We start from the raw sequence: 72,089 nt of genomic DNA on the forward strand, positions 1-72,089 counted from the left end.
ATCTAAGGCTAAAATACTACCTCTACCTTGTTTGCTTGTTTGCTTGTTTGTTTGTTTTATGGTGCTGTTAAACACAGAGAGTTTGAGCAGATACTACTCTTTGTATGCTTTGCATCATTAAAGAAAACAAATACATATTTTTTTAGACAGAGTATTTCTTTAAAACAATTTTTTTTACATTTATTTATTTTTGAGAGACAGAGCACAAGTTGGGGAGGGGCAGAGAGAGAAAGAGACACGGAATCTGAAGCAGGCTCCAGGCTCTGAGCGGTCAACACAGAGCCCAATCCTCGAACTCACAAACTGTGAGATCATGACCTGAACTGAAGTCAGACACTTAACTGACTGAGCCACCTAGACACCCCTAGACAGAGTATTTCTTGAACAGTTATAATTTCATTCCACAGTGCTTTCTTTATATGCCAATAGAAGTAGAGATTGTGTTTGGCTTTTGTAGAATTTTTTTTTAAGTTGAGAGAGAGAGAGAGAGAGAGAGAACAAGTCGGGGAGAGAGACAGAAAGAGAGAGAGAAGAGAGAATCCCAAGCAGGCTCCATGCTCAACACAGAACCTGATATGGGGCTTGATCCTATGACCCTGGGATCATGACCTGAGCCAAAATCAAGAGTCGGGCACTCAACCTACTGAGCAAGTGACATTTAAGCACAACTGCATAAAGTACACTAATGCAGCAGAAGCAGTAGCCCATAATGACAGCCCTTACAAATGTTTTTTATCATTTTTAAGGAGTTTTTAAGGTATTAATTTTTTCTTTTTATACTGACAGAATTCCTATTTCCTTATTATTTTCTATAAATTTTCTTTTGAAAGAATGAAATGAGTGATTAAAGTTTTAGACATTTTATATATTTCCACCATTGTTCTTTGGAATACCATAAAATAGAGGTATATGTATAAAAGTCCATTTTAGCCATAACCTAACGCATACACACACACATACACACATGCACACACACACACACACACACACACACACACCCGAAACTGTCATGGAAGAAAGCTAATGAAAGAAGTTAAAGAAATGTATATACTACGACCCTACCAATATAATTAATTACAAGTAGGAAATTGAGAAGGAGATAACTTGCATCTAATTTTTAATGCTTCATTGAGATATGAGTTACATACTGTAAAATTAACAATTTTAATCATGCAATTCAATGATTTTTAATAAATGTACAAATTTGTGCTGCTCTCTTCATAATCTGAATTTGGAATCTTTCCATATCCCCAAAAGAAATGTGATGTCCATTGACAGTCACCCCCGATTCCCACCTCAGTTTAGGCCACCATTAGTCACTCTCTGTTCTATAGATTTGTCTTTTCTGGACATTTCATGTATAAGTCACCATACAATATATGATTTTTTGTGACATGCCTATTTCACTTATCTTAATGTTGGTAAGATTCTTCCATTTTGATATGTACCAGTAATTTCACTAATTTAACTGTCAAATATAAATCCAAATAAATGTGGATAAGTCACATGATATTTACCCATTTACTAAATGATGTACATTTGAATCATTTGTACTTTGGGTTATTATGAACAGTACTGCTATGAACTATTATAGTGCTCTATCTTCTGAGACATACATTTCTATTTCTCTTGGGTAGATACCACAGGGGGTGTTAAAGCTTTATGGTGACATTTTAACACATTAAAAGAAAGCCAAAACTGTTTCTAAAATGGCTGCACCATTTTACACCCCTACCAACAATGTATGAAAGTTCAGTTTCTTCTCATTTTCACCAACATTGGTTGCCTCTTTTTAATATAACCATTCTAAGGAATGTGAAGCAATTCTGAAAATGTAGCCAATGGAATTAAGAGTTACTAAACTATATAATTTCAAACTATATTGTCTGTCACTAGTTCTATTCAATAACTTGCATTACCTCTTAAGATGCAAAGCAAAACAATTTTTATCCAGGTTTACTGCTCCCACCCTTAAATGATATATACTGTTTTCCAGAGATAAATGTCAAACAGTATGCTTTGCTTGCTTTACTTTGACTATTTGGTAACTACACATGAGGCCACTAATCTCTCTTATGCTGCTATAAAAATACACGGGCTGCATTCTGACCAAATGACAGTACATTAGAGTCAGGATAGCACTCGAGGGGACATATGCTGTTCATAAGGAAATACAGGTAATTATGTTGCGAGAGAAGTATTTTAAACAGCTGGAGTGGAGCCTCTGCTGTTTTTCCAAACTGGAAGCCCAAAGTTTCACATATCAAAACCTTAACCTTTAAAGTCTTCCAGTAGCTATATAAAAGTTGGTTTTACTAGAGGAATTGAGCAATTTCCATACTCATTAAATGCTGGCAATGACACTTTTTCATAGGTTATCTGTGCATCCTGTATATAAAGTTGCTTATTAGTACCGCCTAAGCACTTTACGGGTAGTTGATGGGCAAATCTGTATCATTTACCTTTTATTTGTCTTTGGATTCTCACACCTTTAAGACAACTATATGTATCAAAAGAGAGACTGAAGCTAGTTTGTCGACATAATTAGACCACTCTAACATTATCCATGCTCTCTTGTTATGTTCTTAAAGGAAACAAAAGGAGTTTGAATTCTTTCTCAACTCTTTGATATCCTAGTACTCTTGTATAGGTACAGCTACAGAGTAATGTTTTATTACAATTCTACTCTGTCAACCAGTTGAGTACCGACTATGTGTCAGATACTGTCCTAAATACTCAGACAAAAGTACTGTCTTTATATTGCTTACATAGCAATGCTGCTTTTGTGAAGGTATTTGAGTACTTTATGCATGAGATAGTGTGGCTGGTATAAGGGTGGTAAAATTGGAGATGTTAGTGATGTTCAGATTAGAGATATGTTTCATACTGACCAAATGCTCGATAATTACTGAAGTTGACATTTGGGAAAAGTCAAGCCAAATTTGTAGATAGATACATGCGTGCATGCATGTGCACCCACACACCTGCAATAATAATATATATTAAATACACAAAGATAGTTGTTATCTACTTAGGGAGACTAAGGAGCAGTAATGAGTCCTGCAAAGTAAGATAATATTTTTTAATTGATACTAAAATCAGTGATAAGTTAGGAATAGATCTATGGCTTACTATAAATGAAATATTTTTGGAAATTATCGAAGTTCTAGAAAATTTCCAACAATCAGTATACAAATATGTCTGATTTTGTAACTCTTGAGCTATATTTGTAAGGCAATAACCACTACAATGAAAAATCTGATGGTTTACTTTTCTTAGCAATCAGTTTATGAGGTAGTTACTTCAGAACTATAATATTCTGTTTCACTTATGAAAATTAGGAAAATGGCCTTTAACTGGTTTTGAACAATAAATAGCAACCGCTTTCAAAAAGAGAAAAATTATCCTCTTACAACTACTAAGCTATAGACTTCTTAAAGTTAAAAGATGTGCCATATTTGTCTTTTCATATCCAAATCTAAAATTTCTTGGTATATTTTAAAAATCTGATGAGTATTTTATTGATTTATAAAAATTTGAAACTTTTATTTGTTTAATTATTCATACGTTCACCATCTCCTAGCACCTATCATATACATCAGTTTAATATCAAGGAGGAAACCTAAATGATGCAATATATGAAGACCTTTTATCAATACTCTCCAGTGTGTCCCATGGAGGTTATCAGTCTATCTATCTACATATCTATCTATCATCTATCTATCTAATCTATATCTATCTATTTATCTTTTGAATTTATATTGCCATTTTAGGTCACATAATTTCATAATCTCAAGTATTTCCTCATTCAGCAGGCCACTTCTTCATAGTTTTCATTAGGTAAAATATATTCTTGTTGAATGTTAGATTCACAGATACAAATACGAACCTCCAATTTTAAAGAAAATTGATGAAGATCATACTGTAAGACACTTTGTTTCTGACAAGAAAAGCAACTTAAACACCTCAAAGAAGATGCAGAAGTCAAACGTTAATGATAGCCAATGTGCATATCATGGTCCAGTAGTTGTTGGTACTTAATTTCAACAAAATCATGTTCCTGCTGCAACCTTTCCAGTGTGGCTGTGTAAACTTGACAGTAACTTTAAATCTTGTTGACAGCTACTTCCTTTCCCTTTCAGCAGGCAGTCAGTTGCAGTTCAAATGGTATCACACAGAAAGATAATTCTCAATTTCACTCTGTTCTCTAAACTCAAATGTAGTCATTGGGACAACACCGAAACTGGGTCAGAAGTGCTAAAGCTTCCCAAAAAGATATACAATCCATCGAACAATTAGAAATGCAGTAGAAAACAGTGAATCAGTTTCATTTTAACATAAAAATCACCCTGACTTCTAAATTGTTCCAACGTTAATGTTTGGTAGTGGGGGCGAAGGAATTGTTTCTGTGATAGAAGAGTAGACTGAGATTACACACTCAAAACCAAAATGAAGACAAATGACTCACCCTAGGTAAAGGTTTACTCTAAGAATGGATGTGCCATGTGATTTTTAATATTCAGAGAATTTCCTCTTGCTATTATTTTGCAAGGACTTCCAGCAGCCAAAGTGAAAATGTCTAGAATAGCCTCTTTACTGAGGTACGTAAACCTGAATTGTGTGTGTACCTAATTTCAATAATATAAAAAAATTCAATATTTTGGTCAGCTGTAAAAAATAGACATAGCTTAATATTCTCATTAAAATAATGGCTTTGGGTCCTGGATCTCCAATTCATTCGATGAAAAATCTTGGTTAATTTTCTTAAACATTCTGAACTTGGGATATCTTGTCTGTAAAATGAGGATAGGTACTCCCGATACTTCAAATTGTGTCAGTCACACATAAAGGGCCCAGTATAGTCCAAACACAAGTCTAATGATACAGCACTGCTAACAGCTCCCATTCCAAGTATCTATACCTTTTCTCAAGTGGTTTCATCATCTGCATGATATATTTTTCCTTCTCAGTCTTAAATTTCCCAGAAATATTTTTTTGTGTGTCTTTAAATTATCCTCTGGGAAAGATCCACATCCCCTATGCTCCCATAGCACCCCACAGGGATCTATTATTACACCACTTACCATTTTACACTGAAATTGTCCATTAATGTGTCACTCTTAAACTGGATTTAGAACATCTTAAAATCATATACGTGTTCCATTCACATTTTTATTTCCAGCTTTTGACACTGAAATCTAGCACACTCTAGGTGCTCATTAAATGTTGATAAATCAAGATTCTAGGCTTGGAACTAGAGCCAGAGTAAAAAGATTTAAGCAATAATGCAATCATCTTACTTGCTTTTATTTCTTTTTATCATTTCCCTCTGGAACTACATTTTTCAAGAATGAGATTTGGAAAGGAACACTTAAGAACTAAATTAATTACTTAGTTCACTGATGAAGCTTTAGGGAAGACATAGCAAAGTCCAGAGAAAAATATTCAAAGAACTGTTTTTAGGAGACAAAGGGATTTGGAAACTTGAGATCACAATTCTCTTTACTAATAACAAGTAGAGAGATCTTTAGGATAAATTGTTGAGGAAAAATATGTATTATAATTATTTTCTAGATTTTCCTATGTGAAAAAAAGCTGAGCACCAACATTTACTTTAGAAATTATATACACTATCCTTATTACTTATAAATATTTTTCATTTTCTTTTTCAAACAATCTTAAATAATTATTGCCCCTAGTCTACAGATAAAGAGATTCTTTAAATAAAGTTTATAAAGATGCTAAATGACAGAGTCAGGATATGAATCTGATTCCAATGTTTATACTTTTTTTTTCCATTATGAGCTCTCAAAGCCGTATTTTAACCTAAGAGGTAGATATGTTTTATGGTGAGTGACCATGTTATGAGCCAAATTCAGCAAATTGATAAAATGTAATTCCTTATGCTATATGTAGTTTTAGTGATCCCTACCACACGATCTTTTTTTTTAATTTTTTTTCTTACATTTATTTACTTTTGAGAGACAGAGTGAGACAAAGTGAGGGGGGTGGGGTAGAAAGAGAGGGAGGCACAGGATTGGAAGCAGGCTCCATCCAGGCTCTGAGCTGTCAGCACAGAGCCCGACGCGGGGCTCGAACCCACAGACTGTGAGATCATGACCTGAGCTGAAGTCGGACACTGAACCGACTGAGCCACCCAGGCGCCCCTACCATACCATCTTATATTCAAATTATTTTTATTTGGACACAGTGTAGAATATTTGACTAATGTTAATAATTTTTAATAAATTATTTAGTTGAGACCAATATTAACAGTTTACTTTCTTGAGTTTAGACTACTCTTTTACATACTTTAAAATACATGTAAAAGAGTATGGAGGTTCCTCAAAAAGTGAAAAATAGAACTACTCTATGATCCAGCAATTATACTACTAGGTATTTACCCAAACCATACAAAAATACTAATTCAAAGGGATACATCCACTCTAATGTTTATAGTAGCATTATCTACAATAGCCAAACTATGGAAACAGCCCAAGTGTCCATCAAGTGATGAATGAGTAAAGAAGATGTGAGGTATATATATATATATATATATATATATATATACACACAATATATATATACAGACAATATATATATACACACAATATATATATACACACACACATATATATATATACACACACATATATGTACACACACACACACACACAACGGAATATTACTCAGCAATAAAAAGTATTAAATCTTGCCATTGACAATGACATGGATGGAACTAGAGAATGTTATGCTAAGCAAAATAAGTTAGAGGAAGAAAAATACCATATCATTTAACTCATATGTGGAATTTAAGAAACAAAACAAATGAGCAAAGTGGAAAAAAAAGAAAGAGGCAAACCAAGAAATAGACTCTAGACTATAGAGAACAAACTGATGGCTACCAGAGGGGAGGTGGGTGGGGAGATGGGTTAAATAGGGGATAGGGATTAAGGAGCACACTTGTGATGAGCACTGGGTGCTGTATGGAAGTTTTGAATCACTACATTGTACACCTGAAACTAATATTACGCTGTATGTTGACTAATTGGAATTTAAATAAAAACTTAAAAATAAATAAATAAAATGCATGCAAAAGACACAAAAATGTCAAATCCATACCATAGATGATCTGGTTTCCTTTGATATCTCAGACCTGCTGAGTTTTAACATTCAGACTTATTGAATAAGGTTTAGGATCTAGCAGAATAAAACGTCCATAAGCTTCTTTAGGGAGGACATTTTTATTTGAAAAACTGGCACATTGTTAATTGTATTGCATGTCCTGGCAAAAGAATCCTAGTTTATATGGGGAACTTTGGCATTATTCACTGGAATTTCTTAAACTAAATCAAGAAGTCGGCATTGGCAATTAGATTACTGGAACAGTTTGCTTTTTCTAAATATGACAGTGTGTAAACCAGAGGCCACATAAAACAAATAGATGAAGCAGGTGTGAGACAGACTCAGAATTGGAAGACAGCCAACTGATCAGCTCCACCAAGGTTTTATTATCTAACCAGAAACACATTTTGTTGATATTTAGATTTTCTCCCCCTAGATTAACTTCTGCCAACTGGATACAGTTCAGTGAACATAATGGCTATAACTATTCTGGACTCAGGTAACTGATTGGCATTATAATCTATGATGTACCCAAGATTTTTCCCTGCCCGCATACAAAAATATTGATTTAACCATGCAACTTCAGCCATTTCTCAGGCTCTTTATGTAGACTAATCTAGAAATGTATGCCTGTACTTGCTTTACATTGGAGCATGCTTTAACAAGTAATTGATATAATAATCAAAGAAACAAAATCTAATCAACAAATTGATTCTCCCAAATTGATGAGTCAAATTGAGGAGTTTATGAAATTAAATCCATGAAAAAGTCATAGATTGTGAAACAGATGACAGGTGTGGAAAGGACAGAAAATATATCTACCCAAGAAATAATACAACTAGGTTGGCCGTGATCATTTATATCTCTGAATTAGATGTGGTCAAAATTGTAGGCCGTCTTGGCTCTGTATCTCATTATATATTCAACAGATGTACTCAAATATTTATATTCATGCTTCTTTTCCAGGTCATAACAACACTTATGCTACCTCTCATTTTCAAAGATCACCTGATTTACTCACAATACTGGAACATTTTACTATTTTTTTTCTTCCAAGTAATATAGATAGATTTATACAAATTTGTTTTTGAACAACAAAGAGAAATATAAATAGTAGAAAGGAAAGTAAATGTGTGGTAAGAAATAATAAATTTGGAAATATATTTTTGTCATATATGGCAGATGATGAGTTGACACTTCTATAGTCATTTTTTAAAGTAACTATTGAATAAAAATGGCATTAAATAATAAAATTATTCTAATTCTGTACTAATCTTTCATTTCTGCTTCTTGCCTATTACATTTGTAAGGACCTCCAATAGAATGCTCACTGGAAATGGTGAGAGAAGATATTCTTGCCTCATTTCTAATTTTGGGAATAAATCTTTTAGCCTTTTATCACTAAGTTATTATATTAGCTATTGGTTGTTCAAAGATATATTGTAGGTGGTTGAGGATGTGCTCTTATATTTCTACTTTCTTGGGAGATTTTCCTCAAGTATGAATATTGAAATTTGTTTTCTTCTTTTGCATCTATTGAAATGAGCATATAACTTTTCGTTTTTAGTTTGTTAATGAGGTAAATTACATTTTTTAAATGTTAAACCAACTATGCAAATAAACCTACACCAATTGTAGTCATGTATTATCTTTTTAATATATTGTTGGATTCCATTGATTAAAATTTGGTTGAAAAGTTTTGCATCTATATAAATGAAATATATTAGTCTGTAAATCCCTTTTTTTTGGTAACAGCTGCATCTTGTTTTGCTGTTGGAGTAATATTGACCTTTGAAAATTAATTGTATTGTGTTTTCTCTTCTGAAAGAATTTATATAAAATTGGCATTATATCTTCTTCAAATATTTCATATAATTCTCCAGTGAAGCTATGTGTGCCTAAAGTTTATCTCTTGAGAAGATACTGAATACATAATTCAATTAATTAATTATCTTAAGTTTATTCAGATTTTCCATCTCAGTTTTGGTAACTTGTAAATTTCATAGAATCTGTCCATTTCCTCTAAGTTTTAAAATATATAGGCATACAATTTGTTCATGATGTTTTTATCTTTTTGATATCTTTCATAAATATGATTAAATCTTCATTTTAATTCCTAATAATAATAATTTGGATTTCCTCTTCTTTCTCATGACTGGTAAATCTAGACTTTTGTCAATTTTATTGAACCTTCATAAAAAGCCACTTTTTTGTTTCATTGATTTTGTTTTAGTCCATTATATGTTCCTTGTAAACATATAATGTATCTAATGAACACATATTTTTCCTCTCATATAGGGACATAATAAATAATTCTGAAGAAAGTGCCAAAAGCTTCTGCTTCTAGTGTCAAAAATTTTAAGAGTCTTTCAGAATTGCTAAGAAAGCAAAAATTGAATATGCCATCCTTAACTGCCTACCTAGAATGACTCAGAGTACTGCCTATCAAATCATGCCTAGTTGGTGCTCTGTGTCTACATGGACTCTGGAATAATCTTACACAATTAGATCTTCTGAAGGAATTTCCTTTAGTTTTTTGTAAAATTCTGTTCTTTAGTGCCCCTTTCATCTAATACAGTCCATTGCTCAAACAGACATAAATAGTTGCTTTCATGGAGGATGTATTAGTTAGGGTTCTCCAGAGACACAGAACAAATAGGACACACACACACACACACACACGGAATTGGCTTACACAATGATGGAGGCTGGCAAGTCAAAAATCTGTGGAACCAATGTCCTCATTCAAAGATAATCAGGCAGGAGAATTCTCTCTTACTTAGGGGACAGTTATTTTTTTGTTCTATTCAGGCCTTCAACTGACTGGATGAGGCTCACCACACTGGGGAGAGTGATCTGGTTTACTCAGTCTAGTATTTAAATGTTAGTCTCATTCAAAAGCATCCTCCTAGAAACACCAGAATGTAGACCAAATATCTGTGGCCCAGTAAATTTAACACATAAAATTAACCATCACAAGGTGAAAGATATAAGTGAAAATAAAATTCTGCTCTTAATTAGCTTATGTCTTTAATGCAACAAATTACAGACATTTACCTCTGTATTCTCCACATTTAATATTATATCAGCCAAATACATCTGGTTAATTATTGGTGGATAAGCCATAATACAATCTGAAGGGGTTGAACTCTGATAACACAGCAGAATGGTTAAAAAGCTGGGATTTGAAGGAAAATCTAACCAAAATTCAATTGTGTCCCTGTGACCTAATGTGTAACCTCTCTGACTCATCTGTAGACCCCTTCCATTATACCTATCTTGCAAGGATGCTAGAAGTGTTTTATAAGTGCTTGGTATAATGCTTCTCATATTGTGGGCTACTTGAAGATAACCGGAAGAATTTCTTTACTAGTTTTACGCATTCATCTAAGCCTCTCAACAAGCCATTCTCCAAAACACAGGCACAGTAGTTTTTCTAAGACACACATCAGATCAGACCACTCTGATCCCATCCAATGACTTCCATCAGAATAAACTCAAACACCTTGGCCTGGGTTGTAAAATGCAGTGTTATCTGATCTTGGACTAATTCTCCAGACTTAGACGGCTTTACTCCTGTGCCCACTATATTCTAGCCATCCTGGCCTTCTTCCTATTTCTTGAAAAACTCAAGTTTTTCCACCAAGAGCCTTTGAAGTAGTTGTCTCAGCTTGGCATATTCTTCCCCTGTTTCTGGGTGGCTGCCTCTTTTTTGTCACTCAGATCTCATCTCTAAATGCCATCTCCTCAAAAGGACTTCTTTCATCATGATTCAAAAAGTGCATGTATCACTGCCAGATATTCTTCCCTAATTTTTCAGTCCAGCTCACTACAGCGTTCTCCAGTCATTAAAACTGTGTTTGGCCCAGACAAGGCATTCAATAAATATTTTTGAATAAAGGAATGAGCTATTTCAGATCACCTGAAACTCCACCTCACTTTCATGCTTACCTCCTCCACCTCCATTAATGTTCATATTTACATGATCACAAAGTTCTGTTGATTCAAATTGCTAAATAAAAGTAAGTTTACTTTAATTTTGAAATCTCTAGTTCTTAAGAATAACTTGTAGAACTATTGAGTCCAATTATCTTAAGAGAATGCAACTAAATTGGCCTGTATTATAGTTTCAAATTACTGGTTTAACTACCTCTAGCCATTTGGTTGAATTATAATGTTTTCTTTTCTATAGTTTTTTTCTTTGTTCTGATAAATGGCTGCACACATGTATATCTCTTAATTTAGACACTTAGCTTCAGAGACTGTAATCAATCAATTGCCATAAACAGTTTCCTAAAAGTTTCTTTTTCTTGCTTCAGTGGGTATTTAAGTTTCCTAATGGAAATTACCGGGGTAAAAAGCTAGCAAGTATCTTAGTAATTTCAGAAGGTTATATGAATAACAATTTCATATTTTAAAATGTAGAATAAAGATAAAGACAGGATAGTTAACCAAAAAGTTACTTTTTGTGGTGTAAAACTTGGAACTTAAATTGGAAATGGAGAATAGCTTTTGAGCCAGCATTCTTATTTTTCTTGCCCCCAGGAGAAAAGAGCTCAGTCCTATTTTAAATTAATTCTGTGATACAATTTCCCATGAGGATTTTTCAAGTTTGACTTTTTCTAAAACTTCTTCTTTGCTCTGGTGGTTATATTTTCCTAATCATGATGAGAAATAAAAATATATTTCCACTAGGTCTTTAATCCATTAGCTCAGGTCTTTAACTGAGAGAGACTTTCCATGTGAACCAAAAATGCTATGTCTGGTCACTGAGTGATGGTAGAATGCTAAGAAAAGTTCTTATGATAATTACTTCTAATCAAAGCAACCAGTACTGGAGGTAAATTAGAAAATTATAATCATTGGTTTTATGTCAAAGTTCTTAATCTCTAGCAGGATAATCTTGTATCCTGTAATTTAAAATTTAGGAGGTAGTGGTTATCAGAATAACTTTTCAACATTTGAGTATTTACAGAGTGTAGAGATAATAAATTTGTTTCTAAGCCAGAATTACGTGATACAACCATTTATTTTCTGTCTGCAAATTGCAGCCATATAATCCTTTCCAAACCCAATATACATGGATCCATTTAACACCTTTTTTCCTCTCTATAAAACACATTGTTTTCCTCCAGTCTCCATAAAAGAATGTTTGGAAAAGCATAAAGAAAATTAAAATCACCTATAATTTCACCACAGGAATGAAGGTGATATGTCTTGGTGTATTTTATGTCATTGTCTTTCTATGTTTAACTCATAATTTTACTGCCTCTTAGCAGTTACTTTACCTTCCCACCAATGTGTGCAGGGGACACCTGTTTAACTCCCTGGAATGTCCCTAGAATGATTCCACCAACAATATTATTGAGCAAAGTAGATTTTTATTATTTTAAAAGGGGAGAGAAAGTCAAGTTTTTACATCACTGAGCCCATGCCATTTGACCATATACGTTTTATTTTTAACATTTAACATTTCTTTTTTCCTAGGTTTATCTGGGGGAATGGATCCAGAAGATTTCAAAGGTCAGAGATCTTAATGATACAACCTCATACTGATAAGAACAGCAATCCTTGTTCTTCCCTTTATAGATTAGAAATTCTTCACCAATATAGGTATATTCTGCAGAAGATGAGTTAGTTGAGATATCAATTTAGATTGTATTTTTAATGTTGGGAAGCACTTAAACACTTGTTTTGTATTTTGTATCAGTGAAGTTTCCAGAACTTTTAATCAATGATTGTGCATTGTGAATTTAGAAGAGGGACATATACTACACAGAATGTGGCAAAATAATTCCTTCATATATAATTTACTAAGCAGAAACTTTATTCAAAAATTCTGTAAGGCTAGTGTTTCATGAAAATAGCTTTGGGGAGCCCTGGCCTCAAAGATTTTTCTCTTTAAAATATATTCTATAAAATGTGTTATTTTATCTTGATGCAATAATTTTGCATATTAATACAGGGGAGTAATGATAATTGCAGCACTTACTGATAACAGACATAGTAAACAATCTAAATAACTAACAATAAATAATCTGTAAAAGTAATTATATGTCCATGAAATACAATACTATGCTGTCATTAAAATTTAAGATCTAAAAAAAGTATCTTATAACTTCATGTGCATGTTAAGATCCCATAATTCAAACACAAAACATACATTTATTAATATTACAAATATTTTTGAGCATATAATATGTGTTAAGTGTTGTTTAATTTACTGTTGAAGAAGACAATTGGGACACTGCTATAGTTAATTTTATGTGTCAAACTCACAGGGCCACGAGGTGCCCAGATATTTTGTTAAACGCTATTTTGGGGTGTGTCTGTAAGAGTGTTTCTGGATGAGAATTGGGTTTAAATCAGCAGACTGAGTAAAGCAGATTGCCCTCCCCAATGTAAGTGGCCATATCCAAACCTTTCATGGTTTGAAGAAAACAAGAAAGTGGTCTCTGGCTAACCACTTGAGCTGATACAGGGGCCTTCTCCTGCACTCAGATGGGGACTTTAACATTTGCTCTCCAAGTTCTCAGTCCCTCAGATATGGACTAAAACTATACCACCAGCTTTTCTGTGTTTTCAGGTTGCACATGGCAGATCATGGGGCTTCTCAGGCTGTGTAACCACATAAGCCTTATTATAAGGGTGTGTGCGTGTGTGTGTGTGTGTACTATAGGTTGTATTATCTGGAGAATTCTGACCAATTCAGGAACTTTGTAGTCAGAAACCTCTTCATATAAAAATTGAGTGAAGAATACATACCAAGATGTTTACAGTGGATAACTATGGATGGTGAGTTTATAATTTTCCCCTTTCTTTTATTTTTAAATCTTAGATTTTCTGTTATGAAATGATACTAACATTTCTAGTATAGGGCCTTCTTAGAATGGATGATTGTAATAAATTATTAAACTAGGTTTGCTAGATTTGGTTTTATAATTTAATTTTTTTAAGTTTATTTATTTATTTTGAAAGAGAGAGTTTGGGGGGGGGGTGGAGGAGGGGCAGAGCAAGAAGGGGAGAGAGAGAAGCCCAGGTAGACTCCACACTGTCAGCATAGTGCCCAATGTGGAGTATGAACCTATGAACCATGAGATCATGACCTGAGCCGAGATCAAGAGTTGGACGTTTAACTGCCTGAGCCACCCAGGTACTCCTGGTTTTACAAATTTAGATATTCATATATCTATATGTAAATAAAAATGAGTTATTTATTTACTTACAACTATTACACCATTTATCACTATCAGATTTGTATTTAGTGGTTATGATAATAAAACTAGTAGGCCCTGAGGGAGAAATTGACAATATTTATTTAACTCTCATTAAATCAAGTAATACATACTTTGTACCTACATTTGTGAGATTTATTGTGTACTTGCAGAAAATGCATGGCCAAGCTTACTGTTCTTGCTTTAATCCTTGTCTATAACCCTCAAAAGGAACAAGAATTCATACTCAATACCTCCCACGACATCCTCCCTGACCTTTTCATAAAAGACTATTTTACCTTTTATTCCCTCTCTTTAAACACCTAATACTTTCTTCCTCAGTCTCACTCTCAGCTGTTAACTAGCATCCCATGTCAATAAAACAAACAGAATTTCCATAAAAGTTACCAACATCACTTGTACTCTCCTGCAAGAATCTTCAATTCTCTGCCTTTTCTTCTGTTAAGATACATTATGCACATTACTATTCAGATACTTCCTCTACTTAGACACTAGAATCCCATAACCTATTCAAGGATATAAATCCTTAAATATTTATCTCTCTCTCTCTCTCCATTGAATTTTGTCAATTTTTAATAATTCTCAGAGCAGCTCTTCCTGACCATGGGTCCTGTCCCAGTGCTTTAATAAAATCACCCTTTTTGTACCAAAGCTGTCTTCAAAAATTCTTTCTTGGCCATCAGCTCCAAACCACCCTCTACCACCCCACACACTCTAAAACTCATTTGGCATCCAACAAGGAGCTTTGAGTCTTTTCATCTGAACCCTTGGTGCAAACTTGGTGAGTACTTTCTCTTTTCTTCTTTTACTCTTATTTCAGGGGCTTTTCAAGAAGTATGGTCTTATTAGAACACTTCACTATGGATTGCTCAGGCTACAATCCTCTAGCCCATGGCTACTCAATGGGGAGGAGAAAGCCTGCCTTTTGAATGAAAGTTAGTACCCTAGCTGGAATGGTAATAAGCCCCAGAAACTTGAAGCCCTCTCTTTATTCATGTCCTTATACAAAGTTGTCGGTCTTGGGTGTGGATTAGTCACCTAAGTCAATCTTAAGACTCCTGTATGAGTTTTCCTCCTCATTAGTCTAAAGTGTCCCCTTCCCTCCTGGTCTAGCTGCTTCCCTCCTGGTCTAGCTGGTCTAGACTCGGGACCTCCACTGGGAGCCAGCCAAAACCAGTACCCAATTGAATAAAAACCTAACTGGGGACTGTTTCCTATGGAATTGGCTGTAAAGACTTTATGTGTTGGAATGTCACTTAGATCATGATGGATTTCTAGCTTTACTGTTTTCTGTCAATGTCCTCTACTAACTACATAAATTATAAAATTGGGCAATTCACCCTTGTAAAATTTTTCCAGTGTTTTTCATGGGTTAAAAGTGGCAGTGACACCTCAGGAACTTCTGACATATCCTGAGTGTGGGACACCACCCAGGAATGGGGGGGGGGGCGGATTTTCATGGTAATGAACCTTCTCTACTTTTTCTCTCTCAGAAGAGCATGGGAGCTTCTCTTCAGTTCCCAAGGACTCTCCCTTGGGATGCCTTTTTAACTCACTGGAAACAATATTTGGATATTGGATTGCAAAATTTAAGAAAGGACTAATCTCCTGTAATGCTGCATGGCATAGATAGGATCTAGCAATTAGATCTCCTCTTGCTGGTAACAGGGCAAATGGACAGAGGTACCCTAGATCGAGGCCTTCATGGCTCTAGATCAGGATCTGGACCAAAAGGCCTCTTGCAAGATGTGTTTGCCCAAATGTATTTAGCTAGTAAACTGTCTCTTGACATATTAGATATCTAAACAGGGTTTCTCCTGACAGAACTCAGTCACTGGAGGTAACACAAGCCATCCCTAATGAAAGGGATGCTGACTCTCTCTTACTGTTCCTTCTTTTTTCATTTTAAAAAAAATTTTAATGTTTATTTATTTTTGAGAGAGAGAGAGAGAGCACACAAGTGGGTGAGGGGTGGAGAAACAGGGAGACACAGAATCTGAAGCAGGCTCCAGACTCTGAGCTGTCAGCACAGCATGATGGAGGCTCAAACTCATGAACCGTGAGATGGTGACCTGAGCCCAAGTCAGACTTTCAACCAACTGAGCCACCCAGGTGTTCCTCTCTTACTGTACCTTCTAATAAATGTAAGGGCTTCTCCCTCATTCATTTCCCAGGTTAACGGCTATGATAATTGGAGCCAACTGTGGTTAGTCTACCTGAAGATGGTGGAGACTTTAAGGAAAATTCCCAAGCAGCTGCCAAAACTCCCTTTGTTTTGGGGAAATTCCCTGTCTTCTCTTGCCTGACAAGGGCTGTCTAATTCCAGTAGTTGGTGGAAAACAAAACAAACCTGACATCTGTTCCTCTGTCTGAGATGACAAGGTTTGGAACCAAGAATACTTTCTCCACCTCCTGCTGGCACTTTGACTCTTCTGCCTTCCCCTCCCCCTTCTCCTGTTTCTGCACCACCTGGGTGTGTCCCCCATAACTGGTTCCTTTACCATCCTCAGGCATCATTGGATCCTCCTCCCACTCTTGACATCTAGGAGCAAAGAGCACTCACTTGGACCACGCACTTCAGATTCCCCCATTGGTGTCCCAGGTAAAAACTAACAATGGGGAAGAAATTGATCGTCTTTTAAATGGATGCAGGTGGAACATATTTCATGTTTAAACTAATTTAAGTTTGATGGCTTAGTTAATATAGACCTGTCTTTAGAGTTATCAGCATTAAATGTGAAACTTTTATTCTACCAGGGTTTACTGAATGTCGGGTAAACTCATGTTATCTCTGTTGCAATTTGTTAGCAAAAGGATGACTTAAAATAATGGTTAACCATTATTTTTGTCTATCTCAAAGTTTTCAGCAGTAATTGTTAGGATAGCTTTCAAAGTCTTTGGTAACCTGAGACTTTAAAGTTTTGCTTACATAATAAATGGGACTGAATTCATTGGACATCTAGGTCTTTCCCAAATAGGATGGAGTGCTAAAGCATTGATTACTAAACAATATTTTTCTGCTTTTGGCTTCTTACTGCAGAGAAATTAAAAATATTTTGGGTCTGTCAGAAAACATGCTTTGTGCTTGATTAATTCATAAATTTGCTGTCTGAAAAATTCTGATGTAACAGTAATTGGTTACTACTTAGTTTTCACTGGAGACTAAGAGTTTCTAAGAGTTAAAATTCTGCTAAATGTAATTAAGACTGATGGAGATAAGAGAAGCAACTCTGTAAAAAAGTAGGAGATATGTAAAAACTATATAAGGAATGGAAATGCATTTTTTGATGAAGTTAAAAAAAGTTTTGTCTTAAATGAGACTGGTAACTTATAAATGCTTTGGGACAAAATATGAATGCTAAGGAAAGTCGTAGAAGGTGTAGAAGTTTCATACAGGGAAATCTTTGGAAAGGAATTTTATGTATGGTCATTTCATTCCAGTGAAATGAATGAATTTTTTAAATATACTCATATAAGGTTGAAGTTACGGTTTTCTCTCTGTTCAAGAGACAAAATTTTCTTGGATTGTTTATCTGCTCCTGATAATAAAATGGAAACAAAGTTTGTTGTTGTTGTTTTTCTTTCTCTTTAGTCTGCCAGGAAAACCAAAGCTTTTGTCTTTATCGAGTCTTTGATCACTTAGTTAAAACTTCTCAATGTTAAGGAGCTAAGTTTTGCTAAGAACTATATAACCCTACATATTTGCTTTTGAAATTTCTTATTGCCTTCTTAGCTAAATAAATAATTTAAAGTTTTAAGATCTGTAATGATCTGTAATCCTATTAGGATGTGCTCTATAACTTTCTAAGGTTTTAAACATCTTCCCAGGATTGAAATTGTAAATGAAGTCTTTTTGACCAAATAGGCCTTTCTATTTGGTATGTTACTTGTAAAGCCCTGTCAAACAAATAATGGTAAACCTTAGGTTGTATTGCTTGGGAAATGCTATAACTGCTCAAATATATATATGCAATTCCTAAAGTTTTAATATGTCTTACTAATAAGGTCATCATTTGATATTTTGATTATCAAAATGCTTTGTGTTATAGAAATAACTGAATTTCCTTTTCAATCGCATCATAATTAATTTTCACATCAGATTATTAACCATGTCAATTTTTGAGTCTCTTGTCATTTATAGTTATTGTTCTGATACTCTAACAAAACGTGTTTCATCTTTAAGAAGATTCATAAAGAGGACTTTTAGGACAAATACAGGTATTTGACAACTTTAAAAACCCTAAAACTAAAATGGGTAAGAATCTGCAGAAGTAAAAAACCTCATACAAATTGAACAAGAATTAGGAACATGGGACTAAATGAACTGAGGAAGATTATAGTTGTGACTCTTGTTTTAAAATATTGCTGATTATCTAATGTTTGCTCTTCCAGATTATGGAAACTTTCTCCTAAGACATCTATGACATTCAGAAATATGATAAAATATTCATTTGTAAACAACTGAAGCATTTAACTGTTCTCTCAACCTGAATCCTCTGAAATTCAAAAAGTCTCAGTGGGCATTCTTTCTTCCATGGCAATCATACTTATTTGCATAAGTTCAATAAGAATCTTCTCCTTGTAACAGGACACCGTTGGAAATATTGGTATTCTACCCAGGCTTTGACTGGAATGTCCTATTTGAGAGAGATGCATAGACTCAGATATGACCAAACAGCTTTAGGGAACTAAGGTTGACTTTACGAAGCATGGAGCCATAAAGCCCCTTGTAAATGTTGTCCTGATACCTTGCTTACCAAGTTCCCAGCATCCTTACCATGTCAGTAAAGAATGTCACCTCTTAGCAGGTGCAGGAAGCTCAGGATATTATGGGAACCTCGTGAAGAGGAATTCACCCAAATCTACAGGTATTACAGGCAGATCTGATGGAAAGTACTTAGCGTGAAGAGACTACTAACCATTCAATATAGATTCCTTATAAAAAGTTCCAGGAAAGCAAATTTATTTATTTGTGCATATAATGAAAACTTTTTATTTTTTTCTATATTTCCAAGTATTATTTTTAATATGAAATTTATTATCAAATTGGCTTCCATACAACACCCAGTGCTCATCCCAACAGGTGCCCTCCTCAATGCCCATCGCCCACCCTCCTCACCCTCCCACCCCCCATAAACCCTCAGATTGTTCTCAGTTTTTAAGAGTCTCTTATGGTTTGGCAACGTCCCTCTCTATCTTTTTTTTTCCCTTCCCCTCCCCCATGGTCCTCTGTTAAGTTTCTCATGATCCACATAAGAGTGAAAACATATGGTATCTTTCTCTGTATGACTTATTTCACTTAGCATAACACTCTCCAGTTCCATCCATGTTGCTACAAAAGGCCATATTTCATTCTTTCTCATTGCCACGTAGTATTCCATTGTGTATATAAACCACAATTTCTTTATCCATTCATCAGTTGATGGACATTTAGGCTCTTTCCATAATTTGGCTATTGTTGAGAGTGCTGCTATAAACATTGGGGTATAAATGTTCCTATGCATCAGCACTCCTGTATCCCTTGGGTAAATCCTAGCAGTGTTATTGCTGGGTCATAGGGTAGATCTATTTTTAATTTTTTGAGGAACCTCCACACTGTTTTCCAGAGTGGCTGCACCAGTTTGCATTCCCACCAACAGTGCAAAAGTGTTCCCATTTCTCCACAACCTCACCAGCATCTATAGTCTCCTGATTTGTTCATTTTAGCCACTCTGACTGGCATGAGGTGGTATCTGAGTGTGGTTTTGATTTGTATTTCCCTGATGAGGAGTGACGCTGAGCATCTTTTCTTGTGCCTGTTGGCCATCTGGATGTCTTCTTTAGAGAAGTGTCTATTCATGTCTTCTGCCCATTTCTTCACTGGATTATTTGCTTTTTGAGTGTGGAGTTTGGTGAGCTCTTTATAGATTTTGGATACTAGCTCTTTGTCTGATATGTCATTTGCAAATATCTTTTCCAATTCTGTTGGTTACCTTTTAGTTTTGTTGATTGTTTCCTTTGCAGTGCAGAAGTTTTTTATCTTCATGAGGTCCCAATAGTTCATTTTTGCTCCAGCAAAGCAAATATAAAAGACCTATATGATCAATCACTATTCTTTCTGAGCTTATGTAAATAATTAGGCTAAGTTCGTTAAAACTGGATTTGTTTTACAAACAAATTAGTCTCAACTTGTCTCTCTCTGGAAATGAGGGTTATTAGAGAGAAAAATTATGTTTAAATAATGCACCTTTATGGGTGTTAAATTCTAGTTCTGATTGTCTTTAAATGTTTGTTGTTCACCTAAATTAGATAACTCGCGGTAAATTTCAGAAAAATTGTCACAATTCCACAGGTATGGACAATCTTTGTGCTTGTTTTTCTGTGGGGATAGTAACAGGACCCCATGGACATATGATTATTTGAACAACTGGAAAATGGGATGGACTCCCCAAACTGTATATGAAAAGTCTTTTCTCACTATAGATCTATCAATCTATAGATTGATAAAGACTTTATTTAAAAAAAGTATTTTATTAAATTATTCACTTGAGACCAGGTTAATTCATAAATCTCTAAATGAATATGCAAACCATACCCTCCCTAAGTTTGATCTGACAGTTACTAGAAACCCACCCCATATAAACCCAGGAGACATAGTTTATTTAAAGTATCAGAGGTCCAATACAGCAGGAGATTTAACTCCAAAATGGAAGGGCCCCTATGGGGTCATATTATATATCCCCACTTCAATAAAGTTAGAGGGGCATTCCCCATGGACTCACATATCAGGAATTAAACTTGTACCTCCTTCATAAGAAACAAGTGAGCAAACTAATGTGCTTTCTTATTCCTATGAACCAGAGGAAGACCTCAAATTTCTCTTCAAACAACAATAAAGGACTGGAGGAAAATTATGAAAGTTTTTCTTTTTTTTTAATTTAGGTTTCTCTTTCCCATAATATTAATCTTATTTTGTTGTATTTTCCATTGTCTCCCTGCCTGGTGCCAAGACTCTTTCAATGCCATAACTTCTAGCTGACAGATGAACCTTTCTACTCAAGAAAGCTCATCTACATTGTTTACCTTGGACTGGCTGCCTCTGCCTTTGGTAACTCCTATATATAAATACCCCAAATGACCAAAGTTGGCCCACAGATAGGGACATCTCTATGCCCCTATTCAGCATGAAGGATTTACAAGAGAGAAGACCTTCCACCCTCAGCAACCTTAAAGATTTTAAGGGTCAAAAATGTTCAGGGGCGGGGGGGGGTGGGTGGATGAGCAGGAAACTAAGGCAGAAAGAAATGGCAGATAAAATTAAGTTCTTATAAGTTCCTTATAATCTTCAGCCAATTGACAAATAACTTGAGGTTGGCAGTGTAGAACATTCCTCCAGGAACTCCCTACTGTCTTAATGTTAATGCTTTGCTGGGGTGTGTGTGTGGGGGAACACCTTAGCTTGACAATAGCTAGGCCTCCAGTACCCTGTGAATCTCCTTTACCATATGAAAATCCCTTTGGAAACTTCCCCTTGACTTTACACTTGCCAACTCCCAAGTATATAATCAGTCTCACTTCATGGTCTCAGAGAAGCTCTTCCTGCCCATGGGTCCTGTCCCCTTGCTTTAATAAAATCACATTTTTTGCACCAAATATGTCTTCAAGAGTTTTTTGTTGGTTATAAGCTCTAGACCCCCACCGCCATTCCAAAAAGCTCATCACAATCTATCAAGAAATCTTGTTTTCTCTAACTCCATAATATATTCAGAATATCATATTTTCCTACCATTTCCATAGGTAGTTTTCTTCTTTGAATCCCAATCTTCATCTCATGCCTAGATTATTATAATACAGCTAAAATGGAAGTGATAAAATTCTCCTCTATCCTTTCCTAATCTAGTTTATCAAAAAACAAATAATCTTTTAAAAATACAAATAATACAATGGAATATTACTCAGCCATCAAAAAGAATGAAGTCTTGCCATTTGGATGTGGATGGAACTAGAGTGTATTATGCTAAGCAAAATAAATCACTCAGAGACAGACAAATACCATATGATTTCACTCATATGTAAAATTTAAAAAGCAAAACAGATGAACATAGGGGAAGGGAAGGAAAAATAAAATAAGATAAAAACAGAGAGGGAGGCAAACCATAAGAGACTCTTAATTATAGAGAACAAATTGAGTGTTTCCACAGGAGAGGTGGGTGGGGAATAGGCTAAATGGGTGATGGGCATTATGGAGGGCACTTGTGATGAGCACTGGGTGTTATATGTAAGGGAAGAATCACTAAATTCTACTCATGAAACCAATACTGCACTGTATGTTAACTAACTTGAATTTAAATAAAATCTTGGAACAAAAAAACAAAACAAAACAAAGTATCATGGTACTCTCATGCCCCAAGCCATCAAATAGTTTCCCATTTCAGTGAGAATGAATATCAAAATTCTAAAATATTGACATCCTTAATTTCATCTTTATCTTGATTAATTTAATCTAAATGAAATATTTTATTGGGATTTTCAGCTCAAAGCCTGTTTAGATGCCATAACTTACAATTTGGGAACTAGAAGCACCTCATTTTGAACCTTAAAAGACCCCAAATTCTAGATTTCTCTATGTATTTCTTGAAAATCAGCCAGTTAGTTATTTTAATTCATCCCCTTTTACAATATCTTTCTAAATGTAGGCAAAGCTAATTAACTCACAATATGAATTTTCTGTTTTCCAGTCTAAGCTTCTAATCTTCATCCCCTAGGCTGAAGAGACACATGATCTGCTATCCAAAATACAGCAGGCAGTAATTTTGCAAGTTATTTTGCTACTACATGGCATAGATATCAGGCTATCGATACTGTTATATCTAATAATTAGATGTATTATACTTAATACATCTAATATCTAATTTATTCTAACATATTTTATATTTTTGTTACAATGTATTAAATGCTATATATTGATCAATATACATTAAACTATGCTGCAGTAACAAATACTACAGAACAATATTCAAAATCTCAATGAAAATAAAATAAATTTCTAACTCATACCAAAGTCCTACTTGGGTCAGGCCACTCTCCTTGGCAGCTTTTATCCAAGAGTTAACTTAGGGTATTCTTATCTGGAACATTTTGCCTTCTCATTTTGCAGGCTGTAGTAAATATGTGCAATTCTATTTAGCTGTCCAACATCTGAAGCTTCTCCCTAATTGAGTATGATCTTCTTTTTGAGTGTTCAGAGATAATGCTATGTTTCACTGTAATTGAAGAAAATGATAAATACCCTTCTTTTCCCCAGCCTTCCTTGAAACAAGTGTATGAGCATTGACCTAGAATCCAGCAATAATCAGCAGGTGCACTCACACATGTATATTGAGGCAGAGAATAAGGAATGCAAATAATATCTGGGGATGGTGCTAGCTGCAACAAAAAAGTATTTCATAGGCAATAATGACAGGTGTACCAGCTATGATATTCAGGCTTTCATGCTAACAGTGTCAAGTGGTTCAAAAACATTGCTAGCACTTGGAGAAGGCCGTAGCAGCTTACTCTGGACCAGTTCTGAGTATGCATTTGAACATCTTTCCTTGTATCTATGCCTGTTCTACAGCCCTTTGGGTGACTTAATAACCTGCTCAGTATCCTTTGAGTGAATTCCTTTTGTACTAAAATCAATCATATATATTAAGAGCCATAAACATATGTATATATGGCTCTTAACTAAACTCTGATTGATATATGGTTTTAGCAAGAATCTAACCACTTTAAACTGATTCTTATCTCAGATGTGAATAAGTGAGCATCAGAACATAAAACTCTTATGTATCAGCACTGCTGTATCCTTTGGATAAATCCCTAGTAGTGAAATTGCTGGGTCATAGGGTAATTCTATTTTTAATTTTTTGAGGATCCTCCACACTGTTTTCCAGAGTGGCTGCACCAGTTTGCATTCCCACCAACAGGCAAGAGAGTTCCCTTTCTCCACATCCTTGCCAACATCTCTTGTTTCCTGAGTTGTTCATTTGAGCCACTCTGGTGTGTGCTGATTTGAAGGGGCACATGCCCCCCAATGTTTATAGCAGCACTATCAACAATAGCCGAATTATGGAAAGAACCCAAACGTCCATCAACTGATGATTAAATTAAGAAGATATGGCATGTATATACAATGGAATACTACTCAACAATGAAAAAAGAATGAAATCTTGCCATTTGCAGCAACCTGGATACAACTGGAGTGATTATGCTAAGTGAAAAAAGTCAGAGAAAGATAGATATCACATGATTTCACTCATTTGTGGAATTTGAGAAACTCAATTATAGGGGAAGAGAAGGGAAAAAAGAAGATAAAAACAGAGAGGGAAGCAAACCATAAGTGACTCTTAAATGCAAAGAACAAACTGAGGGTTGATGGGGGGAGAGGGAAACAAACCATAAGTGACTCTTAAATGCAAAGAACAAACTGAGGGATGATGGGGGGAGGGGAAATGAGTGATAGGCATTAAGGAGGGCATTTGTTGGGATACGCACTGGGTGTTAGATGTTAAGTGATAAATCACTGTATTCTACTGCTGAAGCCAAGACTACACTGTATGTTAACTAACTTGAGAATAAAACACAACAAAACAAAACAAAGCAAAACCTCTCATGTAAAGTTAGGTAGTTAAATTGTGTTGTGATGGTAACATTGTTTTTCTTTTTTTCCAGAGTTATTTATTGAGGATTACTTTCTTCTGTTATATTCAGACTCATTTATGGAAACTTCCCTGATTTGAAGACTAAGCAAAGAGATTGAAGGTTTCAGTAAAAGGAAGGACTATATCCTGTGTCCTCTTCAACTTCCAACTTCCGTTTTGCTGCAAATAGGCTTCTATTTAAGAGCATAGACGTCATGAATATGTAAATTAATGGGTTCTATGAAGGTTAAGAATGAAGTCATAAGTGAGTTACCCAAGCCCAAAACTATTCTGGAACACAATATTCTTTTGTTTATTTTTCCTGTGGAAATAAATATATTATTGACCATATATTCATTGCAATTAATTTAAAAGATTGATATCAAAGATTCTAGGAAATAAAATGTGTGGAAGAATTTGGTGATAACAATAAAAAATAGTTACGAATTTAACTCAAGAAAATTTATGTAAAGCAAGATGCAACTTGCTGGGTAAATATACATTTTAATCTCACTGAGAGTATATTTAAAGCAGGATCTTTTTTACATGTTGAACAGAATAAACATATATCACTAATCAGATATAATAAAAAATCCAGAAGCAGAGGATAAGAGAATATTTTAGAAGAAAATAGTACAAAAGTTCCAAATATAATAGTTTAAAAATTAGTTCAGAATTAGTTTGAAGTGGACTGTATCCTTGCTATCTTCCTTCATTCAAATGAAATGAGCTTGTACAAACTACACATGTCCCAGGCAGTAATCACAGGAGCAGCAAGAGAATGAATGATTGTGGTAAGGACATGTTTTCTGTGTATGTTTTTGTTTATTTTTTAAGTTTATTTGAGATAAAGAGAGGGAGAAAATGCGAGTAGGGGAGGGGCAGAGAGAGAGAAAGAGAGAGAGAAAATCCCAAGCGGGTTCCCCACCTTCAGTGCGGAGCCCAACATGGGGCTCAAACCCACAAACAACCAAGATCTTGACCTCAGCTGAAATGAAGAGCCTGATGGTTAAGCAGTTGAGCTACCCAGCAAACACCTCAGTAATTTTAGTTAGTGTACCATTTTATACCTATAAAATCTTCATACTAATGTGTATCATTAAGGTTAACATTGATCTATCAAAATACTAGGTTTAAACATTTATTTTATGAAAATGCATATAACATATTATCCCCGTTACTATAAATTGGCAGGAAAATAAGTTATCCATTTTACAATCAGAAAATAATATCATTAGAATAAATTAAAATTTTTTTTCTTAAATTGTTGCACAGAAATATTCAAAGCAAAGTTGGAGAAATTTCACAAGATACTGTCGCTCTTCCTGGAGGATATCTTTGGACAGAGCTACACAAAAGTTAAACAATAAGACCTCACTTTATGTTTGTCACACAACATTGTATGTGTTTTTTGTTTGTTTGTTTGTTTCTTTCTTTCTTTCCTTCACAGATACTATGCTATAAATAGTGGATAGTTTACTACGATCATCCCTAGAGACCTAACCTGAAGAAACTGATAGATACTTTTACCCTTATACAAATACAGAATTTATTTGGATTATTCTCAAAATATAAGAAACTAATTCCCATTATTAACTGTAACCTCTTTAGTTTTTAGATATTTCTCCGGTTAGTTACCCAGAAAGAAAACAAATTTGACTACAGCTAGCATAGAAAGCTGAATATTATCATTGTTTCTATTATGATATTTGTTTTTATATGAAAATAAAAGTACTTCTTCATCATTTTTAATTCCACCTAATGGATATATATAGTAAAATGCTATGCAATTATTTGAGATTGGTTTCTCTTTAAAAAAGAAACAGTTGAAATATTTAGACATTATTTTTTGGGATGTTCCAAGTGCATTCTATAATATGGACTCTTTATAGTAACTTTGTCTTGTGTGGCATACAACATTTCATTCATTCAAGATTAAATTTTTAAAAGGTTGATTTTATGTTATTCTTATTTACACACTTCTGCATGGTTAAAATGATATTAAGACATAATTTGTTCTCATGGCTTTCTGGCTTTAGAGACAGAATTACTTGGGTCTGACTCTCAGTTCCATTACTTGGATTTTTAATCTGAGCATGTCATTTAGCCTTCTTTAATTTTTATATCTGTAAAATGAAGATTTATTTACTTTCTAATATTATTTTGGAGGATTAAGTGAGGAAATGTAGGTAGATATAAAATCCATTAATAATTAGCATCAGCTTTTTAAAGTGCTTTATAGTTTACATACTATACTTTTCTATGTATATTAAAATTATTCTTGCATGAACTTTCCAAGGTAGATATTATAAACTACACAGGTGGGAATATGGAGACCAAAAAAGGCTAAATGACTAAGATAATTAATAGTGACTGAAGGATACAATGCAAATCTTTCACTTCCCTTTTCAATGATGTCTCCAGAATATTTAGATTGGTAGAAATGACAAAGCATATATATAGAAACTCAAAAATGTGATATATGGAAGTTAACATTTTTTGAGTTGCTATGTTTGGTTTAAAGAATGAGGGAAATGGACATGATCAACAATATACATGCCTGAATGCTCTTAGTACATGTGCCTTTGTATCTGTTATGTTTAAAAAACAACTGCATTGTTCTATAGAATATCTTAATATATATATTTATATATATTTAAGACTATATATATAAGACTATATTTAAGATATATATCATATCATATCATATCATATCATATGATCATATATCATATGTATATATCACAAAAGAGTATTAATGCTTCTTAATCTGATATAGTGTCTTTGGGGACACAATGTTTCTAACATCATATGAGTACTCAAAATCTCATATATATATATTTATAATTTTACATAGGAACAAATTCTGCAATTACATATAATGAGGTATAAATAATGGGCATTTCTTATTTTTAATATAATAAATGTTTTACCTAAATGTCCATCAAATGATGAATGGATAAAGAAGTTGTGGTTTATATACACAATGGAGTATTACGTGGCAATGAGAAAGAATGAAATATGGCCTTTTGTAGCAACGTGGATGGAACTGGAGAGTGTTATGCTAAGTGAAATAAGTCATGGAGAGAAAGACAGATACCATATGTTTTCACTCTTATGTGGATCCTGAGAAACTTAACAGAAGACCATGGAGGAGGGGAAGGAAAAAGAAGTTAGAGAGGGAGAGAGCCAAACCATAAGAGACTCTTAAAAACTGAGAATAAACTGAGGGTTGATGGGGAGTGGGTGGGAGGGGAGGGTGGGTGATGGGCATTGAGGAGGGCACCTGTTGGGAGGAGCACAGTGTGTTGTATGGAAACCAATCTGACAATAAATTTCATATTAAAAAATAGAAAAATAAAAAAAACCATGAGTGATATTTTTGCAATCAATTACTTCATTCAACTTAGCTGTCTTGGATTATCGCAATCAACTGCTCAAAAATAACATTTCAGAACATTTCTAAACCATAACGATTCTGTATTCAATTTTTTTTTTAAATCTGGCATTTCCACTAAAGAAAAAAACACATAAACAAAAATATTGCAAATTGAATACCACAACAAAAAGCAAAGGTATTTAGAGTCATTTTGTTTAAACTAAAAATTCAAAATCACTGAATAAGAGCTCCATTGTGCTAAATATTGTCCTTTGTAATTATAAATTCAGCTGATTTGCCATCTGCAGATATAAAGTAAGGCTACTGCAAATGATTATAAATATGGAGTAGTTTGAATTGCATACGTGGGCCAGCAGATGTCACTCTTGTTAAAAGACTGTCTGAATAATCTTTTATGAAGGGTAATTGTCGGCTGTGGTTGTGGGCAGAATTTCAACATGTGAAGAATTTAGCCTTGACCCTCTTTTCACCTTACCACCTACTTTGCACTAATGACAACAGAATCAGTAAATTAAAAGTGTCAGCTGCCCTGCCATCAGTTTCCAAAGCTATTTGGTCTAACTGTAATTTATGGTCAATGGTTACATAAGCAGCATTGCCAAATCTCTGTAATTATTACAGAGATGTAACCAGGCACAGAGAATAAATGTTGCTGCAAGCTAAACCAAGCCCTGACACTACTCTAATGAGGTGGATGATTCATGCCATTTGCTCCTCTTACAAGAGATCTAGAGTAGTCAAAAAATTAAGTGGCAATTTTTGAACTTAAGCATTTTCTTTGTGTGTGTGTGTGTGTGTGTGTTTCCTTTTATTAAACTAAAATTTGGCCACTTAAGAATGGACAAGTCCAGGGACAGCTGGGTGGCTTAGTCAGGTGAGCATCTGACTTGGGCTCAGGTCATGATCTCACAGTTTGTGAGTTTGAGCTGTCAGCACAGAGCCTGCTTTGGATCCTCTTCTTCCTCTATCTCTGCCTCTCTCTCTCTCTTTCTCACTCTCTCTCTCTCTCTCTCTTTCAAACATAAGTAAACATTAAAAAAAAAGAGTGGACAAGGTCTGTTCATACTTCACCCTTGATTCCTCAATATCTTAGAGTGTGTCCTGGAAAGGTCACCTCACTGGTGTGAGATATTTATGAGGTTAACAGAATTTTAAAAATAAATTTCCAGAACAAAGACAGTATCTGGAATACACATTCATTTAATATTTCCAAATTGAAATCAAAATAATTAGATGTGATGTGCATGTTTTTATGTGTGCACCTGTGCACACATGAATGCGAGCCTGCTCACGTGTGTGGTATTCTCTGTCAGAAGAAAATACCAGATTTTTTGTTATCCCTTAGGGTATGGAGCACACATTAGCTGCCATATAGTAACTCTGTAGGATTCTATCAGAATTATTTTCAAGGTAAAGTCATGACGATAAATGATTTATTATATTAATAAGAATGACCACAACTTGTATGGCCAAAACTATGAATGATGCTTAAAAAAATAACAAAAAAATAAAAACACTTGAGCAATCCTGGTTCCAATACCAGTTCTTTCAGTTAGTAGGCTCGTGGGCTTGAAAAATTATTTAACTTCTCTTTCTGTTGTTTTTTCATTTGAAAATAAGACAATACCAGTATCTCACAACTGTGTGTGAGTCAAATACAATAATGTAAATAAAATAATTTCTACAGTACTTGGTCCTTTTAGGAACTCAGGGGGCATATTAGCTCTCATATTAAGTAAGTGGAGCACCCACTAAGCCTGCTAATATGATCAAATGTGTTACAGCTTGTTCATCAAATAAATTGTCCAGTTGGAAGATGTACTCAAGATTATTTATTCTGTTGCCCCACCCAATGCAGCATTATTTACTTTAATATTGAGAAAATGAAATTCAGACACTACCTGAGTATTTCCAGCTGACTGCCTTACAAAATAGCTCATTCCACTTTGACCAGCTATACCTATACTAATAATACTGACTTAAAGTCTGCTTTCCAATTGCCATTTCAATCTGGCTCCAGACCTGGACTCAGTAGATATACAAAATAAATTTTCCACATCAAAACACTTTAACATTTATGACAGCAATCATTTTATGGCAATAGATTTTCAGTTCTTTCAATATTTCTCTATATTAATATTAAGATATATTTACTATTACCATTTGCTTGGAAGATTTAATAAAATGTGGCTTGTAAAATTGTAACCCAGTGCCTCACATATAATAAATATGCCATAAATCTACATTATTTTTGCCATATTCATCATTTTATGTACTAGCTCCTAAGGATACACCGCATTTCATCATTCTGCATCTTATAATATTGTGCTTAAACCTGGTTATAGTATCTCAGATGTGGAATTGTCCCTCATGTTCTAATAATTAATTTCAATTTTTTATTATTCTTTTGGGAGATTGCATCATAACACTGACTCGGGTTGAATTGTCCTAAACAAAAATTCTTACATACTTTAGCACTATGGCTTTCCCCTGCTATCCAAAAGCATAGCATTCTTATGAAGCCTTTTGTAAGCTGAAATGGCATAAATCAAAGAAACCATTACCAATTTGTAAAAGCAACAGTCGTCTTCAGATTTCTTTCAGTTAGGAAAAACAGGTCTTTCATAAAAGCAGAGTGGCTTAAAATAAACTTTTGGGTAGTAAAGGAACACTTTTGTATTTTGTGTTCAATTAACAGAAAATCCAAATGGCTTTAAAAATACAGATTTTTTAAATTATTAGTTTAACTAAAATGTAAAGGAAGTATCTTCATGTCTAACAGCATTAGTTTCTAGCTAGTAATGTAAATGAACCTACAGTAAGCTATTGAACAAATCCATCATAGAAGCTAACTATTTTTAGGATAAATTATAATGATTTACATGGAAGTAAACACTAAGCTATATTTATTTTTCCAGGATTTGAGTTCCTGATTAAAATCAGTATATTGTAGGGGCATCTGGGTAGTTCAGTAGGTAAGCATCCAACTCTTGATCTTGGCTCAGGATCTCACAGTTCGTGAGATTGAGCCCTGCATCAGACTCTGTACTGACAGTATGGAACCTTCTTAGGATTCTCTCTCTGCCTCTTTCTCTCTGCTCCTCCCCTGCTCCCTCTCTCTCACTAAAAATATATAACTAATCTTAAAAAAAATCAGTATATTAAAGGACACAAGGATGGTATCTATGGGTGATGGTGCAGTTAAGTCAAATTGACATCCTAAGGAGGTGGGTGTTCCAGTGATTACAAAAGGAAGTGGTCCATTGTCATCAACTTGCTGTCAGGTTATGTCAGAGCTTCTTAGTAAATAAAACCATGTTTAGATGAATCATTGGTCTGTGCTATCAATAGACTGGGAGCTCAACAATAGTGACAGCCAGGTAATTCTTGGTAAGGTGAAGTTCATGCAGTTGAGCTCAGGCATAGTCTTCGTCACTTTATATACTTGGCCATTAAGTAAGCACTATTCCTTCTCTCTTTGCTTTATAAAGGCAACATTTTTAGCAGAGGTTGAATCTCCCCTGGGGTTCAACTGCCTATAAGACAACCCACTTCTCTATAAACCAAGCTCCAGCTAAGAAGCACTGTCACATCACAGCTTCAACTGGGTAACACCAAATCCTGGAGACTGATAATGCTATCTTTTCCTTTTTCTCTCCAGGCTAAGGCACAGTGGGAGCTTGCTTCTGTTTTTTTAAGTTGCCACATGTCTTCAAGCAACAATTTCTGATAATTATAGTCAGAAGCTGATTGCAATAGGGGTGCCTGAGTGGCTCAGTTGGTTAAGTGTCAGACTTTGGCTGGGGTCATGATCTCATTGCTCCTGAGTTCAAGCCCCATGTCAGGCTCTGTGCTGACAACTAACAGCTCAGATCTCAGAGCCTGGAGCCTGCTTCAGATTCTGTCTCTGTCTCTCTGCCCCTTTCCCACTCAAACTTGGTCTCTCTCTCTCTCTCTCTCTCTCTCTCTGTCTCTCTGTCTCTCTGTCTCTCTCTCTCTCTCAAATATAAATAAACATTAAAAAATAAAAAAAAGAAATTAATTGCAATATGCCCAAGTCTACCTTGGGACCATTTCCCTAGTCCATGGTGATTGATTCAGAAAACCAAAGTTATTACTCATGTGATCTTTATGGTATCACATGAGATTTACAAGCTTTGATAAAATCTATCTCAGGTGGTCCACGATTCTGCAGGTTGGGTACCAAAGTATATTATCTTAGTAGTCATCCAATATGAGCAAGAACCAGTCATACTACCCAAAGTATCATTTTCTTTTACAATGAGTGCTATTTCAACAGAAGTCTTATGTCTAAGGAAAGAAATGTACATAAAAACTGCTTCTTCTGAAAAATTTGTTTAAGGAGAGTGTTCTTCAAGAAACTTGTAATTTCACCCTTATTACTTTTGCAATTTCAACTTAGTTTTATAAGAAGTTGTAGATAGTGAAGTTACACAAATTTCCTTCTTACCTGTAAAACGTTATATCATTAATTGCCTCTTGATTATATTTTTCATATATATCCATTAATAAATGATATATGTATGAAAATGCATACATATGTGTGTATAATTTTATTTCCCCTATATGTAATAAGACTGACATTTTAATAATAACTATGCTCCTTCTGAGTTAGATAATTTACACTTACATATGTGTAGCCTCAACTATTTTGTAGAAAAATGATATAAGGAATATATTATTATTATTAACCTATTACCTAAGACATTAAAATACTTAGATATGGGTTATTTTATTTACCTAGTTATAGATGCTGTATGACATACAAGATATTTTATTTTCTAATTTGAAAGCTAATATTAAGAGGTCAGGAACTGTCACTCAATGCATAAAGGGTTTTGCCTTAAATTATATTGTTATGCCCTATTATGTCAACTTCTTTGGATAAGGAACCATGGGAAATACCAAAGTTCAATATTAAAGAACTAATTAATTATTATTTCAAATGTACAATGTAACAGAGATGTACCAGTACTTATATTCTGCCCAAGGCATTTTTCAAGTATTGAAATTCATGCTTCTTTAAAAAACAAAAGTTGAAAAATAACTTTGGATAAAATAACACTGGGGAAGAAGGAAGAATAGAACATTATCCTTGATATAAAAAGTTGTTTGGAAGACAGCAGTAAAGGAAGGCTGTTTTTGATAGGACTGCAATACTTTAAGACATATTTTGCAAAACCACCTTGAATCTTCTCAAATTCCTCTTTAAGAACAAACAACAGGGTGCCTGGGTGGCTCAGTGGGTTAAGCTCAGGTCATGATCTCATAGTTCATGAGTCTGAGCCCCACATCGGGCTCTCTGTTGTCAGCTGGGAGCCTGGAGCCTGCTTTGGATTCTGTGTCTCCTGTTCTCTCTACCCCTCCCCCACTCTCTCTTTCTCTCTCAAAAATAAATAAACAATAAAAAATCACAAACAAGACATAAAATGGGAGGAACCAAAATAGTGAAGACATGGGAATAATTTGTCATATACATTGACAAATACATCCTTCATGAGAACATATTTCCCAAATTATGAGAATTATTATTTTGAGACAAGTATTTAAGAACAAGTAATAATTTGTTTAATATCAAACTTTTTATTTGTTTCCCAGGTCCAAAAATTATTATGATGAATTTGTTTATCTTTGTTTGCATGAACAAATACACCTACTATTAAAGACTGCTAAGTTTGATTGAATTACATGGGTAGTCTATGGAGAATTACCTATGTCTTCCTAAAATTAGGCAAAAAAAAAGTCATTGCATTTTATTCTTTAACATTTTTTAATTAGTCACAAAAAATAAGTTATTTGCTTTAAATTAAATAAAGTATTATAAATAATTGTATTGTTTTAAATTATATAACAAAATACTTGTCTGTTGTTACTTATGTAGAAAACAGATTTTAATGAGAATATTTTATTTTATGCAATTTCACATAGTTATTGTCTATTAAGACATCAGTGCTTTAAAATAAACACACTTAAATATTTTATTTATATTAAAACAAAACACAAATCCAGGAACATAAAAATTAGGGTCTTTATAGGTTAATATTGAATAATGCTTTGGAATTCATAGCAAACTTGATGAATGAGAAAGTGTCATGTGATTATTTAATTTTTTCTTAAAGAAAAGGACAGAAAATAAATAGAAGGTACATGCGGTGAACTGTTCATTTATTAAGAGCTTCCATTTATTACACACATATTATAGGACTGATACTCTGCTATGCAATTTTTTCAACTTCTTGATTATAAATAATTTCAAATTTACAGAAAGTTTTCAGGAATTACACAATCATACCCTTTCCCCAGACCACCAACTGTCTATGTTTTGCCTAATTTGCTTTCTGTTTCTTCTCTTCTCTCCTACTCCAGGGTGAGAGAATAGTAAAGTCAGAAAGCTGATGTTGTTTATTTCTTTATTCAAATAAATAGGCAACTTTTCCCTTCAAAATGTTTATTTGGAATGTTTAATACAGTTGAAACGCATGGGAAAGTTATGCATTCAATGATTCTTTCAGTCAATGACTACTAATAGATACAGAGTACTGTACCAGAATCTAGATATACAATGGTAAGCAGAAATGGACATGGTCCCCGATCTCATTGAACCTAAATTCCAGTGAAAATGACAGGCATCAGAAAATGACCACACAAATTTCTATAAAACTTCCAACCATCATAAGTGCTATGAATAAAAATTACAAGCCACCATTATATGAGGAAATGATGTTTGTACTGAAAACCAAAAGAAGGAGGAGTCTGCTGTCTAGAGAGTATGAGACAAACAACACTGCATGTGTGGAGGGGCAGGGCAGGAGGGAGCCCCTCAGGATCCCTCAGCAGGCTAGCAGCTCAATGTGTAAAGGGGAATGGCAAAAATGGCAGGAGGTGAGGCTTCAAGAGGACACACAGGGCAGATGTGGGACTTAATTAGTCATGCGATGGAAAGCTGTCTCTATTTTTTAAAGGATAAAGTAATGAAAGCTTTTAATTAAGGCGGTATCATGATCACATTTATGTTTTTAATTATTATTTTGGCTCCAATAATGATAATAGACTGCTGAAAATAATAAAATGGTTATAGGTAGGTGAATTAAAAAGTATTTCAGAAGTTCACTCTGGATAACGGTGATTTTGGTAAAAAAATCAAAGCACTACATGGATTTGAGATATGCTTATGAGGCCAATAAAATATGCTGTGGTGATGGACTTAATAGGACTCTCCCTGTTATTCAAGTTTGTCTAGAATTTTTTCAACGACACATTATTGAACACCTATTATGTGCCAGAGTTGAACTGCAGTCCTGAGTGAGATGAATTCTATGTTTTCAAAGACTGAACAGTCTAGGAGACCAAACAGAAATGGCTAGTATATACATAAATGCAGCTAAATCAGCTTTCTCTTCAATAGTTGTAGATAGTCCCAGATTAGCAATTAATTATGTTGACATCTAGAAATGTAGATATTTATAAGAACTAATCCAAAACCTACCCATATGTATCAAGTTTAAAACCTTAGTTGTTAGGGTGCCTTATTTCCAGCAACACTCCAGTTGGGAACATTTGCTAATATTTCTCATTTAGCTAAGGTGGTAAAACATCTTCAAACTCTGCGAGGCCAGAGGTATGTAACTCATAGAGATTGCTCCAGTGTTTGTGAAAACACCTTACACTCTCACTATGAACTCTTCCCAATAAGTAGATAAATAAGAATTCAGCAAGCAATCTAGACCCATTATCTCATCTCTCTTCTGTTCCATCAAAACTACACTTTGCAGTTTGGGCACAGAGCCAGAAGCCTATAAGATATCTATTACAGACTGTGCTTAGCCTCTTTATGACACTCTAAATCAGGCCCTTCAAATGAGAAACATCATTGTCATAATATTCAAACTTACTGTTGAGGGCAAGCAGATCCTAGCACTTTAGAAACAGTGAATGCAAAAAACAGAAAGCAATTCATACTAAATTAAAAAAGGAATTCACAGGAAGGATTTTGGATCTCACCACAGACTGACATAGTGACAGCAAAGCTCCAGAGGGTCATGGAGCAGGAAGTAGAATACAGCATTTGCCTATTGAGGACAGCCTCATGAGCATGACGCTGTCGGCGATGAGAACAACAGCGCAGCCACCATGCCACCACTAGATCTGCTCTTCAGGCAGAACTGACCAAGACTGACAAGTGTCCACTATGGGAGGCTGCCTGCAATCTTAATGGCCCAGAGTGGCCAGAATCCTTAGAATGCCAGTGCCTAGATATATTTTGTTGAATTTCAGGGCTTGATTTTAGACTTCACACAAATTCTAGATATCTGTGGAAAGTTGCGTAGATACAGGGGAAGAACACTCACTAACCAAGTCAGGAATGACAATGTGTGCCCTGGGGTTACTTTGGAAGCTGTGTGGAAGATGTCACAAGCTAGCAGCACTGGCTTTGCCACCAAGCAGCCTGTGGTTCCAAACCAGCGCATCACTTCCTAATCATGTTGTCTTGAGAAAGTTCCTTGGCTTCTATTCTCAGTGCCCTCATGCGTAAATTGGAGATGGACCAAAGAGAAGATAAAATAGACTATATGCACTAAAGTCTTAGCTCAAGGTTGGGAAATTCTAAGTGCTAAATTAGTCATTTTTTTGTTGTTTTACTAATACCATAGTCATTGTCAACTTCATCATGTCATACAACATGAGAACAATGACTTAGAAATTCACTTAAGGGATTAAATTATACATCAGAAAAAAATTGGCAGTAGTTCATCTGATAAAAGAGTAACACCTGTGCAAGGAAAGTTATTTGTAATTACAAAAAATATAAATTTCCTGATAGAAAAAATCTACATAAGTAGAAAAGGGCTACTTATGTCAAAAGGACAAAGATCCACGTTGCTACAAAGGGCCATTGTAGCAACGTGGATGGAACTGGAGAGTGTGATGCTAAGTGAAATAAGCCATACAGAGAAAGACAGATACCATATGGTTTCACTCTTATGTGGATCCTGAGAAACTTAACAGAAACCCATGGGGGAGGGGAAGGAAAAAAAAAAAAAGAGGTTAGAGTGGGAGAGAGCCAAAGCATAAGAGACTGTTAAAAACTGAGAACAAACTGAGGGTTGATGGGGGGTGGGAGGGAGGGGTGGGTGGGGGATGGGTATTGAGGAGGGCACCTTTTGGGATGAGCACTGGGTGTTGTATGGAAACCAATTTGACAATAAATTTCATATATTAAAAAAAAAAAAAAAAGGACAAAGATCTAGGGGCACCTGGGTGGCTCAGTCAGTTAAGCATCCAACTCTTGATCTAAGCTCAGGTCTTGATCTCAAGGTTGTGAGTTTGAGCCTCACATTGGGCTCTGTCTTGGGTATAAAGCCTACTTTTAAAAAAGGACAAAGATTTAGTTGTCTAGAAATTTAAGAATTTTCTTTCAGATCTTCTGGAGAAATAGATTTCAGGAGGCATATAAAGATGTTTGTTAGAAACTTAGGACTTTTCATTTATGAATTCCTTCCTTCATATGGTATATGTGGGTGCAATGGAGTCATGGGTGTTACATTACATTGGTTAAGAATTTGAAATCTGAAGTCAGACTGCTTGCTTCAAAGCTGTACTTTAGCTATCTAGCTGTTTAATATTTTAATGCACATCTCCCAGAGTTTTTTTACAATTAAACTATTATTTTTTACTTTAGAAAGAGAGAGAGAGAGCATGCATGAGTGGGGGAGTGGGGAGAGAGAGAGAGAGAGAGAGAGAGAGAGAGAGAGAGAGAGAGAGAATGTTAAGCAGGCTCCACACTCAGCAAAGAGCCCAATGCAGGGCTCAATCCCACAACCCTGGGATCATGACCTGAGCTGAAATCAAGAGTTGAAAACTCAACAGACTGAGCTACCCAGGCACCCCTACCTTCCCTCACTACAAAAAAAATAACGGAATAGTTGGGAATAAAATTGAATAAATGAGATTATGAAGAGAAGTTTTGTTCTCTTCTCTGTTTCATAAAGTGATGTTTAATAAATTGTGGCTTTATGATGAGTAATATTATTCTGTCCATGTGAGGATAGTATCAACAAAAAAAACCTGTATTTGTTTCAATATATACACTAGAATTAATTTTATTAGATGAAATCCCTCTACTGCTTTCATAATTTATCCTGTGTCATTTCCCCACCACTCCCCCCCACCCCAAATTCAAATCTTGAAATAAATTCAGATTATTTACAGGTTCTTATTAGGATTTGTTTATTCAGACAATCCTTTGTTAAAATAAGAGAAATCTTTCTAAGAAATAGTAATTAAACAAACAGGTTCACGGAGCATTTAAAGTGCAGCATGCTCAACTGGGCCAGAGATTACATTACAATTTATCTCTCTTTGGCTTAAGGTTGTGTCTTTCTTCTTTTTCATTCTGCATAGTCTTTTTTTTTTTTTCTGTTCTGCTTACATATGGCCCATCATAACTGTCCAAAAGATAGTGTATTTAACCCTAAAACTGGCACATGTATTCAGTCTTCAGATTTTTTTACTAGGCAAGGAAGTCACAGACCTCATCAACTTTGTTATGTTGATTGGGCAGGTGTAATTTTATGCTTGCCCAAAAAAGATAAAGTAGAACAAAGTCAGTGAATATAAATAGCCAATTTAGTTCCAGCCACGCATATAGTAAGTACAAACTTGAGAATCAATTCTAGGTCCTTAAAACTTAAAATCAGAGCCTTCTCATTATCTCACCTTGTTCATAATGATGGTGGTGGTGAGGATGTAGGTCAACAGTAAATAGTTTGTTCAGAGATGTCTAGTTGGATGAAATAAATGCTATTTTTTAGTGAGAAGAAGTGGACAAAGGTTTTTTATCCTACAAAAATATTTGAACATTCTATTATAACTAAATATATGAAATGTTGACTACATGACTGCTATCTGACAAAAAAAATGTTTTCTAATGACACATTTCAACATATAACTTAAATGATAGCTACAGATTTTGAGCTTTTTAAAATCTTATTTGGAAACAAATTTTTTTCTTTCTTTTTTTTTTTTAAAGAGCAAATAGTTATTTAAACTGTGGAAAACTGCTGTTTCACCCATTTAAAACTATAAGACTATGTGACTGTTTTTTAACACTCTGATAAAACCGAAAAGTGTCATTTAATTTTAACAGAATAGTAACTGGATTTATAATATTTTTATGCACAGTATATTCTAGTAATTCAAAGGAGAGTTACGTATGGAACTTAGCTCCAAAATTTAAAAAGGCAAACTGGTACAGGCATTTTATCCTGCGGTTTTTTAGTCTTTCATTTGTGTTCATTCATTATTTCTCTCCTTAAATAATTTATTTTGAAATCTCAGAAGATATTATAAGTGAATCCAAATTATATTTTCTTTAAAAATGAATTTATATTACCAACAGAATAATCAATTATCTATTGATTTTGATCTCTCATTCTCTTGCATTATTTATAATATAAATTTGTTTTCATTTCAACTCGGAATTTTATATTCTCACAAATCTTATCTACAAAACAAGCTTGCAAAGTGAGACATAGAAAGAGTGGCATTTTATGTACCAACTGATTACCAATTATTTCCCAATTGCATTAATAAAATTCAAAATTTGCACGTACAGACTAATCAGCCAGTTATCTTAGGGCAATCCATGCCTCTCTTCTGTGGTTCAACAAAAAGTTCAAATACAAAGCAACATATTATGAATATTAGCTAGTGAATTAAAAGTCTATGGGCAAGTATTTGCAGTAACAAATAGTAGTAACAATATGGTAAGTGTAACAAATCCCAAGTACAATAGATATCCATGCTGCTGAGGTAACATAACTAATAGTGAACGTTCTTTTTTTTTAAATTTTTACATAAATAATAGTGAATTCATTCTGAACCAGCTTCTCATTTATCTATGAGTACCATCTCTTTGATCTTGCTCATTCAGTGATCCAGAAGTGCTAGAGAATGGAAACCAATCATTATTCATTTTTTCCATGGCAATTTTATTGAGTTCTCATATGTAACATATTCCTGACCCATCTTAGAAAATTTGATTGGGAAATTTATTCACTTTTACTTTTAGGACACATGATTCCTCATGTGGACTTGTAGAGCTGAATAGAAGTTCAGTTTTCTAATCAGTGTTACAGTTAAATTCTTAGTCTATTGTCTTTGCTTTCCCTTCTATATTTCCCTGTATAGTTTTTACCTTTATTGGTACTGACTACCAATAATTAGAACTACCCCACCTCATGCATCATATCCACTTTGAAGTTTCTTTCTGTGTTCATTCATATTGAATTGGAAATCCAAGTATTAAAGGTATCCTACAGATGTTAATTCCTTCATCCATTAAGCCATCAAGTAATATAAGAGGAGAGGAAGAAAAGAAGGAAGGTAGGAAGGAAGGAAAAAAAAGAAGAAAGGAAGAAAAACAAGAGCTCCTAGTTATCTATTTGACATTGTCATCCGTCAGCATATAACCTCCAAGTCTCTCACTCATGCAAACATCCAGACATTATTTAGAGAAAGCTCTATGGAGAAATTGATTCTATTAATCACTTAAATGGCTATTTCAGGACATAGTATTTTATTTTATTTTATTTTATTTTATTTTATTTTATTTTATTTTATTATTTTTTAATGTTTATTTATTTTTAAGAGCAAGAGAGAGAGAGAGAAGGTGGGGAAGGGGCAGAGAGAGAGAGAGGGAGACAGAATCCGAAGCAGGCTCTAGGCTCTGAGCTGTCAGCACAGAGCCCGACTGGGACTCAAACCCATGAAATGTGAGATCACGACCTGAGCGGAAGTAGGACGCCTAATCTACTGAGCCACCCAGGCACCCCAGGACACAATATTTTAAGTGAAATAAGTTAAAACATATTGATAGTGATAGAGAATTTGAAGTAAAAATATAGCATTCAAGTTCGAATTCTGATTCTTCTATATCATCAACTAAGTTGTCCTGAGTAAATGACCCACCTGAACACTGATTTCCTCGTAAGTGAATAATAATGCCAATGATCATATATTTAAATGTTTAATTCAGTGATTAATTTAAATAAAATTTTCATCTCAAAACACTAAAATTTAAAGCAAAATGTAAATATGGTGATATTTTATTAAATAAGTCTGAAAATATCAGTAGGTTGAGAGCAGTTAATGTAACCAAACAAAAACTGAAGAAACAACACTCCATCATTGTTGGTTAAAATGTATTATATATGAAACCCTGATTTATAGAAGAAACTTGGCAAAATAAGGGAGAACCTGAAGAATCTTAAAACTTCTATGCTACACCCAGTTCCATTCGATGAGCAATTCTGTAAAAACAATAGGGCCAAATGGATGGAACCAATACGACAATCTCCTTCCTCCAAAGTAAATGACAAGTAGAATGAAATGTTGAGCAAATGGAGAAAGCACTGGATAATTAGGTCTGACATTCACTAACACCTTTAACTCAATAATCCTCAATAATTTATTGCTCCTTGGAAATACAAATATATCAAGTAGAAGAGATATTTTGAGAAACTCTGGATATGGAAAAGTTACTACAGAATGTAAAATAGTTGTACAGCTAGATACCAAGAAAGAACATTTAGCTATATGCTTTCCAGTATATTGAATGGCCTCAAACTGAGTATAGCTCCGCTGGATCTTCTCAAGGAAAACAGTTGCTGGCAATTCCTTGAGCATGGCTGCTGTATAACTGAATACCTCCAAGTTTTGAACAATACACTGCAACCTAGTGCAGCGGACATCAGTATTTTATTAGTTTCAGGTGTACAACATTATGGTTCAACAGTCCCATGTATTACTCAGTGCACATTGAGATAAGTGTGCTCTTAATCCCCTTCACCTACTTTCTTGTACTTTGAATGGATCCTTTGCTGATGCATAATATTGTAACACAATGAAGAAGTTTCTGAAAACATTGGTTCACTGAGAAATGCAGATTTTTCAAAAGGTAACACATTTTATTATATGATGTCAAGATACCAAATAAGCAATGTCATCAACTATTTCTGTGGGCATTGGGAGACTGTCAACCTGAAGGGGTAGACAGAAATTTTCCAAATTCTAATTTTCTCTTGTGTCTTAGTTTGGGCTGCCATAGCAAAGTAGCACAGACTGGGTGGTTTATAAACAACACATATGTGTTTTCTCAAAGTTCTGGAGACTGGAAGCCTGAAATCAGGTTGCTAGGCATCACGGTCAAGTTCTGACCACAGACTTCTTGTATCTTCATGTGGAGATAGTAATAAACTCTCTGACACTTGTAAAGGCACTGATTACATTTAGAAGGGTTCCACCCTAATGATATCATCTGTTCCTAATTATTTCCCAAAGGCCCATCTCCTAATAACATCATATTGAGGGGTAGGATTCCAACATATGGATTTGGAGAGAGACACAAAAATTCAGTCCATTACATCTTGAAAACTCAAATATTATAACTGGTGACCATCACTCTTTGTTCTCCTTGAAGTGGTAGGCTTACTTCATTCATTTTCAAGAAAATATATGATAGATACTCAAGTCTGAGTAATTATTTGTCTGTCAGTCATTATTTCAAGTAAAAGGAATGGTCTATGAAAAAGCTTCAAATTCAGGTTGCAACTCAATTGCACAAGAAATCTTTCCCTCAAAATAATTATTATGAATTAGAATACAACACATTGTTTTATAAATAATTTCTCCACTTTGTCAATTAAAAAAAAATAATGTTTATTCATTTTGAGGCAGAGAGAGACAGAGAGTGAGTGGGGGAGGGGAATAGAGAGAGGGAGACACAGAATCTGAAGCAGGCTCCAGGCTTAGCTGTCAGCACAGAGCCCAACATGGGGCTTGAACTCACAAACTGTGAGATCATGACTTAAGCCGAAGTTGGCTGCTCAACTGACTGAGCCACCCAGGAGCCCCTGTCAATTTTTTTTTAATTATGAACTCAGAGCTTGAGATTTAATAACATTGATAATGATTACTGCTTTTCAAGGACATTTTCAAGTGAAACGAATTTTTTTTAGTTAAGAAAGTGTAGATAAGGGAGAATGGGAAGTGAGCACCAATGGGTATGGGGTTTCTTTTTGGGATAATGAAAATGTTCTATAGTTAGATAGTGGTGATGGTAGCCCACCTTCATGAATATACTAAAGACCATTTAATTGTGCACTTATGGTATATTGATTATATCTCATAGCTGTTAAAAAAAAGAGTTGCTATAGAGAGTACTATACTATAGTGTAGTATATACTATAGAGTACTATAGAGAGTACCATGTACTTAGTATGATAGTTTGTTGTTGCCACTATTTTGATTTATGCTGTGGCACTAGCGGTTTTACACATCATTGCTTTGCACCGCCATTGCAAATGGCAATACAGTGAAGAAGAGAAATGAAATCCCAGTATTGTTATGGCAATTGTTTTAAATTTGCAGACTCCCTGAAAGCCTATCTGGGACCATTGGTATTCCATAGACCACATTGTAAGAACTGCTGGCCTAATGGGAGTTCACTTCCAAATAAAAGTTTTCTAAATGGGTCAACAGAAAGGATCAAATAGCTCATCCAGATATGATAGTTAAAGCAATTTGAAAGAGAAGAGCAGAAGGGAAAACAGAGGTAAGACAATAAACAGAGGACATGAGAGAGTGACGGCATAACAGAGAGAGGAGACTAGAGTGCAGAAAGTTGGTGACGGACAGATGCAGAGAGAGGCAGAGAGGAAAGGAACTGAGTCAGTGTGATGTCAGGTCACCAACGGGGAATGTTAGTGTTAGTACTGATGTTATGGATTTCTATAAACCTAAACTATTAAATCACTAAGAAAAATATCTTAGTTCCCTAATTAGTCTTACAAGTAAGTAGTATTTAGTTACAAATAGTCTTATAACAAATCTTCATCACCTGAGGTAACATTTATTTACATGTTTCTATTTTTTGAAACAAAAATTTTGATGAAATAAGCATTGGTCATTATAGCAAACTGTAATTATTCCTTTATATGATATTTATCAGAAAGTAAATCTATGGTATCAGTGGGAACTTCATCACGTTCCATTAAGGAACCAAATGGATCAAGACCATGATTCAGAAAGATATGCATGCGTCAGCCAAAGAAAGAGAACACAAACTTGGAGGTTGGCTACAGATACATAACAACAACAACAATAGTAATAATAATCATATGAACAAAATATGTTCTTTCTCTTTTTTTCTTATTGAAACAAGAGTGAAAAAAAAAATAAGATCATGTTTGGAGACCAAATATACAGAGCAAAGATCTCAAAAAAGGCCAGCAGTCACACATCATTCTTAATTGTCTTTACCAAAGGATAACTTGCTGCATATATGAAAAATACAATAAACAGTGATCACTGGCAAGATCAACTAATTACTCTTCAGGGAGAAAAGTAGGAAGAGCTCAAAAGGAAATTTCACAGTGCATAAAAAGAGATTTTGAAAGATTGACTTGGGGTTTTAGGTAGGATCAATTTTATTATGTTTCATTGCTCAGGAAATGCTTACATATTGCAAAACTTTCGAACCTCTCACTAGCATGTTCATGCATGATATAAACTGTATGTTTATGCATTTTAGTAGCCACTAATATCCTTTTGTGGCTTTTTCTGTGTGGGCAGAAATGGCAGGGGCAAAGTTTCCCAAAGAAGTGGTTTTAGGAAATCCATCGAATTGTTTTTTTAGGGTTATGCCATATCTTGACGTTTAAGAAAATTTAAACCCACCCAGACATGTAGGTTAAGGAAGTGAGTCAAAAGTTGCAAAATATTTGTACATCATGATTCATTACTTAGAGACATTATAGTCAGCACTGACTATAAGAAAGATAGAGGTTATTTCTTTTCTTTTGGTTCAGTTAAAAATACAGCATAATATTTTCTTGGAAATGAAAGGAAAACGGTCAAAGTTCAAATTAAGGTCATACTGGCCAACACAGTTTTGAAAAAGAGTAATGATAGTGGTTTACCTTCCAGATATTAAAATAGTAATTATATGTTTTTTGCTGCGTATTTATTTTATGATATAGTTTTTGTCTCGTTGGTTCTATAAGTATGATATATTTCATAATTAAAATGAAAAATAGAGTGTTAACATTAAAAGCATATATAAACCAATGGTTCAGAACAGTTTAGATTGAGATTACACAAAAATTCAGTATTGGATAAAGGTAGTATCATAATTGTTAATGAGATATATTATTATTCAATACCTGTCACTCGCACAACTGGGTAAATACTTAAGGAAGCATATAATTTGACATTTACTCCCAGAAAATTTCTAAAAGGATAAGCAAATTGTATGTGAACAGACACCAACACTAACTATCTTTATTTATATACACAGTATACAATCCAATTAAATGTGAATCTCAGAAGTTAAAGAAGTTACATGAAGAAGCTACATGAGAAGTGGTTCTATCTGAGGATCTGAGAATGGATTCCCAATATTGGGGGGAGCTTGCTGCAGTCTTCTGCTATCTAAAGGTGATTTTTGAATTTTCTTTCTATTATGGAATAATTCCTTTTTTTTGGAGACATTTCTGTATTGAAATTCCACAGTAAAAAAAAAAAAACCCAGAAAACAAAAACAAAAAAAACCCTCTGTTTTAGAGTGGAAAGGTTCAAAAAAGGGAAAACACATCTTTTATGCCTAATAATATAAATGGTTCTGGCTAAGGAAACATGGTTCTGGCTAAGGAAAATTTGTATAAATGGTTATAAATTTGTATAAATGGTTATAAATATAAATGGTTCTGGCTAAGGAAAATTTGTTAACAAGGAATATGAACTTAAATAGTGAAGGGAAGGGAAAAATGTATATATTTAATTCTCACTGAGCCTAAATACTGGAACAGGTATTAGATTTTTGGAAGTTAATATATGGTCAAGATAAACCTGTGTTTTAAAATAACAGCAAAGACAGGGACAAGAAAAATATTAAGTGACAAACACTGTGGAGGAAGCTAATATTAAAGACCCTGGCAATAGTCACATCCATAGGTATGAATCAATTTTATTTCTGCTTTGTCATTTTTTTTTTTTTTTTTTTTTAGTGTATTTATGTTGAGAAAGAGAAAGAGAGAGGGAACATGCATGAGCAAAGGAGGAACAGAGAGGGAGAGAGGGAGAGAACCCCAAGCAGGTTCTTTACGTCAGTGAGGAGCCCAATGCAGGACTTGAATTCTTGAACCATGATGTCATGACCTAAGTCAAAATCAAGAGTCAGACACTTAACTGACTTATCCACCCAGGTGCCCCTGTCATGTTTTCTGTTATATACAAATCATTGTAAGTCATTTTGAACCTTAATATTCAATTTATTTTTTTTTACCTGGAGGATTAACAAAGGCCTAATTGACATATGGGAAAAAAAGTGTATAGAAGTGGGCAGCATCAGCCACGGGTCTGATACAAATACAAGATATGAGGTGTTGTTTTTCCACAGAGCATAGAATTGCCTTTTATAAAGATTTAATCTTTATAGATTAAGGTTTATAATATATAAATATATATTTATATTTATATACATTTATAATTTATATAATTTATAAATTTATTATATAAATTATATAAATTTTATATAAATTATATAACATATTATAATCTAGAAAGAAATAAATAACAAACAAAGAAGATGAATTTATGAAACCTGTAACCATTTCTTCTGACTGGAAGAAAAACCACAGGAAAAGAATTGATAGAATTTAGCCTTTCCTGTCCTTGAATAACATGGAGTCTGTTTTTACTGCATTTGATCTTTAAAGGGAGTAAATACCCTTTTTTGGTAAAATATAGTAAGTGATGACAAGCTGAAATGCTTGCTTCCATAGCTAAAAAAAAAAGCTAAATTAATTACAAAGATTGTTTTATGAAAGGCATCAGGAAGCATCATGTAAACAATGAGGTACAGATGATCAAAACTCTGGAGAGGAAAGAATCATTTTGATGTAAGCTGATAACATCCAGCTAGTTGTTCATTCTGCCCCTTCTTGGGCATATGTCAGTTTTCACCAAGGAACGTTTACTAAGTTTAAGGTCTATTTTGGGAGACAGGAAAGCTAGGCCAAACGTGTCCAAAAGGCAGAGTAAAATCTTTCACAGACTGATACTTGGAAACAAAGACCTGGTAGGGAAGGTGCTGCCTCCAAAACATGCCCGTTTTCTGCCCTAAAAATTGAAACTACATAAGGCTAAGGGCTAAAGAGCTGAGGTGGAAACATTAGGCATCCCCTATGCTGAGGAGGTAACTCCCTGAATTAAAGGCCTCACTGGGAAAATCTGAGAAACAAGGGTCAGATGAGAGAAACTGACTTTGCTAAAAAAGCATCTCAGCCCTAATGCAGCTCAATCCCTCTCAGGATCAAGGATTTGCTTCCATATTGTCTTTCTGTCGGAGAAAGGGGGACTATTTCTGATGGAACAGAACATCATCTGGAGTCTCTACACAATGTTAACATACCGTAAAACACATTTTATGTCTGTGTTAACACGCATGTTATACATGTTAGAATAAAACTGTAAATTACTATACATACAAAGAGGACAGACAATATGACCAGTAATCAAGGAAAAAATCCAAGGACACAAGATGCAAATCTAGATAGCATCCAGGGGTTAGAGTTGACAGACAAAGACATAAAAGTTACCATTAACACACACATTCAAGAAAATAGGGTAGACCAGAAAAATAGACAAAAATATGGGGAAGTTTGCCATTGAACTCCCATCTATAAAAACATAACTAATGTGTATCCTAGAAATGTTTGAAAAAAAACATTAAAAAATAAACATTATATTTGAAACTAGGAAATCAATGTATTTTTTAACAGTATAAGCTACAGAAGAAATAAAGAGGGACATGGGAGACAGATCAATAAAAAAAAATATCTAAAGGAGACCACCAGGAAAAATACCATTTACTAAAGGATGTGTGTGGGAAAAATGTGAGACACACATTATATGTGCACTTTTCACTATGTATGTTATATTTAAGTAAAACTGCTTTTTATTTACTTAAAAGTATTTTTTTTCTGGCTGGTTTTCTTCTTTAATACTCTACATATTCTTTGAGGATATTTTATCAATTAAAAAAACTACACTGACTTTGTAACTAATTGATTGTAACTTATTGTAACTTATGAATTATTTTATAAAGGACTGTAATTTTTACAAGCCCCATCCAGACACTTATCACATCACAATTATATCACGTCATTTATTCATTCTTTATATATTCTCATTTAACTTCCGTATACTGTAACATTTTTATTATTCTGCTCCTGGAGATTTCTAACTAAGCTTAATTTTGAGTATATTTTAATTATTCTTGTAACTATTCTGAATATAATATTTTATACTGTTTTTCTCAAGGGGTTTTCATGATAGTTAGAAAAGAGAAGCTATTGGTTGCAATGTACTTATTTTGTTTTCTTATTACTATACCCCAGGTAGAAAAGTCAGGTAATATGTACATCTTAAGAATTCATATCTGTCATTTTCATTATTGATATCTTTAATTTTAAATTCTTTTAAAATCATGTATGGTGGAAAATGATAGTTGTTAGCAAGTGTCACTGACTTACCCCTAGTTCACTAGTGCTACTACCAAAGTAGTGATTCTTCCCAAGAGTGTTTTCATAGCACAAATGATGGAACTGCCTTCAGGAATAAACATAACCTGTGCCTAATGACATACATAGAATGAAAATTCATTAAATATTTTTAAATATGGATGAACAGATAGGCAAAATTATTCTCTCGTGTTATAAGAGCTTTTCACTTTCACCATTTTGAATCTTCTTTTCCTAAACTGAAAGAACTTTATCTTCTTTTTTTTCCCCCATATATCATACATATCCCAGATTACACATCATATTATATGACTGTCACACAAATCAATCATATATTAGATAATAATACTTCTGAAGAATTTGGAATATTCAAAATCCAATATATGGTTACCCACTCTTATTCCCTTTGATAAATGTGAGGCCATATAGTCTATACAAGTTAATTTGTATTTGAGACAAAGGGTCTACATCTATAAGGATTCTATAAGGCTTTTCTGTATTTCAGTGTATTGACAACAATGTTATTATTTTATAAATGTAGAAATGTTTCACCCAGTTGTGGGTATCTATATATCTACATCTGTCTCTACCTATCCATGTGAATTGTGATAATTTCACTAAGAGTTAATTTTTTTTTTTTGTAAATTGGCTCCCATTTATATGTAGTTTCTGTCAGAAAATTCCCACATAATTTATTTGTAAAAGGACTCTATGACAATGATATTTATATACTATGCTATAATATGAAACATGCCTATTAAGTATATACTTACTACTGCTAACATCCATAGGCATTTTCTTATTTATATCCTGAGATGCTAAATGGTCCAAGTTTTTCTTTTCAAGTCAAACCACACAATGAATAGGAACCCAACTATTTTTTTTAATGTTTTGTGTGTGTGTTTGTTTGTTTGTTTGTTTGTTTGTTTGTTTGTTTGTTTTTGAGAGAGAGAATCTCAAGCAGGCTCCCCCCTTTCAGTGCAGAGCTCGATGTGGGGCTCCATCTCATGAACCATGCGATCATGACCTGAGCTGAAACCAAGAGTTGGACGCTTAACTGACTGGGCTACCCAGGTGCCCTGGGACCCAACTACTAACTGTAGCTAGAGGTACTGTGTGGTGAAACAAAATAAAACAAAGGATAACAACCTACAGCTGTGCTTGTAAAGATAGAAAACAAAAATAATATTTATAGGAAACACCTATTGCATGCATCAGGCTGTCTTCTACACACACACACATACACACACACATTTAGTATATTTAAACTTATGACATAAATACAATTGCTATCCATATGTTAGAAATGAAGAAAGTGAAGCACAGAAAAATTGAGGAACTTTATTAAGGTTATACAGTATTTTCAACAATGTTACACAGTGGTAAGAAGTATAGTTATGATTTAAACCCAAGTGTATATTGCATAATCCCTCATTTTAACCAACATGTTGAATCTTCTGTTTCTTCTTAAGTAGAAACTAAGAATATATAGACATCATGACCTATATTTCTAATTCATCATGTTTATAAAACATATAGCACCATGTTTAACATGTACACTCAATTAATGCTCCCTTCACCTTTATCTCTATTATATGAAAAAGTAGTATCTGCTCCGTGTTCAGATACACTTTCTTTAAGTTAACAGTACCATGTACGCTAGACTATCCAACAAAAATCTTAGTGGACATATTAAAAACTTTGCAAGTGATTTTGATTCTTAACCTCAGTGGAGTAACATGAGAGAATGATCACAGCTATTTGCCCAGGATGTCCAAGTTTGCAACTGTTACTGTTATGATTATTAATAGCACTCATTCCTTGCTCAAAAATGTATTGCAATTTGTAGGATAAATTTTATGGCAACTCTACATATGAATTATATACCCAGTATTGTTGACTGAATTGTGTTTTCCCATAAGCCCCATTGTGATGATATTTGGAAATGGAGTCTTTGGGAAGTAATGAGATTTAGATGAGGTCATTGAAGGTGGAGTCCTCACAAGAAGAGACACCAGGGGCTTGTAGGAGGCTCAGTTGGTTGAGCTTCTGACTTTGGCTCAAGTCATGATATCACTTTTTGTGAGTTCAAGCCCCACATCATACTCGCTGCCGTAGGCACAGAGTCCCTTTCAGAACTTCTGTCCTTCTCTCTCTGCCCCTCCTGCTTGGGGTGTCTCTCTCTCAAAAATAAACATAAAAAAAAGAAGAAGAGACCAAAAGAGCATGCTTTCTCCACCATGCGAGGATGCAGACAGAAGGTGTACAAGGCAAGAGGAGAAACTTCACTAGAACCTAGCTATGCTGGCACCATGATATCAACTTTTCAGGCACTAAAACTGCCAGAAAATAAGTTTCTGTTGTTCGAGTCTATGGTATTTCGTTATGGAAGCCTGCACTGACATACACATGGCATCAAAATGTTGTTCAATGCGTTGTATTAAATAGAAATAACTTACAAACTAATTAAATTATATGCATATAACATCTAACTTGCTTTATTTGAACAACTAGAAAAAAAAAAAACATGTCTGGCCCTAAGTTATGCATCCTAAACTCTGATTTTCGTTAAGTATAAATTTAAAATTTCTCAATCTAAGAGCAACATAAGAAATTGATATTATAGTAATTTTTTAAAATATTGCTGCATTTCTATTATGGCAAAAATATTTACTTGATTTTCATTGTCATTGATATCAGCAATCAAAGTTCAGATCCAAATTTTTTACATTTAATTCCTAAATAACTTATCAGTTGTTATTTAACGGAAAAAATAAGCAGATTAAATCACAGAGTTTTGTGTTAGACTTATTTTAATTTTTATCTTACATCAACCTCAATTCTTCAAATCTTTGAAAATGTGTATTTCCACACTTTGAGAGGGAAGAGAGGATCTGTCTAATATGAATTGAAAGGTTGGTTGACATCAATATACCAAATAAATACCCTCAATTCTACTGTAAATGTTAACTTGTACTCAAAATTCTTTACCATCCAGGTTGGTGAGATATTTGTTTGCTTGTATTGTGATCATTTGGGTCCCTTGAAGTTTCAGCAAGTCCATTGCTATTTCCAAGTCTATAAAGCTCTTTCGGGTCTCTGTGCCATATCTATTCATATTTTGTTGACTTCACTTGTGTTATTCATCATCACTTGTGTTATTATGTCATAATATATTGAATAGACAATCATATACACATAAATATAGCTTCTTTCATATACAATGCAATGATTGGGGAAATGTGTAGGTGTGCTTGTGAGAAGCAAACAAGTTTTAGGCTATTAAGTTTTGATAAGAATCTTGTTTCTTTCAGAAAAAATAAGAGGGTTCATAAATCATAATTTATATTGTTTATAGGTATCCAAATGTGTCTATATATATATATATATATATATATATATATATATAATTTAAATATGTATCACTTTTGCTTCCTAGAAATTATAAAAATAATTGTGAAGTCACCTCATACTTTGATTAAGAATGTCATTCACATTTAAAGAGTATAAAGGATTCTTTTTCTTCTTTCATAAGTATAAGAGTAATATCGTCCCATCAATCTCTTAGACAATATAATCAGTGAGAATGTGCCTGGATATAATTTTACTTTGGTAGTTCTGCCATGTATGCTATAATTCAATTAAGATATTGGAGGAATATATAAACTCAAGAGTTATATCAGCTTCATCAATAATCCCAAGAACGAAGAATTAAGTTATCATTAGAGCCAAAAATATCCAAACTTCTAAAATGCCTTTTAAAATACTTGTTAATATTTGACCTCCCAGCACATTGACTTTATACCACAAAACTTGATGTCTTATTTATTTCATAGACATATATGTGTTTTGTTGGGCTACAAAGAAGCATAATGGGGAAAAGAACAAAATGTGTACATATAGTGGCAATAAGATTTCACATTAAGAATTCTTTTTTTTTTTAATGTTAATTTATTTTTGAGAGACAGTGAGAGGCAGAGTGTGAGCAGGGGAGGGCAGAGAGAGGGAGACAGAATCTGAAGCAGGTTCCAGGCCTGAGCTTTCAGCACAGAGCCTGATGCGGAGCTCAAACTCGAACCCATGAGATCATGGCCTGAGCCGAAGTCGGACATGCAATCGACTGAGCCACCCGGGCTCCCCATCACGTTAAGAATTCTGATGCTAATATGAAAAGATGGACTGTTTGATTAAAAACCAAGTAAAGTCAATAATAATTTTATCATAGAAACATATGGCATTGGACATAGTAACGTTTATTACATAGCTCATTTTTTATCATTTGTATTTTATTGCTGCTTTTGAATAAAAGTGATTTTACTTGGATATATTCTTCCCTGTGTTAATCTGGTTTTTATTTTTGTTGTTAAATTCAGTAAATAGCAGGTAGTAAAAATGAAAATAATTATATTTACCATTTAATAAGTATTCTCTATGAACTAGCACAGTACTATTTTACTCAGGACCTTATGTTTACAAATGACCACCTCACTATAATTTCATCTTAATGCACATTTAAAAATGCCACTAAAATCTTGGTAATGATATTTTGTTATAGGAAGAAAAATAAACCCAAGCAGCTACAAATAAAACTAGCAGTTTGTAATTTTTAAATTAGTATTTCTTCTGTGGTTATTTACACTGCCACACACTATTTATTATAAAGATATTCACATAATAGCATTTTAGAGAATTAAAAAAATCTAATATTTAACATAAACACATACATAATTTGGAAAATGTAGCCATCAGAACATGCTAAATTTCATTGAGGCAATTTATATACCTAGCATCAGTTAAATGTGGAGATTTATTCATGAGTAGATATACGGAGGCCTGATAGTATTTTTAGTTTCAGATAAGATTGATTTTCATACAGATTTTGAGTAAAATGAAATACACACAACAGTCTTTAATCTGTTCCTCCCTTCCCCTGCCTCTCTGCTAGGGATCTGACATTATGGATAAAATTGGCTAGATTCTACTGATAGAGGTTTCAAATTATTTTAGACTTTTTCCTTCTGCTTTTTCCAATAAAGTGTCTTAAAATACCACTACTTCTCCTCCTTTCCCCATACCTCTGAGAAGTTTCCCTGATACCTAACTTTTAGTTAATTTGAAATCTTCAAAACGACATGTTGAATTTTTGATGGGAAGTGTCAGCTTTGTATATTAGAAGTCATGGACCAACAAAAGATAAGACCAACCCCTGAACATTATATAACCTTATAATGCCTCTCACTGCCTCTTTGTTATGTATAGGGTGATGTGGGACAGTCCCCAGTTAGTCTGCTACCACGGTACAGTAATGTTCCTTCCCTTTTGTTCTTAAATGTGTCCCAGTTCAGAAGGTAAATTATACGGTCGTCTATGTGCAATATAATACAGATGGGAATGGAAGCAATTCAGAGGAACCTGGAAAAAGTATTTAATATTAGTCCATAGAAGCTCTTACAAAATATACCTCTTAGAGTTAAGCTTCAACAGGGCATTTTTTGATTTCCCATGCACAGTGAAGAACGTATAGTCAATATTAACTGTCAGGATGTTATGAGCAAAAAAAAAAAAAAAAAAAAACTACAGTTCTTTATTATCTTACGACTCTAGGGAATCACCGTAGTAACTTGGCTCCTGAAATAGTGAGAGAGGAATTTGAAATTTTTCTTTTGTACAATCATATCACACTTATATATTTAAATTAAATTGAGTAATGTTAATAGTACACAATCACTTTAAGATCCCCAGTGTAGCACCACAATTCAGTAACTACAAACAGGTAAATTGGCATAACTATATAACATTAGAATCAGTGGATGGAGATGGGCTCCTTCCAAAGCAGAGAGAGGACTGAGATTCTCATTTAGTAGGTGTGGGAAGGAATTTCAGAATGTGTACTGAACAGGTCAAAAACAAAAAATAAATTCATACAGATAAGAATTTTTCCACAGGTCTAGAAACACCACTCTAGCTATAATTCACTTCATAATATTATTTGTTAGAATCTTTCATACATGAGATATTCTGCAGGGCACCACATAGATTGGTGGACACAAATATGATTGCTGTCATTTCTAAGACTGCAGTATAGTTGGGAAGGCAGGCAATATGAGTAAGCAAAATGGGGCACCTGGGTGGTTCAGTTGATTCAGCACCTGACTTCGACTCTGGTCATGATCTCATGGTTCATGAGTTTGAGCCATACATCAGGCTCTATGCTGACAGCTCAGAGCCTGGACCCTGCTTCAGATTCTGTGTCTCCCTCTCTCTCTGCCCCTCCCCTGTTCATACTCTGTCTCTGTCTCTCTGTCTTTCTCAAAAATAAATAACATTAATTTTTTTTAAATATGAGTAAACAAACTAATAGCTACATACCCAGAAACCATAAATATTATCAAGCAGAAGAGCAGGAAGCTATTTGTAAAAGATGATAGGGAGAGGAGTTCTTTTGGCTGGTAGTGGAAAGCTCCAACTTGATTGTTGTCATTATTATGCTCCAACTTGGGGTTGTCCTTATTATAAAGCCACCTCACCTGCCTCACCTGCCTCCTGTGACTTAGATTGCCAACTAAATTTCTGTCTTTTAACAACAATGTTTCTTCAGCAATGGACACATGACCTAAGGAAGAGAAATAGTCTGTCTGGGAAATTTACTACTTATTGGGAAAGAGTGGCCACCTTTACCCTGAATTCACTACTGCAAGGATGGCTCAGCCTTGATCAACCAGTGGGCATATTTACTACCACGAAGAAAACCTTCCTATCCTGTGATGCCAGCATGTAAGAGGATAAAGGTTAGAAAGGAAGACACAGAGCGCTGGTGGCATAGTTTTTAGTATGCTTGTTTCTCTACATACAGCCTGGTTTCTTGAACTCAACTTTACTCCTTGGACTTCCCCATTGTATGTTTCAGTGATTCTTCATTTGGCTTATACTAGCTGGACAGTTGAACTTCTGTCACTGGAGAATACTGACATTTTTCTGAGTCACAAGAAGACAGATTCTAGCTTCTTGTTTAACTTCGGAGATAGTTCTTCATTTTTTTTCATTTTAAATACTCATATATTTATAGCTCATTATTCTTAGGAGTGTGGGGAAAGATGTTTTTTTCTTCTTCTTTTTTAATTTTGGGACCACTTCAAAACCTCAATTCCATCTAAGAAAAACAGCATGAATTGAATTTTTTTAAAAAAGTCTGTAGATTTTCTTGTCTGAGGAACTTGTAAGGATCTTTTAAACTGCACCCCAGTACTGAAAAAAGTACTAAACCAGAAATGGAAAAGTCTCTTAATTCTTAAGGAAATGGAGTTGAACGTGTGGTGTGTAGGACATTGAAACTTCCAGGGGAGTTGAAGGACACTTGAATTGGTGAAAAGTGAGATCCCTAAATGGCCAGATGGTGAGAGTAAATTAACTTCCAATAATAGAAAATTCACAGAAGAGAAAGCTTCCAGAGGGATGAACAGAAGTCTCTTTGGAGTAAAAGGTGGTAACTGACTTAAGTGCCTATCACTTTAAAAGGAGATCCTTCTCCCTAAGTAAAACAACAAATTCAAATAAATAATAATAATTTTAAAAAATCAAGAGGTCAGCCCACACATCATCCCCAGAGCTTTGGCAGTGGCGTACCACTGGGAAGTTAGGGAAGGAGGCTATCCAGGTGGAGTATTTCATCACTGACCTTGCTTAGCATTGTTGAACATTATGGTGATCAAAGTAGGCCAATTTTCAGTATGTTTTATTTCTATTTTACAAAATTCTCTTCAAACTATGTACTGCATTTTTTCCTTCTTTGGGAACAGACTGTTCCAAGTGCCCACACCCTTGGCTCACCATCAGCTTAGGTAATGCTGGCAAAACTGTAATCACCGATCAGGTGACATGGACTCAATCCTCTTCACTAGTACATAGAACTCTAGGAGAGTAGTTACTTTGGATGACTAGTAGAAGAGACAATTACCAAGCAAAACACTTGACCATCAGAGAGAAAGCACAACTACAAAATATCGCCATACACCCATATGTAAATCTTCTCTGTTCATTAACATAACTGCACAGGAAAAAAACACAGTCCTTAACACCACAGGAAAGTAACAGACCAAGGAGTACTTCCTACAATCCAAAGACTATAGGTCAAGGTGGCAATTTTGCTATTCTAATCTGTGTATATAAATCCTGCAAATCTGCTTTCTTCATACCGCATTCTTAAATTAGGTGACTACACATTACACTTGGCAGGTGTGGCTTTTCAGAAGCCTTTTTCCCCTGTACATCTGGATAGGAAGTCTAGCCTAGATGAATGAGAAAGTCTGACAAAATAACCCAAGGCCTTGCTGCTATAAGCATTCCTTAAAAATTCACCTAACACAATAAAAACGATGGCCATGACTTTTTGAGTGCTTAGACTGTTCTAGTTAGTGTTCTAAGAGTTAAAGTATTTTCTGATGCTTATAAAATGTGATGGGAATATTATAATTATCCCCATTTTAAAATTATGACAGTGAATCGGTGAGAGAATAAGAAATTTATTAGGTCACAGGTAGTATATGATTTTCCTAAGACTTTCATAACAAATTATCACAAACTGAGTGGCTAAAGATCAACTGAAATGTATTGTCTCATAGCTGTGGGAGACAGAAGTCTGAAATCAAGGTGTGGGCAGGATTGTTTCCTTAGGGAGGCTCTAATGGAGAATCCATTCCATGCCTCTCTCCTAGCCTCTGATGTCAGTTGGCAATCTTTGGCATTCCTGAGCTAGTGGCTGCCTTCCAATATCTGCCTTGTCTTCACATGACCTTTTCCTCGATGTCTCTGTATACCTAATCTCCCTCTTCTTCCCCTCATAAGGACACCAGTCATTGGATTTAGGGCTGGGACCCATATGTTCTCATCTTGAGATCCTTACCTTAATTACATCTGCAAAGATGTTTAATGCCAAATTTGGTCATATATCGAGGTTCCAGGTGAACATGAGCTCAGGCAATCTAGCTCCAGAATGTGCCTTTCAATTACAATGTTAATCTGTTATCAAATATCTTCTGTTGAAGCTTTTTGATAGTCTCTAATGGAATCCTACATTAGATTTCATAAAGCTATCTTTTGCAGAGTATCTCAGCAAACTAAAGATATGAAAGTAAAACTCTGGAAAACAATTTTTCAGGAGCAAGACAGCAGGGCCCAGGCATGCAGCTTATAGGATCCTTTGACATAATCAAAGGAAAAGAGATAGTAAATCTCTAGGAGTGGATTGTTTATATGTTCAATCTTTTGTAATTATTACTTCTTTCACATAGAATGAAGATGAAGAATGTTTTCACCTGTCAGGTGTTTATATTTCATCTTTAGCAAAATGCTAATTGTGTGCTTTATTTTCTTTTTAAGTTATACAGCTTCTTTCTCTCTCTTTTTTTGTTTTTGTATAACTTATTTAAATATTATAGAAGTTAACCCATTGCAAAATATCTTCAATTCTTTGCCTTTTAAATTTATTGTGATATTTTAAAGCTTTTTTTCCATTTAGGTATAGCTATTTTTCAAAATCAGTTTTATAGGGAGATAGGTGTATATTTGCTTTCATTGTTTCTGTGTTTTCTGATTTTACATTTAAATATTTGTGCACAGTTTGTAAAAATCTAAATTTGTCTTTGCTACATTACTGCAAATAATTAAGTAATTAATTATTCTTTTCCAATGAGTTTAATTTTCATAAAACATTAAACCATAATTGAGCACAGTAAGGATTTTATATACTATTAAATTGAGTTGAATTTATAAATCCAATTTTAGGTTCTTTGAGAGCAGGAAGTATTTTAAACTGCTTGGGTTTATCCAATTCATTTAAAAAGTACTAATGATATATTACATTGAATAGAAAACATTTATCTGGACATTGTCTCCTTTATTTTACTAGACGAAACCTAGAATATTTTTATTTGAATTCTAATAGCCCTAATCCAAAAGATGTAGGTTGGAATTAAAATTTTATCATCTTTTATTAGAATTTTGTGGAAATTATAACTTATTGAAGATGGCGGCGTAGGAGGACGCGGGGCTCACAGCGCGTCCTGCCTATCACTTAGATTCCACCTACACCTGCCTAAAGAACCCAGAAAACCGCCAGAGGATTAGCAGAAGGGAGTCTCCGGAGTCAAGCGCAGACTAGAGGCCCACGGAAGAGGGTAGGAAGGGCGGCGAGGCGGTGCGCGCTCCACGGACTGGCGGGAGGGAGCCGGGGCGGAGGGGCGGCTCGCCGGCCAAGCAGAGCCCCCGAGTCTGGCTGGCAAAAGCGGAGGGGCCGGACAGACTGTGTTCCGACAGCAAGCGCGACTTAGCGTCTGGGAGGTCATAAGTTAACAGCTCTGCTCGGAAAGCGGGAAGGCTGGAGGACAAAGGGAGGGAGAGCTGCTGAGCCCCCGGACGGCAGAGCTCAGCTTGGCGGGGAACAAAGGCGCCAGCGCCATCTCCCCCGCCCATCCCCCAGCCAAAATCCCAAAGGGAACCAGTTCCTGCCAGGGAACTTGCTCGCTCCGCACAAACACCCAACTCTGTGCTTCTGCGGAGCCAAACCTCCGGCAGTGGATCTGACTCCCTCCCGCTGCCACAGGGCCCCTCCTGAAGTGGATCACCTAAGGAGAAGTGAGCTAAGCCTGCCCCTCCACCCCCCGTGCACCTTGCCTACCCACCCCAGCTAATACGCCAGATCCCCAGCAACACAAGCCTGGCAGTGTGCAAGTAGCCCAGACGGGACACGCCACCCCACAGTGAATCCCGCCCCTAGGAGAGGGGAAGAGAAGGCACACACCAGTCTGACTGTGGCCCCAGCAGTGGGCTGGGGGCAGACATCGGGTCGGACTGCGGCCCCGCCCACTAACTCCAGTTATACACCACAGCACAGGGGAAGTGCACTGCAGGTCCTCACCACGCCAGGGACTATCCAAAATGACCAAACGGAAGAATTCCCCTCAGAAGAATCTCCAGGAAATAACAACAGCTAATGAACTGATCAAAAAGGATTTAAATAATATAACAGAAAGTGAATTTAGAATAATAGTCATAAAATTAATCGCTGGGCTTGAAAACAGTATACAGGACAGCAGAGAATCTCTTGCCACAAAGATCGAGGGACTAAGGAACAGTCACGAGGAGTTGAAAAACGCTTTAAACGAATTGCAAAACAAAATGGAATCCACGATGGCTCGGCTTGAAGAGGCAGAGGAGAGAATAGGTGAACTAGAAGATAAAGTTATGGAGAAAGAGGAAGCTGAAAGGAAGAGAGATAAAAAAATCCAGGAGTATGAGGGGAAAATTAGAGAACTAAGTGATACACTAAAAAAAAATAATATACGCATAATTGGTATCCCAGAGGAGGAAGAGAGAGGGAAGGGTGCTGAAGGGGTACTTGAAGAAATTATAGCTGAGAACTTCCCTGAACTGGGGAAGGAAAAAGGCATTGAAATCCAAGAGGCACAGAGAACTCCCTTCAGACGTAACTTGAATCGATCTTCTGCACGACATATCATAGTGAAACTGGCAAAATACAAGGATAAAGAGAAAATTCTGAAAGCAGCAAGGGATAAACGTGCCCTCACATATAAAGGGAGACCTATAAGACTCGTGACTGATCTCTCCTTTGAAACTTGGCAGGCCAGAAAGGCTTGGCACGATATCTACAGTGTGCTAAACAGAAAAAATATGCAGCCGAGAATCCTTTATCCAGCAAGTCTGTCATTTAGAATAGAAGGAGAGATAAAGGTCTTCCCAAACAAACAAAAACTGAAGGAATTTGTCACCACGAAACCAGCCCTACAAGAGATCCTAAGGGGGATCCTGTGAGACAAAGTACCAGAGACATCACTACAAGCATAAAACATACAGACATCACAATGACTCTAAACCCATATCTTTCTATAATAACACTGAATGTAAATGGATTAAATGCGCCAACTAAAAGACATAGGGTATCAGAATGGATAAAAAAACAAGACCCATCTATTTGCTGTCTACAAGAGACTCATTTTAGATCTGAGGACACCTTTAGATGGAGAGTGAGGGGATGGAGAACTATTTATCATGCTCCTGGAAGCCAAAAGAAAGCTGGAGTAGCCATACTTATATCAGACAAACTAGACTTTAAATTAAAGGCTGTAACAAGAGATGAAGAAGGGCATTATATAATAATCACAGGGTCTATCCACCAGGAAGAGCTAACTATTATAAATGTCTATGCGCCAAATACCCGAGCCCCCAGATATATAAAACAATTACTCATAAACATAAGCAACCTTATTGATAAGAATGTGGTCATTGCAGGGGACTTTAACACCCCACTTACAGAAATGGATAGATCATCTAGACACACAGTCAATAAAGAAACAAGGGCCCTGAATGATACATTGGATCAGATGGACTTGACAGATATATTTAGAACTCTGCATCCCAAAGCAACAGAATATACTTTCTTCTCGAGTGCACATGGAACATTCTCCAAGATAGATCATATACTGGGTCACAAAACAGCCCTTCATAAGTTTACAAGAATTGAAATTATACCATGCATACTTTCAGACCACAATGCTATGAAGCTTGAAATCAACCACAGGAAAAAGTCTGGAAAACCTCCAAAAGCATGGAGGTTAAAGAACACCCTACTAACGAATGAGTGGGTCAACCAGGCAATTAGAGAAGAAATTAAAACATATATGGAAACAAACGAAAATGAAAATACAACAATCCAAACGCTTTGGGATGCAGCGAAGGCAGTCCTGAGAGGAAAATACATTGCAATCCAGGCCTATCTCAAGAAACAAGAAAAATCCCAAATACAAAATCTAACAGCACACCTAAAGGAAATAGAAGCAGAACAGCAAAGGCAGCCTAAACCCAGCAGAAGAAGAGAAATAATAAAGATCAGAGCAGAAATAAACAATATAGAATCTAAAAAAACTGTAGAGCAGATCAACGAAACCAAGAGTTGGTTTTTTGAAAAAATAAACAAAATTGACAAACCTCTAGCCAGGCTTCTCAAAAAGAAAAGGGAGATGACCCAAATAGATAAAATCATGAATGAAAATGGAATGATTACAACCAATCCCTCAGAGATACAAACAATTATCAGGGAATACTATGAAAAATTATATGCCAGCAAATTGGACAACCTGGAAGAAATGGACAAATTTCTAAACACCCACACTCTTCCAAAACTCAATCAGGAGGAAATAGAAAGCTTGAACAGACCCATAACCAGCGAAGAAATTGAATCGGTTATCAAAAATCTCCCAACAAATAAGAGTCCAGGACCAGATGGCTTCCCAGGGGAGTTCTACCAGACATTGAAAGCAGAGATAATACCTATCCTTCTCAAGCTATTCCAAGAAATAGAAAGGGAAGGAAAACTTCCAGACTCATTCTATGAAGCCAGGATTACTTTGATTCCTAAACCAGACAGAGACCCAGTAAAAAAAGAGAACTACAGGCCAATATCCCTGATGAATATGGATGCAAAAATTCTCAATAAGATACTAGCAAATCGAATTCAACAGCATATAAAAAGAATTATTCACCATGATCAAGTGGGATTCATTCCTGGGATGCAGGGCTGGTTCAACATTCGCAAATCGATCAACGTGATACATCACATTAACAAAAAAAAGAGAAGAACCATATGATCCTGTCAATCGATGCAGAAAAGGCCTTTGACAAAATCCAGCACCCTTTCTTAATAAAAACCCTTGAGAAAGTCGGGATAGAAGGAACATACTTAAAGATCATAAAGGCCATTTATGAAAAGCCCACAGCTAACATCATCCTCAACGGGGAGAAACTGAGAGCTTTTTCCCTGAGATCAGGAACACGACAGGGATGCCCACTGTCACCGCTGCTGTTTAATATAGTGCTGGAAGTTCTAGCATCAGCAATCAGACAACAAAAGGAAATCAAAGGCATCAAAATTGGCAAAGATGAAGTCAAGCTTTCGCTTTTTGCAGATGACATGATATTATACATGGAAAATCCGATAGACTCCACCAAAAGTCTGCTAGAACTGATACATGAATTCAGCAAAGTTGCAGGATACAAAATCAATGTGCAGAAATCAGTTGCATTCTTATACACTAACAATGAAGCAACAGAAAGACAAATGAAGAAACTGATCCCATTCACAATTGCACCAAGAAGCATAAAATACCTAGGAATAAATCTAACCAAAGATGTAAAAGATCTGTATGCTGAAAACTATAGAAAGCTTATGCAGGTAATTGAAGAAGATATAAAGAAATGGAAAGACATTCCCTGCTCATGGATTGGAAGAATAAATATTGTCAAAATGTCAATACTACCCAAAGCTATCTACACATTCAATGCAATCCCAATCAAAATTGCACCAGCATTCTTCTCGAAACTAGAACAAGCCATCCTAAAATTCATAGGGAACCACAAAAGGCCCCGAATAGCCAAAGTAATTTTGAAGAAGAAGACCAAAGCAGGAGGCATCACAATCCCAGACTTTAGCCTCTACTACAAAGCTGTCATCATCAAGACAGCATGGTATTGGCATAAAAACAGACACATAGACCAATGGAATAGAATAGAAACCCCAGAACTAGACCCACAGACGTATGGCCAACTAATCTTTGACAAAGCAGGAAAGAACATCCAATGGAAAAAAGACAGTCTCTTTAACAAATGGTGCTGGGAGAACTGGACAGCAACATGCAGAAGGTTGAAACTAGACCACTTTCTCACACCATTCACAAAAATAAACTCAAAATGGATAAAAGACCTGAATGTGAGACAGGAAACCATCAAAACCTTAGAGGAGAAAGCAGGAAAAGACCTCTCTGACCTCAGCCGTAGCAATCTCTTACTCAGCACATCCCCAAAGGCAAGGGAATTAAAAGCAAAAGTGAATTACTGGGACCTTATGAAGATAAAAAGCTTCTGCACAGCAAAGGAAACAACCAACAAAACTAAAAGGCAACCAACGGAATGGGAAAAGATATTTGCAAATGACACATCGGACAAAGGGCTAGTATCCAAAATCTATAAAGAGCTCATCAAACTCCACACCCGAAAAACAAATAACCCAGTGAAGAAATGGGCAGAAAACATGAATAGACACTTCTCTAAAGAAGACATCCGGATGGCCAACAGGCACATGAAAAGATGTTCAACGTCGCTCCTTATCAGGGAAATACAAATCAAAACCACACTCAGATACCACCTCACGCCAGTCAGAGTGGCCAAAATGAAGAAATCAGGAGACTATAGATGCTGGAGAGGATGTGGAGAAACAGGAACCCTCTTGCACTGTTGGTGGGAATGCAAATTGGTGCAGCCGCTCTGGAAAGCAGTGTGGAGGTTCCTCAGAAAATTAAAAATAGACCTACCCTATGACCCAGCAATAGCACTGCTAGGAATTTATCCAAGGGATACAGGAGTACTGATGCATAGGGGCACCTGTACCCCAATGTTTATAGCGGCACTCTCAACAATAGCCAAATTATGGAAAGAGCCTAAATGTCCATCAACTGATGAATGGATAAAGAAATTGTGGTTTATATACACAATGGAATACTACGTGGCAATGAGAAAAAATGAAATATGGCCTTTTGTAGCAACATGGATGGAACTGGAGAGTGTGATGCTAAGTGAAATAAGCCATACAGAGAAAGACAGATACCATATGGTTTCACTCTTATGTGGATCCTGAGAAACATAACAGAAACCCATGGGGGAGGGGAAGGAAAAAAAAAAAAAAAAAAAAAGAGGTTAGAGTGGGAGAGAGCCAAAGCATTAGAGACTGTTAAAATCTGAGAACAAACTGAGGGTTGATGGGGGGTGGGAGGGAGGGCAGGGTGGGTGATGGGTATTGAGGAGGGCACCTTTTGGGATGAGCACTGGGTGTTGTATGGAAACCAATTTGACAGTAAATTTCATATATTAAAAAATAAAAAAAATAATTAAAAAAAAAAATAAATGGTACAAGGAAAAAATTAAAAAAAAAAAAGAAATTATAACTTATTATAGAGAAATGTGTATCTTCACATAGAAGATGCTAGGTCATTTCATCCACTTCTGTTTGTTTTGTTGTATTTCAGGACATATAAAAGTTCAGTGTACAAATAAGTTATAATAATACAAATTCTATACCCCTGCTAAATTAATATTAGATAATTCCTACTTCCATTGTAATTGTGAATAGGCCTTTCCATTCTAGTACACTGGTTTTGGCTAATAATACTACTAATATTTCTTCAGTTAGTTGGTAAGCAGAAGATTTTGCAATAATTATGCCATTTATACAAATAGCGGTAATTGTCTAATTGAATTGACCAGAGTTACAATAGATAATATTGCTGACATTAAGCGTCCTTGTTTTTCTTTTGATTTTAATAGGAATTCCTTTTAGCATTTACTGTCAAATATGATACTGGCTATTGGTGAGCTATTTTACTGTTAGCTCAAATTTGGTTAATAGAAGAACTAAATTATGTCACTAGGCAATTTTAAGACTCTGAAATGCATTATTAATATTCATATTTTTCTCTTTGACTTATTAGTAAGAAGGCTTATTATGAGATCCTATTGTTGAATTTTTTTTTCTAAAATAAACCTTGTATAATTTATAAAATAAACCCTGGATATTTATATCATTCTTATAATGTGCTTCAGATTTTAATTTACTAACTTTTATTTTACATGTAATTTACTTTTCAGTAATATTAAAAACAGAGTATTTTAGGTGCTTTTGTAGTTGGATTTTGGTGAATAGTTTATATTAACATTCTGAAATTAATGGGGGATATTTCTTCCTTATGCTTTGGAACAATTAGACTAATACAGGTAGTAATAATTTTTGAATGTCCAAACAAACTTTTCTTTGTAGATGGCCGGAACTAGTGTTCTTTAGAGGGGCTTAACATTTGACAAACTTCATGCTATCACATGATTATTAATTTATTTAGGTTTCCTACAACTTCTTGTAATGCACGTCTCCCTTCAAAAATTTATGCTGATTTTTTAAGTTGCTACCCTGTTTTTTGTTTGTTTTGTTTTGTTTTTACAAAGCTAATTATCTTTTAATTACTTCAGTTTTCTTTCTGTGGTGCTATATATTCTTCATGCACAATTTATAATTTGATCTCTTTTCTTCATCACATTTTAATAATTCTATTTCCAAAAGATTAGTTAAAAAACATTGTATATTTTTAAAATTAATAGCAGGAAATTTTCTCAGTGCAATTTCTCTACATCTCTTTTTACAACTGGTTTGAATGGATTCTATTTCTTGCAAACAAATTATTTCTAAGGCAAACTGATTTTATTAATGTATTAGTTTAGCAGATAATTGACCATCTTTTATTTAAATTTATAGTCATATTTGTAGAAAACTTTATAGTATATTTAAATTCAGAAATAATCTTTTAACTCAATATGGCCATTTTATATTTTACTTATTTATTTTGTTTTGAGAGAGAAAGAAAGAGAGAGAGCGAGAGCAGGAGGGACAGAGAGAGAGGGAGAAAAGAAAGAATCCCAAGCAAGCTCTGCACCATCAGTGTAGACAGAGCCCAATGTGGGGTTTGAACTCAGGAACCGCGAGATCATGATGTGACCTGAAACCAAGAGTCGGTCAGTTAACCAACTGAGCCACCCAAGCGCCCCAATATGGCCACTTTAAATAGGCATGTTTGTCTCATTTACATGTATTTCTTAATTGATTTATTCTCATATTTATAATCTTATTTAATATTTTTTGTTTTAATGTTTTTCTTCCCTTTATTTTTGCATTTGTCAGCTACAGAATTTGTTTCCCTCTATCATTTCAGTTGAAACACAAGTTATTTTCAAGCATTTATAGAACAGGCATGAACTTTAAAAATCTAGTGTAACTATGTATAGAAAATAATTTGAGGAGCCATGTTATAATTATACGACCTTTTAAGGGCTTCTAGGACAGAGCTACCAAGATTGTCTCAGAAATTTCAAATATCGGTAGTGATGAGCCATGTTAATGTGAAGTAGGCCTCTCAAAGCAACTTCTGTGAATCTCTACATGTAAGATATTCATTGCCTTTGTTTCTGGTAGGACACACAGCTCCTGATCCTATTTTGGGCCAGGTCTCCACTGGTGTAACATGTCCATGACCTTCAAGTCACAGAAGGATATTCTCACTCTGTTAATCCCTGTTCTGCATCATCATTCTTACCCTCATGACTGGCTTATTTTCATCAGCACAAAAACATACTTTGATATCACTCATGTTGAAAAATTTCACAAACAGGCAAAATCCCTTGTCACTATCGTCTTCTAACAAGTACTGCATTTCTTCTGTCTAGTTTCCAAAAAAAAAAAACAAATTCACCATTGTACCCCCAGAATTTAGAACAGTTCCTGGCACATAGTAGGAGTCTAACCTATTTTTAATGATTAGATAAATAAACTGAAGATGCCTGATTTCTTGACAAATGCTGAAAATACTCAGAAATGATATCCAAAAAATGTGTCTTCCCTTCCTGGTCAGAATCATTTCTGTATGTCAGCTTTGTTAATGAAGAAAGAACAGTTTTTTCCATCTCTCACAGATCCAGTTTTCTAATTAGAGCCAGCAGTTTGTTACTGATAATCATTTTTAAAGATCATAATGTGTAGATGTTTTCATGTTTTTAACATATGTTATGACTCTAAATTACTCATAACTAAGTTTTTTATGTGTTTTATATCAAAACAACTTTAATGCTAATTCACACACGCATATTTATAAATATATGCTTATGATGACAACTTTTATTTCATTTTGTTTTTGTTTTTTTCATAAACGGATCTGTGCAGAAATTTTCTTTTTCATTACATCATTAAAATTTTTTCTATTTGTTTTATTTGCCTCTTAAGACATATAAATATCTATGTAATATCTTTGTTGTCCAAATTATGGAGGTATCAGCTCTCTGTCTTTATTTCTAATATTTTTTCAGCAGATTATAAGATTTTCTTGAGATTACACTTTACCACCCTGATTGATGTTTGACAGAGCTCACTGTGTTTTTTGTAGAATATTATTTTACTCACATTATGATTCATTTGTATCCCAACACTCTTTTCTTTGACAAAGGATTTTTCATCTAATTTTGTAGTGGCCTTTGCAAGAAATGAGTTGAGCTTTTCCTTTCTCACTCTCTTGCCCACACCCCATGTAACTCACTTAACAGTCTCCAAAATAAGCATTTCCCAAAATAATAAATTCTTTCATTTTCCCTTTAAAGTACAAAAATAATATTAAAAACTGTGGCCTTCTGGGGCACCTGGGCAGCTCAGTCAGTTGAGCATCTGACTTTGGCTCAGGTCATTATCTCCTGGTTTGTGAGTTAAAGCCCCACATAGGGCTCTCTGCTCTCAGCACAGAGCCTGCTTCAGATCCTCTGCCCCCCTCTCTCTGCCCCTCCCCTACCTGTGCTCTCTCAGAAATAAATAAAACATTAAAAACAAAACAAAACAAAAAACTGTGGCTTTCTCAGATTATCTTTTGTTTTCCAACTCTTAGTAGTGTCATGAATATCGTGTCTTTAAAAGATATATATCAGTGAAAGCGCTATCATAAATGGCCAATGATAATCACTCTTAGCACCAGGAGACAATAAATATGTAAATCAGAAAATGGATACTCAATAAAAGAGACCTGATCTTACTTTTCAAGAAAATAACCCAATTTTGGGGCACCTGGGTGGCTCAGTCGGTTAAGTGTCTGACTCTTGACTTCAGCCCAGGTCATGATCTCACGGTCTGTGAGTTCGAGCCCCACATGGGGCTCTGAGCTGGCAGCACAAAGCCTGCTTGGGATTCTATCCCTCCCTCTCCCTCTGACCCTCCCCTGTTTGTGCTCGCTCTCTCTCAAAATAAATAAAATTTTTTAAAAAAGAACACAATTTACATGTTTCTGTGAATTCTATAATTCTTTAGTATTGGTTCAATTTCTTTAATAAAAAAATCACTGTGTAACATTTGTCCATGGGGGCATCAATGTGTGAGCTCTCCATTAAGACACAGGTAGAGAATTTCTCCATATACTTAAGATTTTCTGTAAGGGAGGATCAGGAATTGAGATATTATAACTCAAAATCTTTATTTGTCTCATGGAAAAAAAGGGAGAACATCCACTTTAAGCACACATACAACTGTTTTTAAATTTGAATATAATTGACCCATGATGCTACATTAGTTTCAGCTGTACAACATAGTGATTCAATAACTCTGTATGTTACCCTACACTCACCACAAGTGTAGCTACCATCTGTTACCACGCAATGCTATTACAATACCACTGACTATACTCTCTGTTACCTTCTTTATTAAGACCTATATGTTATCAACTATGTCCAAAATAACTCACTTGTACCCCAATGTTTATAGCAGCACTCTCAACAATAGCCAAATTATGGAAAGAGACTAAATGTCCATCAACTGATGAATGGATAAAGAAATTGTGGTTTATATACACAATGGAGTACTATGTGGCAATGAGTAAGAATGAAATATGGCCCTTTGTAGCAACATGGATGGAACTGGAGAGTGTTTTGCTAAGTGAAATAAGTCATACAGAGAAAGACAGATACCATATGTTTTCACTCTTATGTGGATCCTGAGACACTTAACAGAAACCCATGGGGGAGGGGAAGGAAAAAAAAAAAGAGAGGTTAGGGTGGGAGAGAGCCAAAGCATAAGAGACTCTTAAAAACTGAGAACAAACTGAGGGTTGATGGGGGGTGGGAGGGAGGAGGGTGGGTGATGGGTATTGAAGGGGGCATCTTTTGGGATGAGCACTGGGTGTTGTATGGAAACCAATTTGACAATAAATTTCATATATTAAAAAAAAAACTCACTTGTATTTACTGTAGTGTTGGAGCACTTAATACATGAAAACACCTGAGGACAGGAGTTATATCTAAACATTCTATGTGTTTCTATGTATAAAGCATAAATTTTTTTATAAAAACATATTTAATGTAATTTTAATGGGTAATTTGGAATATACAATTGACTATTTCCATAACAGTTTACAAAATATAGGCAAAACAGTTCACTAATTTACACCTCAGTAATTTTGTCAGTGCAAATAAATATAAGGGTAGATCTGCTTACAGCTCAGATATCATCATGACTAATAGGGTTGTAATTTTTAAAAGCTGACATTCTATAGAAAACCTACTTTATAAATGTATAAATATCATTTTGACTAATAGGAAATCAGTTGCCATGGCAGCTTTTTAGGAAATATAATCATTGTCTTCAAAGCATGCTACTTACTGAGGTGTTTTCAAAATGTAGGTCATGTGAAACTGGTGATATTAGACCCCAGTATATCTACTTGCTTTTATATAAGATTTATTTGAGGTATGGAATTCACTCAGGTATGGGGAATGTTTTGTGCATTGAATCTCTTAAAGCCTCCAGAAGTGCCTTTTATTGTTAAAACCTACATTGTAAAATGTACACATCAGACTAAGAATTCTAGTAGGTAGATTTATAATAAAGATGATAAATGCCCATTCTAAATAGCTTTTGGAATGACATAGGCAATAAACTAACCATTAGATATGAGTTAGATAAGCTATGCTTTTCTCAACCTTTGGATCCAATCTGAATGTGTATGTGCATAATACTTTTATTTCCTTACAATAGTCAGAGGTTCAACAGAGCAATAGCCATAGTTTTCTCTGATTAAAAAAGGAACATCACATCTTCTGTATTGACAACACAGCTGGTAGCTACTATACATTAAATATATAAACTATTTATAGTTTTTCAAAGTAGCAGGTATTTCACAACTAATAATGTGGTGTTCTTACTTTGTATTCCTCTTCTATAGTTAAGGGTAGAAAGCAATTGAACAAGAAAAGCTTTAAAGCCACAGAAGTGTTGCTTTTTAGCATAACATATTTACTTGTTAAAAAGAAATCCAAGTTATTCAGTACCAGCACCTATGTGACAGGCACCATGCTGGGTATTAAGGTTATTATTTAATCACCCCCTACATTAGGAGTACACAGTTGATAAATAAGAAGAAAATTTCAATATAGGCCCAAAGTGCAATTTTGGTACCAATATTGAGTGTTTCAAAAATAACACAGAAAAATCATATGGTTGAATCTTGAATAGATATTATCTAGGAATGCTTCCCTGATATAACTTGTGACTAGCATAATTTAAGGATTAGAGGTATTACTGGCCTGGAATTGGGGGTAGAAAAAAATTGGGAGAGACATAAAGTTGTAGGTAGAAGGAGGGAGAAATCATTCCAGGAAAAAGGAATAACATATGCACAGGGTAAATTGTAAGAGAAGTAAGAAAAATTGGCATATCTATATATAATGGAGTGGTGTTCATGGTTCAGTCTATCTAGTACAAGAATGTTCTCTTTGAGAAAGGAAGTCAGCGGTCAAACTCTGACACAAGTTTTGAACTTCTTTTGTTTTTTCCCAAAGTCTTGATTTGAAATGCCTTTATCGATTCTGCTAATATTTTAGTTTATTCTGTGTTTCTCAATGAATGTTTTGCTGATAGACATGATTCCTTCATTTCTGTTTATCTGATTCAGTCTCACCAAAGTCTCACAGTTGGTGAGGGTGTTCTCAGATCTGACACCACTTTACTTATATCATTCCATGCACTTTCTTGCCTAGAAAAAGCTATTCCAATTTTCTTCCAAGAATCTGATGAGGGCTTTTCTCCCACAATAGGGTGCTAGAGATGGTTTTCTCTATACATGCGTGTGTGTGTGTGTGTGTGTGTGTGTGTGTGCGCTTGTACATGTGCGCGTGTGTGTGTGTGTGCGTGCGAGAGAGAGAGAGAGAGAGAGAGAGAGAAAGAGAGACAAATACCTATTTGGATCATTGCAGAAAATAACAGATTGAAAGCAATATTGCCAGAAAGCAGTGCCAAAGCAATTAGGAAGAAGAATATTGAACTCCTCTTTCCAGACCAAGGATTAGGAGAGGCATATAGAGAGACATGAAAGAAATGGGTAATTAGTGGCTACCTATAAAAATGTGGAATATTAATAAGTCCATAATGAAATCC

The sequence above is a fragment of the Panthera leo genome, chromosome C1 (assembly GCF_018350215.1).
Source record: "Panthera leo isolate Ple1 chromosome C1, P.leo_Ple1_pat1.1, whole genome shotgun sequence".
In the NCBI taxonomy this organism is placed as follows: Eukaryota; Metazoa; Chordata; class Mammalia; order Carnivora; family Felidae; genus Panthera; species Panthera leo.